Source organism: Petaurus breviceps, unplaced genomic scaffold (assembly GCF_028583685.1).
Source record: "Petaurus breviceps papuanus isolate PSGF00001 unplaced genomic scaffold, PetGlider_PUasm1.0 91023, whole genome shotgun sequence".
Lineage (NCBI taxonomy): Eukaryota > Metazoa > Chordata > Mammalia > Diprotodontia > Petauridae > Petaurus > Petaurus breviceps.
Window position 1 is genome coordinate 1093717 of NW_027187398.1, and position 72089 is coordinate 1165805.

At 39.1% G+C, this 72089-nt stretch overlaps 1 long non-coding RNA gene across 1 annotated transcript; it reads right to left on the reverse strand.

Annotated features, from left to right (window-relative positions):
* Positions 1-2645: 2645 nt before the first annotated feature.
* Positions 2646-57950, reverse strand: LOC138153704 (uncharacterized). Its single transcript, XR_011166431.1, has 4 exons — positions 57631-57950; positions 41167-41251; positions 10768-10851; positions 2646-3324 (listed from the first exon to the last, which is right to left on the reverse strand). It is a non-coding gene; the product is annotated as an uncharacterized lncRNA (long non-coding RNA).
* Positions 57951-72089: the final 14139 nt, after the last annotated feature.

Here is a 72089-nt window from a genome sequence, read left to right on the forward strand (position 1 = left end):
AAAAAAAAAGAAAGAAAACTATGATCTCATAGATGTGAATGTTCCATTGGCTGAGGTGGATTGAAACCCCTTCACACCACAACTGATGGTTTCAGGAGTGTTAAAAAAAATTAATCTCTTGACCAACATTCTGGTAATGAACCTTTTCAAATTTAGTGAGGCTGATCAATCAAATCAACAGGTGTTCTTAAATATCAGCTATGTGCTAGGTACTGTGCTGGGCACCGGTGATAGTAAAACTATCCCTGCCTTCATTAAGCTTTGGCTCAGCCAAACTTAGGGCCTTTCTAGCTTGGGAGGACCTCTGGCAGAGCCTTAAAGAATCCAGGGTCACCTCCAAGCTACAAGGAAGCAGCAGACACAGCAGGATTTTAGTCCTATTACCTCCTATCACAGATAATTTAAAGTAGCAGCGGAAAATACATTTGAGCTAATCACATGTGAAATCTGATTAACCGATTTATGAAGGAGCTTTGGACCACTGCTTATGATAGGCTCAGATAACATAGGAGGCTGCCCATCCAAGGAATTTCTGTTTACCTTAATATACAAAAGCAGATGGTAGCAAGCTGCTTGTCTTATAATAATGGCAAAGGGATATGGAAATACATTTCCTTTGGATATGTATCCAGGGAATTTTTTTTTAGTATTTTTAAAGATAAACATTTATTGAAAAATCAATTAAAAAGGACATCACTTTTATTCATCAAACTAAAGAAACTAAAACTTAAATAAATTTAATTTTTAAAGAAAACTTTACTTAAAAATATAAGTTTTACAAAACTGTTTTTGATCAAACCCTTCCTTTTCCTCCAAAGTATAGAACAACTTCTTCAGCCTTGTCTTCCTGGCTAAAAAAAAAAATGCATCTTTCCACCTGGACTCTGATTCCCTAGCCCCCATTTTGCCTTGAAGGGCCAGGGATAGAACTGAAGAACTGGTCTGCCAAGGCCCATCTATTTAAAATTGAAAATTTAATTTTTTTTCCTTCTCTGCCCATGCCAAAAAGAGTCCCAGGGTTATATAAAGTGGGTTGAGTCACGGAAAACAAAATGGTCAGAGAAGTCAAAGAGGAAACATATGTTTAGTTGATTTTTTTCCTCTGACTTGGTTATAGCTAGCTGGAGTCCTTGGGCAGGAATGGGGCCTTTTGGGAGTGAGAAGAGAGAAGATTGTAGAAACATTACTTTATAACACTGTAAAAACAAACTTTAACAGTCTTAAGAACTCTGATCAATGCAATGATCAACAACACTGGAGAGGACCAATGATGAAGGACCACTCAACCGTGTCAAGAAGGGGCAGGGAGACAGGGTGAGGGCAATTAAGTCACTAGGTGTTTCTCCTTCCTCTCACACCACAACCCCATAGAAGTGGTAGAGGGGAGGGGAAAAGCTAAGAAAGTAACCAGGAATAGTAGATATGGCTTCACCAACCCAGAGACTGGGAAGGCTGCTCCCACTCTTGGCAGGCTCCAGATGTCAGGCAGCCCCATCATGGCAAGGTTGCTGCTGGCATATTAGGGTGTGCACACACAACTGGGATACTCTACCTGCATATCTACGAAAGGGAGAGATGGGCACCCGTCTGGAATGAGTCAAAAGACATAAACCTACCTATTTATATGTTTGGGTGTGGCCATTTTTGAAAGGATAGTGCCAAGAATCACTTACTAAGACAAAATGTTTCACAGTAGTCCAAAGTATAGGCTTGGAAAGTGTTATGGGGTGTGTGCAAATCAGAGCACAGGAGTCTGAAGAGTGTGGAAAGGAAACAAAAGGAGACTGGTGGAAAAATGAAAGGAATGGCTGGTGCCCCTAATAAAGTTATAATGTTTTTAATACCATCTACTTCTTTTTTAACCCCTTCCCCCCATTAGCACCTTCCCCCCCCTTCTCTCTCTTCCTACCAAATGAAAAAAAGAAGAAAAAACAAATCCTTGTAGTCAAGCAAAACAAATTTCTTCATTATCCACGTGCAAAAATGTTTGTCTCATTTTGGATCAGGAGTCCATCATCTCTCTGTCAGAACACTGCATCTACTTCTTATTCCCTGCTTAGAGTGAACTCATTTCTTTCTTCCTAAGTTGTTTAGTCATTTTAGTTGTGTCTAACTTTTCATGAGCCTATTTGGGGTTTTCTTGGCAAAGATACTAGAGTAGTTTGCCATTTCCTTCTCCAGTTTATTTTACAGGAAACTGAGTCAAACAGGGTTAAGTGACTCACCCAGGGTCACACAGCTAGTAAATGTCCGAGACCAGATTTAAATTCAGGTCTTCCTGACTCCAGACCTGGAGCTCTATCCACTGTGCCACCTAAAAACCCCTTTCCTAAGAGTACTTTGGCTTAAGAATGAGTCATGCCCCAAATGATAAATGGTCAAAGGATAAGAATAGGCAGATCTGGGGCAGCTAGGTGGTATCAATAGAGCACTGGCCCTGAGTCAGAAGGACCTGAGTTCAAATGTGGCCTCAGACACTTAACACTTACTAGCTGTGTGACCTTGGGCAAGTCACTTAACCCCAATTGCCCTGCCTCCCCTCCCAAAAAAAGAGCAAAAAAAAAAAAAAAGAAGAAGAAGAGGCAGATCTCAAGGGAAAAAATCCAAATTAAAGTGACTCTGAAGTTTTACCTCACACATTTCATGTTAACAAAGATGACTTCCCCCGCCCCAAATGGAAATAACAAATGTTGCAAGGACTGTGAAAAAAAAAAACAAAAAACCAAAACAGGCATATTGGTGTTCTGTTGGTGAAGTTGTAAATTTGTAAAGCCATTCTGGAATGCAATTTGGAATGATGCCCCCAAAGTTAGTAAACTTTGATCCAGCAATACCACTTCTAGGTCTATGTCCTAGAGAGATCAAAGAAAGGGAGCAAAGCCCCCTATGTACAAAAATATTTGTAGTAGTTCTTTTTGTAGTGGCAAAAAACTGGAAACTAAAGGGGTATCCATCATTTGGAAAATGGTTGAACAAATTATGATCTATGGGTGTAACGGAATACTATTATTACATTATAAGAAATGATGAAAGAGATTGTTTCAGAGATACCTAGAGAGACTTGTGTGAACTGATGCAGAGGAAAATGAACAGAAGCAGAACAGTTAATTTTGTTCCACCAGCATTGTAAAAACAAACTTTGAAAGACTTAAGAACTCTGATCAAGGCAATGATCAGCCACATGCAAAAGAACCAATGAGGAAGGTACACATTTCTGGACCTGGCCTATATGAGAATTTGTTTGGCTTGATTATATATATTTACTATAAAGGTTTTCTTCTTCTTTGTCTTCTTCTTCTTCATCGTCATCGTCTTCTTCTTCTACTAAAGAGGGAGAGAATATAAATGCTTGTTAGTTTTTTTTAAAGAGTGTTCAGGCCTTCATATAGAGTATCCTCCCTTTCTCTCCAACCAATTTTATCACCATCTTCAAGAGCCAGATGATAACTCGACCATCAGGAAGATTTCACTGATTAACCCCACCTGGAAGTCACCAATTGACACATCCTGGGGAGTTGAGGAAGCCAATCTGTACTAGAGCATTTCATGTGCCACTTGAGGACACATTGCTTTGTAATTGTTTTCATGCTATGAAAATAGAAGCTAGACTGTGAGCTCCTCCCTGGCTGAGCCTCTTTATTTTTGTTTTCTGTATAACCACTAGTCTAGAGTTTCATGTGTACAATAGAATTTTAATAAATAGATAAATAAATTTGTTAAATAGAGTCTGACTGGGTGATATGGAAAAAAGAGTACTGGTTTTAGAGTCAAAAACATCTGGGTTTAAATTCTGGTTCTAACATTTGCCAGATGAGTGGAGTGAGCCTGGGCTTTAATCTCTCTGAGCCTCAGTTTTCTAATTCATAAAATGGGGACAATAATATTTGCATTACCTCCCTCCCCCACAGGATTGTGGGGTTTTGTAAGCCTAAAAGCTTGATGCGAACTTAAATTGTATTTGCTTTGTTCAGGTTTATGATTTTATTGGTGTAGGGAGCTTGCAGTGAAGAAACTCCTACCATAGATCAGCAATGTACTGGGGCTTGTAGTCTTAAACAACTGCCTGCCATCATTGCAGGGTCAAGCAATAAAAAAAAAAAAAAGGAAGGAAAAGAGAAGTGAAGGGTGGAGAGAAGAAAAGGAGAGGAGAAGAGTGGAAAGGAGAGGAAAGGAAAGGAGTGAAGGAAAAAGGAAAGGAAAGGGAGAGGAGGGGATAGAAAGGAAGGGGAGGAAAGAGGAAAGGAGGGAAGATGAAGGAGGGGAGGGGAGGGGAGAGGAGAGAGGATCTAGCCAGCAGCATTAAGGCAAGAGAAACACAAAGCAAAAAAAAGAAAAAAGGATTCTGAACTCCATTCCCTTGACAATAAAACTTATGTAGTACAATGATATGGGAAAGAAGAAAAACAAATATTTATTAACTAGGTGCCAGGCATTTTGCTAACACCTTTACAAATATTATGTCTTTGGATCCTCACAACAATCCTGAGAGGTAGGTGCTGTTATGATTGCCATTTTACATATGAGGAAACTGAGACAGACAGAGGTTAAGTGACTTGTCCAATGTCACATAGCTAGTAAATGTTTGAGGCCACATTTGAACTCAGGTCTTCCTGACTCCTGGCCTAACACTGTATTCACTGAGCACCCTAGCTCCCTCTAGAAGTTTGTAATCATGGGAACCCAGAAAAAATTATATGATAATTAAAAAAGAAAGTCCAAGGGCGGGGAAGTGAGGACTTCTAGTTGAGATCTAGATGTCCCCCAAATTACTAGTGCATATAGTGGAAGCCCCGATATTATTATGCAGTGGAAAAATAGCTGGATTTAGAGTCAGATGAGGAAGGTTCAAATCTTGACTCTGCTGTTTACTACCCAAGTGACCTTGGGCAAATCACTTAACCACTTTGGTCCTTAATTCCTTCTCTGAAAAAATGAGGAGATCAGAGTTCTTGTTGTTGTTGAGTTGTTTTTTCAGTCATGTCTGACTCTTGATGACCCCATTTGGGGTTATATTGGCAAAGATATTGGAGTAATTTGCCATTTCCTTCTCCAGCTCATTTTACAGATGAGGAAACTGAGGTAAACAGTGTTAAGTGACTTGCCCAGGGTCACAGAACTGAAAAATGAAGGGATTGGACTAGACGATTTCAAAAATTGTTTCCCTTTCTTGCTATGATCTGACATATACAGACTCAAACCTCCCTACCCCTACCCCACCCCATCCTCCAGACTCTTGAAGATCTCTAACCCTAGAAGGCTGCTTTAACATCCAGTTATAGCGCCATGTGGGTGAGCTTCCTCATGTTTTTCTTGCAGATATTGGATCTCCCCAAACCCAGAGAACGTGGGCTTCTCAAATCAACTGACTTCAAATGCAAAGAACTAAAGACATGCCCTGTGCTGCCACCTAATGGTGACACCTATGCCACTAAGGACAGTTCAAAACAAACCTATAAAACCTAGCGGACCATTATGATCTTGAGAACTATTATATTGTAATCTCAGGCCCCATTCCATTTATTCATGTAATACATTCTCATAGTCATTCAAAAACAATTATCAGGTGCATTAAGGCGTGAGAAACAGAAAGAAAAAAAAATGGTTCTGAACATCATTCCCTTGACAACAAAACTTACATGGTAGAATGGTATGGGGGAGAAGAAAAACAAGTATTTATTAACTAGAGGCCAGGCATTTTGTGCTCAGACATTAGAGGTACTAGAGGAAATTCAAAGATATATCATAATAGACTGTAAGCTCCCCCAATACAGGAACTGTTTCATTTTTAATGGATACAGTGCTGAGCCTGAAGTCAAAAGACTCATCTTCCTGAGTTCAAATCTGACCTCAAACATTTAACTGGCTGCATGACCCTGGGCAAGTCACTTAATCCTGTTGGCTTCAGTTTCCTCATCTGTAAGATGAGCTGGAGAAGGAAATGACAAACTACTCCAGTATCTTTGCCAAAAATACCTCAAATGGGGCCACAAAAGAGTTGGACATGACTAAAATGACTGGATAACAGCAATCTCCAATTCCTTACATAGTGCCCAGCACATAATAGACACATAATAAATGTTTATGGATTGATTGATTGATTGAATTCCTTTAAGGAACATAATTAGCATAGAATGAAGGTCTGGCCAATGATCACTCTATTAGAAGGAGAGAGGAATTTATCTTTATACGGAAATGAAATATAGTACTTTTCACTTCTTTTGAAACACAATTTTTATCCTTGCCTTTGTGTTTTTACATCACTTTCATTTCCAAATACATCCCTCTCCCTTCTCTCCTCAGCAACCGTCCCCTTGTTACAAAGAACAGAGGGAGCAGGAGAGGGAGAAAGTTCAGAAAAACTAACCAACACCTCAATGAAATCTGACAGTGTACAGACAGTATTCCAGAGCATTAGTGCCTCAGCTCCACAAAGAAGGAAGAAAAACACATTTTCTCCTCTTTGCGACCAAGTACATCTTTATAATTTCACAATAGTCACTTTTTTGTTGTTGTTTTGTTGTTCTATTTACATTTTTGCACTTATGTATACTGTTGTCCTGGTTATACTTACTTCTCTTTGCATTGGTTCACATAAGTCCCCTTGGTTTCTCTGCTTTCTCTATAGTCATCATTTCTTACAATACAGTAATTTTCCATTATATTCAGGTACCACAATTCATTTAGTCATTCCCCAATCGATGAACAATGGACATATGCTTTGTTTTTTAGTTTTTGTGGGGCATCTTTAATTCTTTTCCTGTCCAAGAGTATTTATAGAATGTTATAGCCCAGAGGAAGATCTCCACAATGTTGGCTAGACCCTTTGGGGGGATTTATTAGAGGACATAGGTAAGATTCATCCAGAGTGAGAAAGCATGGATGAGTTGTGATTTGTCCCACTGAAAAGAGTACCCATATGTATGAGAGCCCAGATCTATAGAAATACTGAAGTGTCATGAGATAACTTTTACAATGAGAGGGTGGGACATAAAGAGTTCTACTGTTACTGCCTGAAGTGTTTCTGTTTTGCTTGATCTCTTCTTGAGACCCAGAAAAGTGAATATCTCTCTGGCCCTAAAGGTAGCATGTCTTCCTTCCATTGCAGCAAGAAATGAGAGGCTTGAGTTGTTCCCTTAAGAGTCTTTTGTATGTATGCTCAATTATGTCTCCATAGCCAATTCTTTACCAGAGGCAAGTGAAGGAAATGGTCATAGAATACCTAATCATACTCTGAAGTCTACATTGGGGATCATATGCTCTTAAGAACTGATCTCTCAGGGCAGCTAGGTAGGGCAGTGAATAGAGCACTAGCCCTGGACTCAGGAGGACCTGAGTTCAAATCCGGTCTCAAACACTTGGCACACTTACTAACTGTGTGACCTTGGGTAAGTCACTTAACCCCAACTGCCTCACCTTCCCCCCCTCAGAAAAAAAAAGAACTGATCTCTCATTGGCCAGTCTCTGTTAAATTTAAAACATGAAATACTTTGAGAGACTTCTGAATGGGCTTTTCATTTTCACTTCAGATCTGCAGCGTCCAAGTAGTTCATTCAGAGATCCCTAGCTTCTGGCAAGTCAGGTGTGCATGACTTGGGCTCATCCTCCTGCTTAGCACCCAGCTCTCAGACCTAGGAGGTCCACATTTCTCAATCCTATAAGGATATTGACTAAGCTAGGAACATCCATCTTAGAATCTCATTCAATCCCACATGGTTAGGAAAAGAAACACAAAACAGAAGAGGCAACCAGAGACTTAAGGTCGGTCCTGTTTCCAGCTCCCCTAGATAGCACATACTCTTGTTACCATGTGTGAGCAGCCACAACAGCTGCCAGGGAAGGTGGGGAGCGATAGAAAGGTGGATTATTTCCTTCTCCCCATTGTGGAATCTGAGGGAGAGGTTCCAAGAATCCTGACATTCCCAACAGACAGGAGAGAAATTGATAGTGGAAGTTGTCTCTCTTGTTAATGTCATCTGAGTGAATGACTCCTTCTGCTTAGTTGGCAATTCTTTTGGATTCAGCCCTTCCTCTCCTACCAGGTGACTATCAAGTCAACAAGCATACATTAGGCACTTATTATGTACAAGGCACTGTGCTAAGCACTGAAAATACAAATACAAGCAGAAAGCACAAAACACAAATACATGACCTCAAGGAGCTTACATTTTACTGGGGGAAGACAACACATAAGAGAAAGCTAGAAAGAGATGAGGGGAAAATAAAGGTAGATAAAGTTTAGGAGAGTCACTAATACAGGATAGGAATAAAGACATGGTTGACGTGGGCATCCTCCTTAAAATGAAGGTTCTAGGAGAAACCAGCCAATCAGAGGAAGGAGCTGCAGGGGTGGAGGGTACATCCAATTGGAGAAATAGTCCAGGACTAGAGTGAACTTCCAAGGTAGAGAGATTTCTTTTTTTCTTTAATAATATTGTATTTCCTCCCCAATGACATGTAAAAACAATTTTTAACATTCATTTTTTTAAAATTTTGAGTTCCAAATTCTCTCTCCTTTCTCTTCCACCCTCCCTGAGACAGTAAGCAATCTGATATAGGTTATACATGTGCAATCATGGAAAACATATTTCCATATTATTGATTTTATGGAAGAAAAATCAAAACCCCCCTACACAAAGTGAAAAATAGTATGCTTCATTTTGCATTCAGACTCTATCAGGTCGTTCTCTGGAGGCAGAGAGCATTTTTCATCATGAATCCTTTGGGATTGTTTTGGATCATTGTATTGCTGAGAATAACTAAGTCATTCACAAATGATCATCATTCAACATTGCTGTTACTGTATACAATGTTCTTCTAATTCTGCTCACTTCACTCTGCATCAGTTTATTTAAGTCTTTCTTGGTTTTTCTGAAAACTGCCTGCTCATCATTTCTTTTTTTTTTATTTTTTTTTTTAAGCAATCGGGGTTAAGTAACTTGCTCAAGGTTACACAGCCAGTTATTTCTGGGTGTGGTACTGAGTATCTGAGCCTGGGATTCGATCTCCAGGTCATCCCGACACTGGAGCCAGTGCTCTTACTTGCTGAGCTACCTGGCCGCCCCTATGCTCATCATTTCTTATAGCACAATAGTATTCCATTACAATTATATATCATGACTTGTTCAGCTATTCACCAACTGATGGGCAACCATCAATGTCCAATTCCTTGCCACTACAAAAAGAGTTGCTGTAAATATTTTCGTATTTTTTAAAAAATCTCTTTGGGACACAGACCTAATAGTGTTATTGCTGGATCAAAGGGTATGCACAGTTTGATAGTCCTTTGAGCATAGTTCCAAATTCCTCTCCAAAATGATTGTATCAAATCACAATTCCAGGGGTAGAGATTTCTGTGGATTGTAGGGAAAATCCTGGATAAGAGTCAGAAGTGCAGCCTGGAAAAGATGCATGGGGACTAAAGAACCGACTAGAGGATTATTTTAGAACCCTTCCCTCCCATAAGGGGTTGTTATATCATCCTAAAACAAAACCAGAAATGGCCAGAACAGAACAGACCAGCTCCACACATGCTCCTTGGGATGTCCCCTACAGACCTAGACCCATTTTTGCTTTAAGGGGTGCATACCAAGTCAACTCTTGCTACACTGTACATCTGTATACATATTCTCCCCCAACGGAATAAAACTCATTAACGAAAGGGTCTGGTTTTTGGTTGTTGTTGTTTTTGAATCTCCACTAATGAGTATATTGTTGTTCTTCAGTCATGTGCAACTCTTTGTGACACCATTTGGTGTTTCCTTGGCAAAGATACTGGAGTGGTTTGCCTTTCCTTCTCTAGTTCATTTTACAAAGCACCTGGTGCTGATTCTATTCCAGCTGAGATTCACAAGGTAGGGGGTCCATTGCTCAAACAAAAGCTGAATGAAACTTTCCAGGTTATATGGCAAGAGGAATTTATCCCCCAGGAGTTCAAGGATGCCTCCATTGTTCATCTCTATAAAGGCAAAGGAAATAGATTGTCCTGTGATAGTCACAGGGGGTCTCTCTCTCTTAGTCATTGTTGGCAAGATTCTTGCCAGAGTTCTCCTTAATAGGCTGATCCTTCGCCTGAAAGATGGACATCTACTTGAGAGTCAGTGTGGCTTCAGAAAGGGCAGAGGAACAGTCGATATATGGTGTTTGTTGCCTGACAACTCCAGGAGAAATGCCAGGAGCAGAACAGAGGTCTGTACACAATGTTTTTAGATCTGACCAAGGCCTTAGATACTATCAGTTGTGAGGGCTTATGGAAAATTATGTCAAAATTTGGTCACCCAGAGAAGGTCATCAGCATCGTATATCAATTTCATGACAATGTAATGTCCATCTAGACAATGGACAATGCTCTTGTGCTTTCCCAGTCACCAATGGAGTGAAGCAAGACTGTGTGCTTCCTTCTGTGCTTTTTAGCATGATGTTTTCAGTCATGTTGTCAAATGCTTTCAATGAGGATGAACATGGCATCAAGGTCAGCTACCACACTGATGGTAAATTCTTCAACTAGAAAAGACTACAAGCCAAGACCAAAGTGGAGGGAATGTTGGTGCATGATTTTCTGTTTGCGATGACTGTGCACTCAATGCAGCCTCTGAAGCCGAGATGCAGCAAAGTATGGATCAGTTCTCTGCTGCTTGTGCTAATTTTGGTCTAACAACTAACACCAAGAAAATACAGGTGCTCCATCAGCCACCACCACATCATCCATATGTGAAACCATCAGTTACAGCAAATAGAAAAATTTTGAATGCTTTGGATAAGTTCACTTACCTCCTTAGTGTACTTTCCAGGGATGTACACATTGATGATGAGGTTGACACACGCATTGCCAGAGTTAGCTCAGTGTTTGGGAGGCTCCAAAGGAAAGCATGGGAGAGAAGAGTTATTAGACTGATGACCCAACTGAAGGTCTACTGAGCCGTTGTGCTGACCTCATTGTTGTATGCCTGTGAAACCTGGACAGCATACCAGCACCATACCAAGAAACTGAATCACTTCCATTTGAATTGTCTTAGAAATATTCAGAAGATCACCTTGCAGGATATGATACCATACACTGAGGTCCTTTCACAAACTAAACTGCCAAGCATTCAAACTCTGCTTCAGAGAGCACAACTCCCATAGGCTGGCCATGTTCAAATGCAAAACATAAGCTTGCCAAAAAGACTGTCTTATGGAGAACTCACACAGGACAAGCGTTCACATGGTGTTCAGAAGTGATACAAGGACACTCTGAAAGTCTCTCTTCAGAACTTTGGGATTGATTGTGTAACTTGGGAGACACTGGCACAAGACCTCTCAGCATGGCATGCCCACATCAGAGAAGGTGCTGTGCTCTATGAGCAAAACAGAAGTGAAACAGCTCAAAGGAAACACAGGATGCACAAATTTAGAGAATGCACCCCAAATGTTTATATGGACTATTTGTGCCTACCCTGGAGTAAAGCATTCTGAGCTCATATTGGTCTGATCGACCACAGTTGGACACACTGAAACTAGACTCTAGCATAATGATGTCATTTTAGTCCTCTCCGAGGATGAAGAACAACAACCAACCAACCAACTAGTTCATTTTACAGTTGAGGAAATTGAGGCAAACAGGACTAAATGACCTGTCCAGGGTCACATAGCTAGTGAATATCTGAGGTCAAATTTGAGCTCAAGTCTTCCTGACTTCTGCACCACCTAGCTACCTTAATGAGCATAGTAAGTGTTTAATGAATCCTTGTTCATAGATCATTTTTACTAAAAGTAATATTAAAAAGTATTCCTCCTTATATCCCCTTATGCTTTATACCCTCCCAAGGCAATTGTCCACATTACTTGCCCATTCTTCTAATTCTTTTTGTCTCTTCTCTACTAGGTTGCATCTTCCTTTGTTCCTCTTTATATTTTCCCCAGTGACTTGCATAAGACTCTTCACATCACCAAGCATTTAAGAAAATGTTTACTGAATTGAATTAAATTGAATTGCAGTTCAGGGAGTTATTTTGTTTTGTTTGTGTTAGGAATTTGAATTCAAGGATCTCTAAGCATAGATATGACCCCTGTGGGGAATATTAAGATTATTCTATCCAACAGAACAGATAAACTAAGGTACACAGTACTTATGTAATACGTTTAAATTAGTTAGAATGGGGAATTATAGCCAGATGTCAGTAGAGAAACTAGTTTGTGAAAGCAGGAAACCTCTAATACACCATTTTTCCTCTTAAAAATCTATAGATTGATTACTGTAGCAAGAAGCTAAGTAGATTTTTAGGTTACTCTTGAGACAGATGGGAACCAAGTACCAATGTTCTTTCTCTGTTCCCTCTGCCATCTCTCATACCTCTAGCATCTCTAACATCCCAGCTATAATGCTTCCTGGGCTGTGATTATGGGTAAATCAATCAGTCACCAAGCATTATTAAGTGTTTACTCTGTGTCAGACACTGTGCTAAAGACTAGGGATTCAAAGAAAGGCAAAAACACTGTCCTTCCTTAAAGGAGTTCACATTCTAGGGGAGGCAGTGTAATGGGACGTAATCTCAGAGGGAAGGCACTTGTAGGAGCAAGAGGACAGGACTGGGAAAGGTCTCATTTAGAAAGTAGAATTTGACCTGATCTTGCAGGAAGCCAAGAAGTAAGAGGGGAGGAAGAAGAGCATTGCAAGCATAGGACATAGCCGGTGAGCGAAGTACAGAGTTAGGAGCTGGAGTGTTGTGGGTGAGAAATAGCAAGAAAGGGGCGGCCAGGTAGCACAGCGAGTAAGAGCACCGGCTCCAGTGTTGAGAAGACCTGGAGATCGAGTCCCGGGCTCAGACACTTAGCACCCACCCAGAAACACCTGGCCGTGTAACCTTGAGCAAGTTACTTAACCCCGATTGCTCAAAAAAAAAAAAAAAGAAATAGCAAGAAAGCCAGTGTCACTGGATTATTTCAAGTATGAAGAGAGGAGTAAAATGTAAGGACCCTGGAAAGGGAGGAGAGCTCAGGGTATGACGGGCTTTAAAAGTCAAACAGAGTTTTATATTTGATCCTGGAGGTAATAGGGAGCTAGTGAAGTTTATTAAGTAGGGGCAGGGGTGACATGGTCAGAGCAGTGGTTGAAGAAGATCACTTTGCCAGTGGAGTAGACTAATAGAAGAGTGGGGAGAAGCTTGAACCACAAGGCATTAGTCTGGGTGTGGGGAGGTAAGTGGGGTAGCTAGGTGACACTACAGTACACAAAGTGCCAGGCTTGGAGTCAGGAAGATTTATCTTCCTTTTTTTTTTGCTTTTGGCAGTTGGGGTTAAATGACTTGCCCAAGGTCACACAGCTAGTTTTGTGTTAAGTGTCTGAGGCCAGATTTTGAACTCAGGTCCTCCTGACTCCAGGGCTGGTGCTCTATTCACTGCACCACCTAGCCACCCTGAAGATTCATCTTCGACCCTGAGTAACTCATTTAACCCTTTTTGCCTCAGTTTCCTCATCTGTAAAATGAACTGGAGAAGGAAATGGCAAGCCACTCCAGTATCTTTGCCAAGAAAATCCCAAATGGGGTCACAGAGTCAGACATGACTGAAAACAACTGAATGACAATAACAAGAGGTGAAAAGCATCTTCCTCATGGTGAGCAGAGAGAAAGGCACAAATCAAAGTGCTGCTGTGATGGGAGAAATAACAAGCCTTGGTAACAGATTGGCTATGTGAGATGAGTTCAAGTAGGAGTCAAGGATGACACTGAGGTTGTGAGCCTGGGTGATGGGAGCATGGGAATGTCCTCAGCAATAACAGGAATGTTGGAAGTGAGGGGAGGGAAAGCTAAGTTTCATTTTGGTCATATTGAGTTTGCGATGCCTACAGGTTGTCCTATTCTAGGTGTCCAAAAGTGATGGGGGGCGAAAGCTCAGGATTTACATAGAGATCATTGAACTCATAGGAGCTGATAAGAGCACTAAGTGTATAGAGGGAGAGGAGAAGAGAGGAGAAGGGAATGGAAGGGGAGGGAACCCAGGGCAGAGCTCTTAGTGGGCACAACATGGAGGAAGATGGAGCAAAGAAGACTGAGAAGGATTGGGTAGAAGAACCAGCAAATCACATCGTTTCTATGAGTTTCAGTTCCTTCATCTATAAAAAGTACATAATAGTATTTGCATCACCTAATTGAGAGGATTTCTGTGAGGAAAGTATATTGTAGATCTTAAACATTTCCACACTCTGAGGGATCTGTGATCTCATAAGTATGGGTATTTCCTCGGATGAAACAGACTGCAACCTATCTGTACCTGACCATCCTGGGTGACTCTTTTCTACATCCTTCATTATGTTCACCACAAGGGGTCCACCCAATGGGCTAGGGACCTTCCTTGATTTCTCTTGACAACCCAATTCTACCAAAGGGGTATGTGGGCTGCCTTTGGTTATCCCTTGCTTTTGCTATGTGACCAGTCCATCTTTTTCAACCATATATTTCTTTGATAATATCCTTTAATACTGCCTTTCCTGTACAATTCTTCATTCATAATATGTTGAATTACTAACTATTATTATATTGTAGTAAGTATTCTAATTATTCAGCTGGCCAGAGCTGTCCCACTAAATACATTAGAGGTGGTGCTTTTCCGAGTATGAGATTGTGCTACACTTTAAGTAAGTGACCATTGGCAGATCATTTGTCTGGGGCATAGGTGTCCTCAGAGTTCTAAGAGGAACTATTACTCTGACTCAGAGTTCTGAGACAAGAGTTGCTAATTTTGGATGTTATGAGCAGTGGGATACTGGAGCAAAAGAACACAGTATGCTTCAATTGTGTGTGTGTGTGTATTTGTAGAATTGGGTTACTTTTAGGTTAATGACAGGGTAAACATAAATACCAAAGGAATTCTCTGATTGTAGGACAAAATGAAACTTATCTGATCATAGATAGAAGATGAGAGTTTGCCAATAAACTAAGCAAAAAAACATCTTTGAAGTAGAGAATCTGAGAAATCACCCAGTGGAGCAACTAGTTTGACTGAAATGTCTTATGTAGTTAGTTAAAGAAGTTAGTTAATGTAGTTAGTGTTAGTTAATGACGATGTGGATCAACTCAACTGAGAGGTAGAAGCAAATTTTCAACACCAAAACTATATTTATCAAAGACCTTTTGTGAACAGTTCTTGAGACAGAAAAGGACACTAAAATTTACAGTTCTAGAATTCTGAGTTATCTTGAGTAAACTGGGGTTTTTTTATGCTTGTTTCCCTGACAAGTTTCCATATGTGGCCACTCTTCCCCAGATACTGAATGAATTAGTGTGACCTAGTTTAGTTGTAGATTGTGATGTGCTTATTCCTGCATTTGTTTTCATATATGACATTATTTTAATATTATATGATATAAATTATTTTATTACAAATATTATATGATGTTAAATTAACATGTGATATTATTAATTCTTTTTATTAAGTAAATGGTTATGTTTAAGTTTGAAATATGTCACCATTGTAAGTGACTGGTTTTTAATTAATGGAAGCACACTGGTGGGAACTCAAGGGCATAAATAGTAAGTAGTGGGTTATATTCCACCTATAACAGGGTTAGCCTTAGGACCTTGAGAGAGTTTGACTGTAATCGTAAGGTTGTGGTCATTCTCTGGAAACCTAGACCTGTTAGTGTGGGAGCAGGTCAGAGCAAGCTAGCCAGAACAGAGAATGGGTTGATGTCTCCATGCTCCATATAAAAAGTAGAAGTCACTACAGTGTGAGTAGCCACCTCACACATTCATTACACTAATCAGTTGTGTTCAGGTTTGCCTGAGACTAAAAAATTCTTCTCCCCCTAAAGTTAATACCTAATGAGCTGGAGCAGATTTAAAGATCATCTGGTCTACCTACTCCATCCCATTCCCCCATCCCATTTTTACAGATAAGGAAATTGAAGCCTTGAAGTGAAAAAGTATGCCTGATGGGCTACAGGCCCTGGAAACCCCCTGGAACTCTCCTTGAATCTTCCCACTTGATCTGGTATTTGCCTGAAGCTATAATTCCCACAACTCACCCTTCATTATCTCTATGGTTCAATTCCCTGTTACCCTTAACCTAGCCCATGCCTTCATTGTCTCTTACCTTGGGATTGCCTTCAGCTCCTTTCCACCCTTGATCCTCTCTAAACCCCATTCTCTTGGTACCTGGCCTCCAACCTCTAGTCACCCCAGCGTACTGGCCACTCCCATCAAGATCCTCCCTAGAGCCCTCCTCCAGTCACCCCAGACTACTTGGCCAACCCTAGATCCCTCTCACAGTCTTTCTGTATATAAGATCTGTCTTGTTTCCATGAACATGCTCAGATTCAATCTTGCATTAGTGATACAAATGTTCAGATTCCTTAAGTCAATATGATAGACCTTTAAAAAACCTTGTTTTTCTTTGGCTGAAAGAAGTCTTGTGTTGAATTCATTCAGGCACTATTTCATGGTCCCAGCACCCCTAAACCTTAATCTGTCCAATGTCTCACAAGAAGGTCATGTCAATGCTAGAAGGAAAACCCTGATCCTCTGACTCCAAAGTCAGTGCTCTTTCTACTATACTTTTCTACCATCCTGATTTCAGAATCAAAATTGGAAGGGACCTCAGAAGCCATCTAGTCTTTGAACCAGAGGATCATAGAAATAGAACTGAAAGGGACCTCAGAAGCCATGTTGTCTAACTCTCACTTTACAGGAGGTTAAGTTACTTGTTCAAGGTCATACAAATGGTAAGGATCAGAGGTGGGATTTGAATCCAGACCCTCAGACTCCAAAGCTAGTGCTCTTTCCAGTGAAAAAAAGTAATTATATATATATATATACCTGTACAGGGTTCTGCTCTATACCATCCTCAACAAGTATTTATCCAGCCTTCACTTGAAGCCTTCAAATCAGAGATAACTGATTACCTCCTGAAGCAACCCACTCCTGTTGTTTTGGGCAGCTCTCATCATCAGAAGTCTTTCCTTACATCAAGCCAAAATCTGTCTCTTAGCTACTTTTACCTGTTATCCCCAGTTCTATCTCCTAGGGGCAAGCAGGGCAAGTCTAATTCTTCTCCCACCCAAACCCCAGTCTGGATTTTAAACCAGCACCTGGAAGCAACACAGTCCCATTAGTCCTATTTATCTCCCAAAAAAGGGCAGGTAGGTGGTATAGTGGGTAGAGTACCAGGCCTGGAGTCAGGAAGACTCCTCTTCCTGAGTTCAAATCTGGTCTCAGACACTTCTTAGCTATGTGACCCTGGGCAAGTCACTTAACCCTGTTGGCCTCAGTTTTCTCATCTGTAAAATGAACTGGAGAGGGAAATGGCAAACCACTCCAGGAACTTTGCCAAGAATCACAAAGTGTCAGACATGACTGAAAAATGACTAAACAACAATAACAAATCTCCTAAAAGCATTTACCACTTGGGGCTTTATTGACCTGTTCTAAAAGGAAACCAGAAGCCTAACTATGGAAATGTCAGTTTCCTCACATGTCACCTTGGTGAAATATCACCTGAAGACACATGGCGGTGCATGGAGTAACTGGAGGGCTTTGTCTGCTCTTGAAGCCCTGCCTCTTCTCAGGTTTCCACTGCAGCATGGCTGACAACATTAAAATTCATTTACGTTCCAGCCCCCACTGCAGTTGTCTCAGATTTCCAGTTCTTCCCACTCCTCTGAAGAGAGTTGAGGTTTCAGTTGTCTAAGTTAAGCGTCACACACTCTATTTAAATAGCATGTCTGATTTATTGCTCGTTACATCAATTATTGCTTTTGGAACAGAATTCTGATTTCCTGTCAGCAAGATCAGTACGCACTGAGTGCCTTTCCTGGGAGACTGCCCTATTACAATACATCAACAGCAATTTCAAAGGAAAAAATATTCTACTGTAAACAGCCTTGGAGAAAACCAGAGAGACTCTCAACAGCTCCTTTGTCTGAACTTGTTGTAGGAAAAAGATGTTTTTGTGCTCTGAAATCATCATTTCCCACCACCCCTAGCACCTCATCCAGACATTCAGGTTCAAAGTGTTGGAATCTCATCCCTCAAATGCAAAATGTTCTCTGAAAACACATTCAGGTTTTGTAAATACCCTTCAGATCTGAGACTTTATAAAGACCAGAGGCTTGTGGGACTATAAAAAGAAAAAATATAAACATTTGAAGTCATAGTTACATTGATAATGATTATGCCTAGCTTTTATATAGAACTGTAAGTTTTGCAAAGTACTTTATAAATATCCCATTTGATCTTCACAAGAACCTTATGAGGTAGGTGCTATTATTATTCCCATTTTACAGATGAGAAAACTGAGGCTGACAGAGGCTAAAGTGAATTGCCCAGGATCACGCAATTTGTATGTACCTGAGGCAGGACTTCAAGTCAGGTCTTCCTTACTCCTGACTCAAATCAAACACTCTATCCACTATGCCACCTTGTGGCCTCAGTGAATAATGTGATGTACTACCAATGGCCCAGAAAAGTGGTTAGTATGAGAAGAGTAGGGAACATGAGAAAGGGGACCAAATTAATGTTCCTCAAGCAAAGCTCTGAACATACTATCCTTTGCTAAAATCTTTCAGTGGCTCCAAGCTGACTGCTCAATAAAGTCTCAACTCTTTAACCTGATATCAAGACCATTTACAATTTGGTTCCATTGTGTCTCAACAACATTATTTCACACAATTCCCTTTCACATAATCTATGCAACAATCAAACTCAAATGTTTCTTGTCCTCTGAGCATTCTCTGTGCTTTCTTGCTTCCCTGCCTTGGCTCATACCACTCCCTATGTCTGGAATGCCCTCCTTGCAATCACTTCCCTACCTGCTGAGATCCAACTCACTTTAATGCTACATCCTTTATTAAACTTTCTGGATCTAGCTGAAAGCAATCACTCCCTCCTCTCTTATATTTGTAGCTCTCAGGAGATTGATACAAGATCTTATTGTAACCTTTATAAATCTCTTCAGAAAAATTACACTAATGTTTGAGGGAGAATGGTCTGAACCACTCACACTGAAAAGACAAAGTGGATGAAAAACACGTTTCCCGCCCCACCCCCCCAGACTATAACACAGAGACTATGACAGACAATCTAATGAATTAGTCCTTCTATATGAATCTCTGATATACTCTGCAAATGAATAAAGACCTAGGCCTATAATTATGTAAGAAGAGATCAACAAGCAATCAACTGAGCATATATTAAGCACCTACTATATGCTAGGCCCTGTGCAAAGTTCTATGAATACAAAAATAAAAATAAAAGCCTTTTCCTTGAAGGAGCTTTCAAATATAAGTGTATGTAAAATAAACCATGGTAATTAAGTGGGGAGAGGCAGCTAGAGAGATCAGAAAAAGCCTCTTTGCATAGGAAGTGGTTTTTGAGCTGAATTCTGAAAAAAGTTAAGCATGAGATAGGACTACATTCTGGAAATTCCATAGCCTTTTTGATGACCTTGAATAGCACTTTGTAGCAAAGGGCCATCTCTTTTAGCACCAACATTCTTCTCATGGTGCTCTATGGCTGAGATTCATAGAGTGCCATGATCTCTGAAGAATTACACTGACAAATCCACAAGGCAACAGAAAGACGCATGGTGGGTGTGAGCAGACTTCAGCTCATTAGTCAAAATAACTGGAACATGAAAAGTAGCATGGAAGAAATGATTGAGAATATTTATGTTCAGAAAAAGGAGTAGACCAGGGGATACCAAGAATGTCTTCTATCCCTGAAATAAGAAAGAAGAAACAAACAATTATATTCCCTCTGTATGTCAGACACCATGCTAAGTGCTTTACAAACATTATCTCATTTAATCTTCACAACAATACTGGGAGGTAGATGCTATTTTGATAATTATGTCACTATCAAAACTAGCCTTATAACCTTGGGCAAGTTACTTAATCCCAATTGCCCTCCAAAAGGCAAAATAAAGAAATTAAATAAATATGTTGCTATCCTTATTTTACAGATGAGAAAATTGAGGCAGACAGAGGTCAAGTGACTTGCCCAGAGTCACATAGCTAGTAAGTATCTGAGACTGAATTTGAACTCAAATGTTTCTGACTCATGGCCCAGAGCTATGGTGCCACCTAGCTGCCTCTAATAATAAAAAGAACAAAAGGAAAGCATCAAACATGCTAGGCAGATCTTTAATGATAGAACTGCTGTACAGAAAATAATGAACCAGAACTGAAAAAATAAGAAGGTGTGGCAGGGTTGCATTCTGAACCAGTGGTAGAGAACCCATCCTTGACATCAGGGAACCTATCAAAACATCAAGTCTTACTACTACTATGTACCATTGTGTTCCCTCAGCAAGCATGGCTTAAGAACCTGCTTATTATGCAAGGTACAGATACAAAACCAAAAATAGTCCCCATTTTCAAGGAATGAATACCATAGTGTGCTGGGGAAGGGAGAGGAAGTGTCTTCCCAGTTGAATGTAAGCTCTTTCAAAGCAGAGATTATTCCATTTTTGTCTTTATATTACCAGAACTTAGTGTTTTACACACAGAAGGCACTTGGGGGGAGAAGGAGATACAAACATTTATATAATACCTATTACATACCAGGCATTATGATAACCACTTTACAAATATCGTCCCATTTGATCCTCACAAAAAATCCTGGGAGGTAGATACTATTATTATCCCTATTGCACATTTGAAGAAACTGAGGCAAACTGGTTAATAAATGCTAATTGAACTTAATGAATAAATACAATATAATATTAGGAGTAAGAGACAAAAACACTGGTGTTTTTATTATAACAATTTATGGTTGTGTCTTCATTGTCTTCCCTAACAATGATATTCCTTAGGGAAGAAACCAAATTTTATTTATCTTTGTAGTCTTTCCATAGAATTTTGCACAGTACCTTGTGCTTAGTAGGTACTTAATAAATGCTTGCAAAATGAATGAATGAGCAAAATAAGGTGAATAAACTAAAAGGAGTAAAGATATAGGCTTTAAGGTTTGAAAAAAATGGAGAGAATCTCTATTTTCATATGATTTCCTGAGTTTTGCATTCGTATTCACAAAATAGCATGAAATAGAAGCCATCTTGTACCCTGAGTGAATGCTCTAAGGAGAATTGCTGGGAGGAAATGAACCCATGCCTCCTGACACATAGTAGGTACTAAATAAGTACTGGTTGGTTTCCCTAATACAATATCTGGCACATAATAGGTACTAAATAAATACTTATTAGTTGACAAGAGTCGCACAGTATGAGCGCACATAAATGAATTATGATCTAGTGAAGAAGATGCCCACATTCATGAGACTACAAATCTATCTTTGAAATGCAAGTTGTATATTCATCTTATCAGTCTTATACTCAGGACCAAATGCAGTTACTACTCCAGAAACTTCCCTTAGATCAGTAAATTAAGGAACATAAACAACACACTGCTTGACTCCAAAGATGAGTGTGAAGAGTGTTTGTTGCCTACATCCCTTTTCTCAGCCTCAGTAAGTGATGGCCAAGTACCCACTCATTCCCTTAGCAACTTGGAAGGTGTTCACCAAGGGAAATAACTTTATCTGGGTACAATGTGCCTCAAAACTTCTCCTCCCCCACCACAGAAGGAAAATTATTCAGAACACTGCCACTAATGAAGACAGAGAAGGAGATCTCAATCCCTCACTCCACAAGGAAGAATTTGACTTATCTGTGCTCTCAGTTAAAAGGAAACATGTCACCTGGGAACTTGTCTCTCCTCACTTCACCAGGAATATTCTGCTGTACGAAATAAAGGATGTGATCATTTTTATGTGATTTCATTTTCTCTTTATGATGAGAATCAAAGCCAAGCTCAGCCATTTCCTTTGTGATGGTTGATGTCCCTAATGGATGGGATCTGTCAGCACTTATTAAGTCACTACTTATATCTAAATTCCTTCATGAAGCATACTCAGTTGGAAAATATGGTTGGTAATATGGGTATTACTGTGTCTGCCCTTTTCCTGAAAGGGGAAAGAGGAGAACCTAGCCCTGGAGTCAGGAGAGATCTGGGTTTCAATCCTGTCTCTGAGGCCTATTAGATATATAACTATGTGTGTGATGTGTAACTGTGTGTGTGCTTATAAGCTGATCCAATGTCCATACTATGGTGAGCCCCACCTTCCCTAAAGGGAAGTGGAAGAGAAGGGATATAACTCATCCTGGGCCAGAAACAGAATAGGTCAAAGTTCCTGCACTGATAAGTAGTGGAACTCGGTCCATGATTTTTGTTTTATTTTAAAACATGAGCCTTTGTTATTGTTTACCTGATTGAGATAAAATCTGAGGAGTCTTTTCTTCTATTTTTTTGGAGGGGGGAGGGGAAAGACAATTGGGGTTTTAAGTGATTTGCCCAAGGTTACACAGCTGGCAAGTGTCAGGTGTCTGAAGCTGGATCTGAACTCAGGTCCTCTATAGTAGACTCTGCACTTCCAGCCTGGGTGAGGTGGGGATACCAAGTCTAAAAAAGAGAATAGAAAGGAGAGGACAGGGAGAAGAAGAGGGAGGGAGAGGAGAGGGGATAGGAAGGAATGTGAAAAGGGTCAAAGAAGATTTCCTTTCTAACCTGCTACATGGGGAGGGATTTCGTTTTCCTTTTCCCATCAGCATTTTCTCATATATAATCTAAATGCAGAGTGTTTGACCGTGTTAACAATTAATGACAGTAAGTTGTATGGTTATTATAATTTAACCTTATTGGTTTGTTAAATATAAATTGCATATTGTTGCTGCTTTTTAAAAAAATGAATTTTGATAAGTTGGGCACTTATTAAGTTCTTTTTGGACTGGAAATGAATAAAGGTCTCCTAATTGGGGAAGTATGGTTGTTCAGTCATATCTGATTCTTCTTGACCCCATGGTACATACTGTACATGGTGGGGGTTTTTTGTTCTTGTTTTTTGCTTTTTGGAGGGCAATTGGGGTTGACTTGCCCAAAGTCACATGGCTAGTAAGTATGCTAAGTGTCTGAGGCCGTATTTGAACTCAGGTCCTCCTGACTCCAGGGCTGGTGCTCTATTCACTGCGCCACCTAGCTGCCCCATGGTGTTTTCTTGGCAAAGATACTGGAGTGGTTAGTGTCTAGTAGTTAGTAAGTGTCTGAGGCTGGATTTGAACTCAGTTTTTCCTGATTCCAAGCCCAGGGCTCTATCCACTTAGTCATTTAGCTGCTCCTTGGAAAGTGGACTTAGAGAATTAAAAAAAAAAAAGACATTATAAAAGTATTGAAAAGCTATGTCAAAGAATTGGAAGTTTGCAAGATAAATTTATTGTAAGGTCAGATCTGGGGAGTCCATTCAGTCTATTTGATAAACTGGAAAACGTGTAAATCATTTTAAAATTCCAGATGCCTTAATAACAGGGAATAGCACTTCAGAACTAATTTATATGCTCCTTTCTAAGGCTGTTAAAGAAGTAGAGAGAACCAATAGCAAAGAGTTTGGAAGAAAAGTGATTACGTCAGAAAGAGACATCTCACCTATAAGAAAGGTCACACTTAGGTCCCTTACAGTAGAAAGATATAATTTTGTCTACATAAGAGATGTGAACTATTTCCTTTGAATTGTATAGAGAAACAGCATTGGCATATCTGAGAAGGGATAGGTTTCCTGAACTGCACAGAGAAATCTTGCCTATAAGCTTGTCCCAGATAAAATTCCTTGTCACAAGGAATAAAGATAAGCCCCAAATTGAAACTCTCAGGAAAGTACTCTTGCTATCCTAAGGAAGAACATGTAGAGGCCTGGACCAACTGTGCAAACAGATCTTTTATATGACTGGTGGGCCTCTAAAGGGGACAAGATGAAGTGTTTGATGGAAATCCTGAGTTTAAACAATTGCACGGTTTAAGCAGAAGAAACCTTGACTCACACACGTCTGTAAAACATCTACAGACTTGATTTGTTCTGTGGCCCTAGACAAGCAACCACAATCACAGTAGCTGAGATTGGCAATGTTATTCAGTACAAAGGGGACCTGCCATCTGAACTCCTTTTGCAAGTGGACAACAACTTTGCCAGATTGGTAACAATGGGGGCAATAGCCTCTGAAGATGAAGATACAAGGAGAATAACTCAAGTTGCTAATCAGCTATAGGGGTGGTTTGAACTGAGGATATCATTTAAAAATGAAGTGTCCCTGAACTGTGATGACTTGATAGATTTGATTCATAAAAGCATTTGAGGGCTATTTGAAGAGATTAAGAGACAGTCAGCTTTACAAAGACCCAGCATTAATCACTACAAGGGTATTTTCTCATGCATTTTATGAAACACACACACACATACACACACAAGACAGTTATCCTGATAACATAGATTCAAAGGCAAAAATTGATAAGTCTGTAGAAAGCTGGATGGAATCATAGATAAAATCATTCTCTTTGTAAAAATGAAAGACCAAATGAACAAAGGTCACAAAAATCTGATGAAAAAATCACCACCCACATAGTACAGTGAAAGAACAGAACAATTTTCAGTTACAGCTGTGATCTGGTTAGATATGAATATTGAAGGTACTAGAAAGAGGAAGACAGAGTTAGTGTATGAGAAGCAGAATTCCAAAGTATCAACATTAGGAAGAGAAGAGGAAAAGCATTTATTACCGAACTTTACCAGATAATTGTTGCCACAGCATAATCATCACACCATGTTTGTCTGTTGTTTTTTTCCAGTCCAAAATTTCATTTATAACCTTAATCATCACATGGTATAATTCTATTCATCACGCCCCTTAAAAGGTAAACAGAGAAGCAATGTATTCACCAGTGGCATATGGATACACCTTTATCTTTTGCGCATTTGGGGGGGGGGGTCTAGAATTCTTAGTGTATACGCATTGTCAGTATATTTCCAAAAACTAAATTGTATGGTCTGTTTAGAGTGCTGTGGTGCTGACGGTATTGTCACTCAACCCAAGGAAGAGTCATAGGTGGAAGGGGAGTGGGCAGGCAGGCAAAGCTACCATGAGTAAGTCACGTGACATATTAAGACTTGCATCTTCCCTGTGCTAGCTAAACCATACAATTCTTCTGCCAGTGACATACTTTAGTAATAAATGACTTTTAGGTTCACTAAAAAAAATGACTTTTAAGTAATACTGGCCCAGTTTTTTAAAGAGCTTCACATAAGGGTTGCACCCCACTTTTTTTTTTAAAGAAAATTTGGCATAAAATTTGTGATAATTATGCAGTGAAATACGGTAAACACCTACTACATGCTGCGTACATGTGCTAAGCACTCTACAAATATTGTCTCATTTGATCTTCACAACAACCCTGGGAGGTAGGTACTATTATCATCTTCCTTTTACAGTTGAGGAAGCAGAGGCAGAAAGAAGTTAAAAGTGATTTCTTCAGGTTTACTTATCTAGTAAGAGTCTAAGTCACATTTGAATTCAGATCTTCCTGACCAAGATCCTGGTCTCCAGAAAAATCTCTTCTTCCTACCCCTGGTCCCATCTTTCCCATCCCTGTCCAATAGCGTATCATCAGTCCTTTTCCCAAACTGTTACAGGTCTGCAAATCCAAATCCTTTCTCCAACACTATCTCCTTAACCAGCTGTTCGCTTTCCATATCTTTCTCTCCTGCTCTATCTACTGTGTTACCTGGCTGCCTCTTAATTTTCCTTCTCATTTCATTGGAAATTAAGGTCAGTAGGTACCTACTCTGATGATCCAACACAATTCCAAAGGACTGACGTGAAAAATGCAATCCACCTCCAAAGAGAAAACTGATGAACTCTGCAGACTGGAGTATACCTTTTTCACTTTCTTTATTTTTCTTGTTTGTGTGTATATGTGTTTTCTTTTGCAACATGGTGAATATGGAAATATTTTTTACATGACTCCACTTGTATAAATGATATCAAATCTCCTGCCTTGGCAGGAGGTAGAAGAGAGGCAGGAGGGAGGGAGAGAATTTGGAACTGAAAATTTTAAAAATTAAATGTTAAAATATGTTTAATGTAATTGGGAAATAGTTAATGGAATAAATAAAAACATATATATATATATTTTTTTAAAGGAAACAAAGATGAGGTCAGGGTTGGAGATCATCCCCCAAACCCTAAAACACAAAAGCATGACCTCATCATTGGTTGTTTATGGGTCTATCTCATCTAGCCTCATTGGACCCTGTATAGAATTAATGGTGAATATTGAAAATGTGTCATGCTGTGCTGTATTGGATAGTGGATCCCAAGTTACTATAATATTTCATTAATTTTATAGGTGACTTTGTACTGAGAAAAGGAGAAGGTAGAGAGAAATACATGGGAAAGTATGGTACAGGTACAGGAGAGAGAAGAAAATAGGACAAAGACTTATGGATTTTACAGAAGTAGATGCCTCTACATCATAAATACTTTCTTCAGAAAAATAATTTGTAGTCTGTGGACATGGAAAGCACCAAGTGATATCACAAAAGATGAAACTGACTAAATTTTTTACAGGAAGGAAACATTATCCCTGAGTGAGCTATCAGTGTACAGTCAGATCATCAACTTATCAGAGCTAAAATCAGAACTGATAATAAACAAGAAGAAATAATAGTAACAAGAGGGGTGGCCAGGTAGCACAGTGAGTAAGATCACTGGCCCTAGAGTTGGGATGACCTGGGATCGAATCCGGGCTCAGACACTTAGCACCCACCCAGAAACACCTGGCCATGTAACCTTGAGCAAGTTACTTAACCCCAATTGCTTAAAAAAAAAAAAGAATAGTAACAAGAAAAAGATATGGCATACAGTTAAGAAGACTTAGATCCAAATTATTTAAACAAGCAAGTGAAAATTTAAAACAGGAAATGGATAGCAAAAATGATATCAACACTGATTATAATAATTTCATCTCAGAAATTAAACAAATGTAAATTAATTACTTGAACAGGAACAAAAAGAGCTCAGAAAGCACCTCAGTAAGCAAACATTTGATTTATTTTCTAGAGGGAAAGATGGATGCCAAAACAACACTGGTTGTGAATAGAAATATATCTGTAAAATTTTATGAAGAAGGATGTTGGATGATTATGAGCAGTATTGTTTCATGAAGTAGAGGGAAACAGTGAGAGGTAAAACCAGGGTAAAGAAAGCATGACAACACACTCACCTAAGCAAATGCATTCCAAGGGTATTCAAGGATGAAAACTGAAAGAGGAAAGCAGCAGAGAAAAAATAGACATCATTTGCTAAAAAAGAATAAAAACATTTTAACAATTTTTTTTCCATCAAGGAAAGTGGAAACATTACACTTCGACCCCAACATCATAGTTCCTGAAGTGTTGAGGTAGAAATGACACAAAAGAGAAGAGAATAAGCAGCTTTACCAGACCAAGTACGTACAGAGGCTATCCATACTGTAGGGCATAGAATTGCAAAGAGCATTTAGAAACTCATTTACAAAGTATCTGAAAGAGAAGAAGCATGAGGGAAATTTTCTCCAATTTGATTTTAACAAAAAGAAAAGGTGAGTAAGAGAACATCAGTAACCACCAACCCATTTTCCATCTATGGAAAATCTTTGTGAGAACCATCTGTACACAAATCAAAGGCATGGTATGGTAAGAAATAAGCAAGCTTTTGCAAACAATATTTAACAATAGACCACATCTTTATTTCACAACTGACTGAAAGATATAGAGAATGTAAGATTTCTATATGTTTATTGTTCATTAATTTAAAAAAATCAACTCAGGAAGATAAAATGTTCCTTTAGAGGCTTTTTTTTTTATAACAAGGTATCTGCCATCTACATTAAAACAAGAACACTCAAGATTCCTTGGAAGGTATAACAACAGTGTTAAATGAAAAATCATTGTTTCATAGCCATCTGATAATAAACATCAGGAAAGGCACAAAACAGATATACATACATACACTCAGACACACACACACACATATAAAATCACCAAAAGTATTTGCCACTGTGAGAGGAGATCCAGGACAGAGTCTAGATTGAGGAGGGATTCTCTGTGGATGGTGAAATCTCCAGATGCACCTGTTTGTAGACGACAATGTGTTGATTAATCAAGTCCTAAGATAGTGTATATATTATGCATTATAGGACCTTCTAGATGAGATAAAAAATTACTCAAAGGAGTTTGTCATATTCATCTACACAGGAAAGACCAAGTGGATGTAGAATGTCTTTTGCCTAGATGTTAACATGCATCTTTTTGTTGTTGTTGTTTTTTGATTTTTTGCTTTTTGGAGGGCAATTGGGGTTAAGTGACTTGCCCAAGGTCACATGGCTAGTTTTGTGTTAAGTGTCTGAAGTCGGATTTGTACTCAGGTCCTTCTGACTCCAGGGCCAGCGCTCTATTCACTGCGCCCCCTAGTCACCCCATTAACATGGTTACCTGTTTTGTTGCTGTTGTTGAGTTATTTTCAGTTATGTCCAACTCTTTGGGATCCTGTTTTGGGGTTTTCTTGGCAAAGATACTGGAGTGGTTTGCCATTTCTTTCTCCAGCTCATTTTACAGATGAGGAAACTGAGATGAATATCATTAAGTGACTTGCCCAGGGTCACACAGCTAGTAAGTGTCTGAGGTCAGATTTGTACTCAGGGAGATGAGGCTTCCTAACTCCAGGTCTGCCATTCTTTCTGCTGCGTCACCTAAAGCAATGCTGGGAACAAACTATATGAATGGACAATAAAATAATCTGAGAGTTGAAAAGGAGGAAGGAAACAAGTATTTATTAATGCCTTCTATGTGTCAGGCACTGCGCTAAATGCTTTACAAATAGCATCTCAGTGATTCTCAAACAACCTTTGAAGGTAGTTGCTATTATGGATCCCATTTTACAGTTAAGGAAACTGAGGCAGACAGGGATTAAGCTTCTTCACAGGATCATACAGCTAGTGTCAAAGGCTGAATTTGAACTCCGGTCTTCCTCCCTCTAGATCTGGCACCCTATCTACTGTGCCTTCTCAAAAGGAACAGAATGGGCTAGATTACTGTACTTTTATTGATCCTAAGCTTCCTATAACAGCAAAGTCCCGTCTTTTCATTACAAACATTCTATCAGTGTTGCTATATAGTCCTGAGACTTGAAATACCATGGCCTCTAAGAACTAAAGATGACTATCACACAGAGATCAGTGGAAAGGTGGGTGTGAGCACGCTACAACAGGTAACCAGAGAGGAGCTCTGCCCAAGAGCAGAAGTAAAGGATAAATAAATAATTCAAGAATAGAAAGAAAAGATGGACTGGTTCTGTGGCAAGAGGGAGGGATGAACTGGTGGATGGCTGGAGTGTTCCACTGGTACCTTTGTGATATCAGGAGAAATCAAAGAAGGCCTCTAACATGTTGGGTGAACACCCTATGGCCAGATCTCAAGGAGGTATGGACAAGAGTTGCACAGAATGGGACAGCTTTCATCTGAATATTTTCAGATTGGAGTCATTACCCTTAATCTTAGCACAGATTATACTAAGAAATGCTTAGTATTAAATATTTACAAGTGACATTTAAGATAAAAAATTTTCAACCTATGATCAGATGAGATAAAATTTGTAAAGCATGATGCCTGGCATACAGTAGGTGCTTAATAAATGCTTGTTCTTTTTCTCTTTCCCCATGAAAGGATTGCTACTTGGTAGATAGGATGATACCAACTACTCACATTTGGGATATATAAAAGTTGTTTTAATGTTCCCTAAAACTGTTTTTGATGCCAACAAGAAGATGGACTTTACACTCTTACTCCCAAACACCTCAACCCTATCCCCCAACCATGACGCCCCACCCCCACCAGTGACCCACTAATGCCTGCTCCATAATTAAAAGACTTCCTTTCATCTTAAATCTCTGTTGTATCTAAATCCACCAGGCCATGACAGCACTAATTGGGCCTGATTCCAATGTACTTAAATATTGGTGGAATATTATAACCCAATATCTGAACACTTTTATTATTTATACAGCCTGTTCAAGGGGCTTGCAGAAAAATAGAAGCAAGTGGTCTTGTCTGGATTGTCTTACTAGGCAGCCAGTGGTTTTCAGGCTTGGACTTGGAAAGCAGTTATTTTCAGATTCCTATGGCAGAAAAAGACAAAGTGAAGACAGTTTTCATCTGCCTAGCAGGATTTCACCAATTTGAGAGTGTGCCTCAAGGAATCCCAGGGCCACCAGCTGTTTTTCAATAGCTGATGGAAAAAGAAGCTAGAGCTATGAATTATTTGGAAGTGTGGGTGTACCTAGATGACCTTGTTGTTTTTAGAAAGACTCTTGGAAGATCATAAAAAGAGACTGATGAGTGCATTAGATTAGAGAAGGCTGGTCTGAAACTGTCAATTAATAACTGCCAGTTTTGCAGAGCATCTGTTAAGAGTGTGGGTCATCTAACCTCAGCAGAGTGTGAGCATTCACCTGGAAGAAATAGAAGCAATCCTTAAAAGCGTCAATGTCACTGACATCAGTGGGATTTAAGAACTTATCTGGGATTTGGAGGTTGTTATCATAAATGTATGAAGAATTATCCTTCAGTTTCTAAGTCACTGAATGATCTTATTCATAGACATATGATTGAAGAGGTCAGGAAAGGTCAATATACTGTAGACTAAAGGTTGGCAAAAGCTACCATCTGTTTTTGTCCTGGCTATGAGCTAAGAGTGGTTTTTACATTTTAAAATAAAATTAAGTTTTATTGTATTTAAAAATATAAAAACTATTCTTAGCTCCTACCAGGTACAAAAATAGCCTCAGGCAGTAGTTTGTCAACCTCTGCTCTAAATTTTTATATTATTCCCCATCCTGTTGATTATGAATCCCTGACTGCTGACATACAAACCCTATTCCCCATTCCCAATTGCCAGCTCCCTTACTCCCAACCACTTTAACACTATCCCCAGTTAGGGCTTGCCAGCTTCTAACTCCTCTCCATCTCAGATTACTTTCCATCTACTCTGTCTATATTTTCTGTGTAACTAGTGATTTAGACATTGTCTCCCAACTGTGAGCTCCCTGAGCAAGAATTGTCTTTTGCCTTTCTTTGTTTTTTTTACTTAAATAGAATTTTATTTTTTCCCCAATAACATATCAAGAAAATTTTTAGCATTCCTCTTTGCAAGATTTTGAGCTCCAAATTTTTCTCCCCTCTCTTCTCTCCCCTTCTCTGAAAATGGTAGGTGATTTGATATGGTTTATAAGTGTTTTTGCCTTTCTTTGTTTCTTCAGAACTTAGCACAGTGCCTGGCTCATAATAAGCATTTAATAAATGCTTGTTGACTGACTAAACCCTTTGAAGTCATTTGGAGATTCGTAGACAGAATTAGAGCAAGATTTTATTTGGACTCCAAACCCCTTCCTTGCCTACATCTTCCACCTTAGCCTGACACTGAACTCCGACCATGGTGCTACCTGTCAAAACAAATGATAACTGAGCATCCCTTTTCCATATTCACCTGATTTCTCTAGTAAAAATCTCTAGCTTGTACACCACTGAATTATTTTGTCCAGTACAACTTTATGTCGTAATTTGCTTTTTCTTTCTGGTCCCATTGTCACCATCTCTGTTCAGGTCCTTATTATACCTCACTAGGACTATTAAGGTAACCTCCTAAGCAAATGCTTTGCTTCTAATCTTTACTTTCCTACAGCCTGTCATGGTGGATAGAACTCTGGGCCTGGAGTCAGGATGACTTGAGTTCAAAATTCAACTCTGATGCTCAGTCACTTATATCCATGGGCACATCCCTTCATTTCTCTGGGCCTCAGTTTTCTCATCTGCCAAGATGGGGATAATAACACATATCTTATGTACTTCATATGGTTATGGTGAAGCTCAAAGGAAATTTTGGGCATACATTGTTTTGTGAGTTCTTAGAGCAATGTCAGTATAAGTTACTATTGTCATTATTAACATAGAACAATCCTAACCACATCTGTGATGCCTCTTATGTGCTTTTTCCTCCCATTAGAATGTAAGTTTCTTGAGGGCAGGGATTGTTTTACTCACTTGTATTACATAGCAAATGTTGAATAATTTTATAATTATATTTTTTATTATGTTTTATCTTTCATTCATCTATCAATTCATTTGGGTTAATTCTAATTAACTCCTATTCAAAATCCTTCAGTGGTTCCCCCTTATGTTTTAAACAAAGGGCAAAAGAGTTTTGTCTTTGAAGTCAGGTAGCTAGTTAAGTGGTGGTTTAATAAATAAAACATTTATACAGTACTTGCTCAGTGCTTTACAAACATTATCTCATCTTATCCTCACAACAACCCTGGAAGTAGGTTTTCTTATCCCCATTTTACACATGAGGAAACTGAGGTAAACAGAATTTAAATGACTTGCCCAGAATCACACAGCTAGTGAGTGTCTGGGGTTGGATTCGAACTCAGGCCTTCCTGACTCCAGGCCCAGCACTAACTTACTAGCTGTGTAACCTTGAGCAAATCACTGAACTAACTGAACCTTGATTTCCTCATTTATAAAAGAGAGATAATAATAAGCATTGGCTCCCCCAACAGGGCTTTTGTGAGGAAAAAATACTTTGCTGACCATAAAGTTACATACAAATGTGAGTTTTAATCTTGTTAACCTGGCATTGAAAGTCTGCTATCTTCTGAACCCAAACATTTTAGCATTTTTATTGTTGTCATTATTGTTGCTGTCCAGTTGTTCATTCATGTCCACATCTTTGAAACCCCATTGACCATAATTCACCAGGCCCTTCTTTTATCCTCCCCTATTTCTCAAAGTCTGTCCAAGTTCATGCTTGTTGTTTCTATGACACTATCTATCCATCTCATCCTCTGCTGTTCCCCTTTCCTTTTGCCTTCAATCTTTTCCAATGCCAAGGTCTTTTCCAATGAATCCCCTCTTCTCATTATGTGGCCAAAGTTTAAGCTTCAGTTTCTGTATTTGACCTTCTAGTCAAATTAAGTGTGACTTAATTTCTTTAAGGATTGACTGGTTTGATCTCCTTCTTGTCCAAAGGACTCTCAAAAGTCTTCTCCAGCACCACAATTTGAAAGCATTGATTCTGTGGCACTCAGTTTTCCTTATAGTCCAGCTCTCGCAGCTGTGTATTGCTACTGGAAAAAAAAACATTTTTTGACTCTACAGACCTTTCTTGGCAGGGTGATGTCTCTGCTTTTTAGTATGCTGTCCAGATTTGCCATAGTTTTCCTTCCAAGGAGCAAGCATCTTTTCATTTCATGGCTGCAGCTGCCATCTGCAGTGATCTTTGAGCCCAAGAATAAAAAATTATTCTCCCTCTATTTGCCAGGAATTAATGGGACCAGTTGCCAAGATCTTTAGTTTTTTATTTTTTGAGTTTTCTGGTTTTTTTTTATGTTAAACTTCAGGCCAGTTTTTACATATTTCTCTTTCACCCTCATCAAAAGATTTTAATTCTTCTTTACTTTCTGCCATCAGAGTGGTATAATCTGCATGTCTGAAATTGTTGCTATCCCTTAATTCTGGCTTTTGATTCATCCAGCCTGGCATTTCACATGTTGTACTCTGCATGTAAGTTAAATAAATAAGGTGACAATATACAACCTCGTCATATTCCTTTTACAATCTTAAACCAATCAGTTGCTCCATCTTCTTTTCTAACTGTTGCTTCTTGGTCCACACAAAGGTTCCTCAGGAGCTAAGTAAGATGATTTGGTTCTCCTATCTCTCTGAGGAATTGCTATACAGTCAAAGGCTTTAGTGTAGTCAATGCAGCAGAAGTAAATGTTTTTCTGGAGTTCCCTTACTTTCTCTATAATCCAGGAAATGTTGGTAATTTGGTCTCTAGCTCCTCTGTCTCTTCAAAAACCAACCTGCACTTCTGGTAATTCTTGGTTCACATATTTCTGAAGCCTAATTTGCAGAATCTTAAGCATCACCTTGCTGGCATGTGAAATAAGCACAATTGTTCAGTAATTTGAACATTCTTTGGCACTGAACTTCTTTGGAACTGGGACATAAACTGATATTTTTCCAATTCAGTGGCCATTGTTGATTTTTCCAAATTTGCCGGCATATTGAGTACAACACTTTAACAGCATCATCTTTTAGGATTTTAAATAGCTCAACTGGACTTCCATCATCTCCATTGGCCTTATTGTTAACAATGCTTCCTAAGTCCCACTTAACTTCATTCTCCAGGATATCTGGCTTTAGATTAGTAACCACTCCATCACAGTTATTGGTGATGTTAAGATCTTTCTTTTGTGTAATCTTACCACCTCTTCTTATTCTCTTCTGCTTATGCTAAGTTCCTACTATTTTTGTCTTTTATCATGCCCATTTTTACATGAAATATTACCTTGCTATCTCTAATTTTCTTGAAGAGATTTAGCCTTTTCTCCTACTATGTCCTTATGTTCCAGTCAAAATGGCTTATTTTTAAGTATATATGTTAAAAAAAAAAAAACAACCAAAAAGGCCAAATAATATATAATGAGATGTGTGGGTTTGTATATAATACTCCTTTTCTGTTCTTTGCGTATGAAAAAGCTCATGTTCGTTGGTTGGTATCCGTCCAATTCAGAATAGTAAAACTTTAAAAAATAAAATGGCCTATTCACTGTTCCCTGAGCTCCTTTAATCATTTTTTCCTTTACTTGGAACATATCTCCTGTTTCTCTCTTCTTTTTGTCTCCACTCCCATCTCTACATATTTAATCCTACCTATTCTTCAAGGAAGGCCCACCTTTTCCTTCAAGAAACCTTTCCTGATCCACCAATCCCTTTCCCTGTGCCCCAGCTAGCTGGTTCTCTGCTTCCTCTGAGCTCCTTATGTTCTCCCCCCTCCACTTGGCCTCTTAGATTCCTTGGCTTCCTTTAATACTCAGTTCAAATACTGTCTTCTACAGGAGGCCTTTCCCCATCCCCCTCCACAGCTAGTGCTTATCCCTTTGAGATAACCTCCATTCTGTGCCATATACCTGGAAACATCTAGTTATTTATATGTTGTCTTCCCCCATTAGAATGTAAGACCCTTGAGGGCAGGGACTGTTTGGGTTTTTTTTTTTTTTTATCTTTTTCTGTGTTTCCAGCTCTTAGCTGGGGATGCATACTAAACAATTAAAGGCTTGTTGACTAGACTTCTTGAAACAGACTTGTATCTCTCTTGGAGTCTGAACATTCTGGATAATATTAGACTTCTAAAAATGTTTATGCTCCATTTCCTTTCAGCTAAAAAAGTATTTATTAAGCACTTGTTATATTTCAGGCAGGGGCAGCTAGGTGATGCAATGGATAGAGTGCTGGGCCTGTGGAGTCAGAAAGACCTGAGTTCAAAGGTGACCTCAAGACACTTATTAGCTGTGTGACCCCAGGCAAGTCACTTAACCCTGTTTGCCTCAGTTTCCACATCTGTAAAATGAACTGGAGAAGGAAATGGCAAATCACTCCAGTATCTGCCAAGAAAACCACAAATGTGGTTACAAAGAGTCAGATACCACTGAAACAACTGAACAAGAAATGTTTCAGGCACTATGCCAAGCACTGCAGATACAAAGAAAGGCAAAAATGATTTTTGCCTTCAAGCTAAAGATTCAAATCAATAGATTATAAACTCTTAGAGAACAGGATTGTGTTATCTGGGTTTGTAGGCCCTCATGTCATCTTTCATAGGGCTTGTGTACACACACATACGTACACATACCTATATGTATATATGTATGTATATATGCATGTGTATATAGATATATGTATATGCATATATATGTATATGCTTGTGTGTGTGTATCTATCTATTCAAGAAAGGAATGTTCTACACTTGCCCATGATTCAGTGCTGACAACTCAGCTCTCAAGAAATAGGGAAACCTGATGCTGACATGATACATTAAGGTTTCTTTACCTGATCTCATTTGAGCTTCTCAACAGCCCAGTCACACAGTTAGTATCAAAGGCAGAATTTAAACTTTTAAGTCTTCGGGCCTTCTTGAAGGCCTGAATGGCAGGCCATTCACTAGCCCACACTGCCTCTCTGAAGACTCCACTGAGAATAGATTTTCTATAGCACCTCCTTAGGCTAGAATCATAAACCCTTAAATTTAGAATCAGAAGGGACCTCAGAGGCCATCTAATCTGGTTCTCTCCTTTTATACATGAGGAAACAAGCCAAGAGAGCTAAAGAGATTTGCACAGAGTCACAGAGGCAATAAGTTATGAAGTGGTCGGGTTGGGATTCAAACTCTTGTGAGTCCAAGTGGTTCAAAGAGATGATGAGATTATACACATTTTTCTCTGATCCTTCCTTTCAAATCTCTTCTCCTGTTTTGACACCTTGGGTGACTATGAGGTCTCCCATGGTCCTATGACCTAAGGAGTTTAAGTGAGCCTCTAAAAGCTCATCCAGCATCAAAAAGATGGGCCTCTGACTGGTTCAATGGACTGATATTCATGGAAACTAGGCCTGCTGCATAAGGTTGATGAAGACATTAAAAAACCCGCTAATATTAGTCTCTGTTTCCTATACTATCTCACTATCTCTACCCATTTTCTCTTTGTCTGTCTCTCTGTCTCTGTCTCTCTGTCTCTGCCTCTCTCCTTAAAGGTATCCCTGGACTTGGAGTCAAGAAGATCTGAGTTTGAATCCAGCCTCAGATACTTACTAGTTGTGTGACTCTGGGCAAGTCACTTAACCCTGTTTGCCTCAGTTTCCTTCCCTGGTAAAATGGGATATTAATAGTACTTACCTCTCAGGGTCATTGTGAGGATAAAAAGAGATAGTATTAGCACTGTGTGGGCAAACAGTAAGCACTTAATAAATGTGTATTTCCTTCTTCCCTCTCCTCCTCATTCCTCCCCTCACCCAGCTCTCGGAGTTCAGAATCTGAATGCCTCAGCTAATTGCCACTAGGATCATACTATCCCAGAAGTCAGTCAGGCATTAATATTAACAACATTAATATTAACATTAACATTAACATCAACATATGGTGGGTGGGGTGACCTTGTATTTGTGCTCTTTTCCAAATAGGATTAATGATGGTCTGCAGCCCCTGGAAACTGTCTGGTGACCTCACATAATGGGAATTTGGGATAGAAATACAACTTTGCTTGGATATTGGAGTAAGGCAATTGTTTCTGTCCCTGACTTGGGGTTTGGGGGAACCTTCTGGTCACAAGTAACACCTATGAGCCCAGGGTCAAAGGGACAGGTTGTAAAGCAAACAGTCTACACTTTAGAATTCAGGTCACCAATCCTGAACAAAAAAAAAAAAGTAGGATTCCATCAAAGTGGAATAGGGCTGCCTCAGAAGATAACAACTTTCCCGCCACCAGAAGTATCTCAGTAAAAGGCTGGATATCCACTTGTCAGATATGTGGTAGAGGGGATTCTTACTGAGGTACAGGTCCAACTAGATATTCTCTGGCATCTCCTCTAGCTCTGAGATTCTACAAACCAGAGTAGCTATGTACAGGCCAGAAAACCAGCTTGGAAGGAGGCACTAGCAGATCAGATAAAGGATTTCTTAAACATTTGCTAGGAAATAGTCCAATTACATGTAAAAAATTCTTTCCCTAGGGGCAGTTAGGTGGCGCAGTGAGTAGAGCAATGGCCCTGGAGTCAGGAGAACCCGAGTTCAGTTCCAGCCTCAGACACTTAACACCCACACAAACATACTAGCTGTGTAACCTTGGGCAAGTTACTTAACCCCAATTGCCCTCCAAAAGAAAAAAATTCTTTCCCTCTCTTCCCTCCCCCTTTCACTGAGTAATTTTATATGGGATATGTATATGCATATGTATATATACATATATGTATGCACATATATACATATATATGCAGCCATGCAAAACATATTTCCTTATTAGTCATATTATAAAAGAAAATACAGATACAAAAAAACAGAAAAAAAAGTGAATAAAAGTATATTTCAATCTGCATTCAGACTCCATCAGTTCTTTCTCTGGAGGTGGATAGCATTTTTCATCATGAGTTCTTTGGAATTGTCTTAGATCATTGTATTGCTAAGAACAACCAAGTCATTCAGAGTTGATCATCATACAATATTGCTGTTACTGGGTACAATGCTCTCCTGTTCTACTCATTTCACTTTGCATCAATTCATGTAACTCTTTCCAAGTTTTTCTGAAAGCATCCAGCTCATCATTTCTTATAGCACAATAGTATTCCATTATATTCATATACCACAATTTATTCAGCCATTCTCCAACTGATGGGCATTCCCTCAATTTCCAACTCTGCCATCACAAAAAAGAGCCGTTATAAATATTTTTGTATGTATTGGTTCTTTTCCTTTAAAAAAAATCTCTTTGGGATATAGACTCAGTAATAAGGTTTTTATGGTCTTTTAGGCATAGTTCTAAATTGCTCTCTAGAATAATTGAACCAGTTCATAACTCCACCAATAGTGTATTTGTGTCCCAATTTTCCCACATCCCTTCCTACATTTGTCATTCTCCTTTTCTGTCATATTAGTTGGAGTTCATTTCTAAGACACTTTGTTCTGCAATAACTTCATCAAACATTGATAAATTGTTATTGCTAATGAACTAGCTGATATTCAAAATACTGTGTTAAATACTGGAAGAAATACAAAGATTAGATAAGATCTTGCTTCTGGCCATTTGGGGTTTTCTTGGCAAAGTTACTAGGGTGGTTTGCCAGTTCTTTCTCCAGTCCATTTTATAGATGAGGAAATGGAGGCAGAGTTAAATGACTTGCCCAGGGTCACACAGCTATTAAGTGTCTGAGGCCAGATTTGAACTCACAAAACAGAGTGATTACCTTATTCCTGACTTTGTGGGGGAGGGAGGTAATAGGGAGCCTCTGTAAATCTATAAGCAACAAGGTGGGGAAAAAAGTTTCCAAAAATATAAGTTGAATAAGGCATGATGAAAATAGCAAGGGGCAGCTAGGTGGCACAATGAATAGAGCACTTGCCCTGGAGTCAGGAGGACCTGAGTTCAAATCCAACCTCAGACACTTGACACACTTACTAGTTGTGTGACCTTGGGCAAGTCACTTAACCCCAACTGCCCTGCCTTCTCCCCTCCAAAAAAGAAAGAAAGAAAGAAAGAAAAAAATAAGTGGGTCAGCCACGTATATGGAGAGTGGGGTAAAGCTGATGTACAAGCCAAGTGCTATTCTGGTACCCAAGTAATGTTAAAAGACTTAGAAGAAAATCTACAGCACATTGGGTAGACCACCTATGGAGGATTGAGAGGGGCATGTGAACAAAAATCACAGGGGATGAAGTGGCCTGGGGGAGAGTGGAGAGACTGCAATCTTTACTAGTTGGAACACCCACATTGATGAGGTCCAGAAGGCAGGCAACATAGAATGGAAACATGGTGCTTTTTTTTCCTTTACCTCAAAGTGATCTAAGGGTACTTTCAGCTACTTAAAAGGCTTTGATGTTCTGTGAGAGATGGATAATAATCATTTGCATTCATGGAGTGCTTTGTAGTTTACAAAGCATTTTTATAGTGCTTGGCTGTTTACAAATATATCTTGTCATTTGATCCTCACAACAACCCTGGGACATACATAGTGTAGGTAGTAGCATTATTATCCTCATTTTACAAGTGAGGAAACTGAGGACTAGAGAACTTATATAACTTGTATAAAATCACATGCCTAATAAGTGGTAGAACCAGAGATGGAACCCAAGATTGGTCCTCTGTTCCACTATCCCACAGTACAATGGGAGGCCAGCTTGACCAAAGACAGGAACCAGAATTCACCAGCCACATAGGATCATAGAGTGAGAGTTAGAGGGCACCTTAGTGGTTATCTAGTTCAAATCTTGCATTTTACCAAGGGGGAAACTGAGGCCCAGGAAGATTAAGTGACTTACCAAAAACCACACAGGGAGTAAGTGTTGGAGACAAGATTTGGACCCAGGTCCTCTGGCTCCAGAGCGAGTCTGCTTTTCCAATGCTACTTCCTGATATATAGAACAATACATTTGTTTTCTGGGAAAGTCAAAATACCTAATTCATAGGACTTTTAGACCCAAACAAGTGCCTTAACTTCTCTGGGCCTCAGTTTCCTCATTTTTTAATAAGAGGATAGGACTGGATGATCACTGAAGTTTTTCCTAGCCATAAGATACTATGCTTTTCTTACATGGAATTGAACTGACAGACGTTTACATAATTGATCCCTTTGTTCACTTATAAATGAAATAACTTATGTTTTTCATTTAATTGGTACCAGAAATTACTTCTGGTTTGGCTTGCAGAGCTGTGGGTAGATCTAGGGGACTGAAGAAGACCTCACTCCCATCTAATCCCCACCAGGTCTTTGGGGAGACGCTTTATTCTTTATTCTCAGTTCTGATCTTTATTATGCCCCTACTCCATTCTCACATTCATACTTATAAATACAAACATCTTCTTTTCCAAAGGGAGAAAAAAAAATTCCATATGAGTCTTTTGTTTTGTTAGATTAGATCCTTGACCTGACTATTGCTTACTAGCTGTGTGATCTTGGGCAAATCACTTAGGCTCCCTGGGCATCAATCAGTTTCTTCCTCTGTAAACGAATGATATTGGACTAAATTCTCTCTCTCTCTCTCTCTCTCTCTCTCTCTCTCTCTCTCTCTCTCTCTCTCTCTCTCTCTCTCTCTCTCTCTCTCTCTCAGATTGGATCTCCCTATCTCACTCAGGCTACAAGTACAGTGGTGTCTTGTGGACCCAATCCCACTACTGATCATGGAAGCTTTGACCTGTTCTGTTGCTGACCTGAGTGGATTTGCCATTCCTTAGGCAACCTGGTGGTCCCCACTCTTGGAAGTGTACCATATTGATGTTGGGTTTAGTGAAGACACCAAATCACCTATGGTACTCTATAGTTTAGAACTCCCTGGCTCAAGTTGCCCACCAGCATCAGCCTCCACTATAGCTGAGATTATAGCCATGTACCACAACACTTGGCAAATGATTTTGCAGGTTCTTTCTAGGTCCAAATCTATGATCCTGTGGTCTTCTGAATTCTGTTCATTCAACTACGCAAATATTAAGGGAAGTAGAATTTCATTAATTTAGCAAAAACTACTTAAATGTTTATAGATCATAATCTGGAAATGCCTGAAGGGGAGGGGATCCCAACTTCTTTGGCCTAATGTTTGAGAAGGGATTTTGTTCTTTTTTCTTCAGTAGTGAAAAGATCTGTTGTTTTCCCTTCATTCTCAAAGATCATGACATCAGGAAGGTGATACCATAACTTGCGAGTGAATTGGATTTAAGTGAGGGAAGGCTGTGTAAGTTACCTGCCTCACTTTCTCCTCCAGAGCCATCTGGGTACAGGGGCCAGATACACATCAGGACAACTGGAGATGGTCCCAGGGGAAAGATCTAAGAAGAAGGACAGAGAATATCTATTAGTTTATAAGTTCCTTGAGGGTAAGGACTTTGTCTGTTTCCTTCTTAGTGTCTTGCAGTACTTATCAAGGTGCCAAACAGTAGATGATTTTAAAAATAGCTTTGGGAGGTTGGAATTGTGAATCTCAACATCAGCAAACTGTCTTATTTGCTTAGGGAATGTAAAATGAAAGGGTAAAAAGAAAACGGGAGGAAATTGATTGGAATTTTAAAGAGAAATCCCATATGAGATATCTGATAGCTAGACTCCAGTCCAAGAATTTTGTTTGGCCTTCAGGTTCAACCAAAATAAAAAAACCAAACCCTTTTCTAATATTTATGTATTAAATATTTATTTCCCTTCAGGACATAGTTAAAGTACCTTGAGCCTTTGGATTTAATCTGTCTGTTCTTATTCCAAAGGATTACTGCCTGTAATAACAAGACATAATCACAATGCTATATTCAACTGAGAAAAAAGCAATAGTATCATTTAATTAGGTGAAAACATTGCCTTTTATGGATTTCATGAAGATCCTAAAAAGTGAGCTGTTCAAAACAACACCCTATCAGTTAAATGTTGTTGGTGTGATGCTTTCATACTAGCTACGTTAAGCAAACTGGAATATGGAAGGAAATGGAGGTCCAAAGCCTGCGTAGAGAACGATGTAAGGTAAAGGAATTCAGTGAGTTTTGGCACCAGGATCAGAGACCTAACGCCAGAAGGGGCCTTAGAGGTCAGCTAGTCCAACTTTCTCTTTTAACCGATGAGGAAACAGAAGCCTAGGGAAATTGGGGTTTATCCACTTAAGACCTTTGGACCTTGGTCTCTTCATTACTCAAATGAAGGAGTTAGATCAGATAACCTCTGAGGACCTTTCTGGCTCTAAACCTGTAATCATTGTATCTTTTCGGAAGGGACAAAATGGAGCAAAGGACATTCAAAGACAATAGAGCCAGCTTTAATGTTCTCCTACCTCAACTCTGCCTATTGACTTCTCTGACTCCTTCTAAGGCCCAACTAAAATCCCATCTTTAAAGGAAACCTTCTCTAATGCCTCTTAATTCATTTATACTCCTTCTAATTTTTACTTTTTTGCTTTTTGGAGGGGCGAGGAAAGGGCAATTGGGGCTGAGTGACTTGCCCAGGGTCACACAGCTAGTAAGTGTTAAGTGTCTCAGGTCACATTTGAACTCAGATCCTCCTGACTCCAGGGCCAGCACTCTATTCACTGCGCCACCTAGCCACCCCCTCATTTGCACTCCTTCTGCCAATTTTTTCTCATTTGTTGTATATGGCTTACTTTGTATATGTATGTTTGCATGTTGCCTCCCCCATTAGTTTGTAAGCTTCTTGAGGGCAGGGAGTTGAGGGACTTCTTTGTATCACCGGAGGTTAGCACAGTACCTAGCATATAGTAGGCACTTTTTGTTGTTGTTTTATAGTTCTTGAAAAGAGTTTATTGTTTAGTCATTACAATCATGCCCAACTCACCATGACCCCATTTGGGGTTTTTCTGACAAAGATACTGGACTGGTTTCCTTCTTCTAGCTCTTTTGACAGATGAGGAAACTGAAGCAAACAGGGTTAAGTGACTTGCCCAGGATCACACAGTGTCCGAGACCAGATTTGAACTCAGATCCCCCTTACTCCAAGTCCAGTACTCTATCCACTGCCTCGCCTAATTGCCACTATTTATTAAGTAGGCACTTAATAAATGTTTATTGATTTATATATATATATATATATGATAATAGAAGAGAAACTAGGAAGTCAAGAAACAGTAAGAAGGATGAGTAAAAATGGGGAGGGAAGGAAAGAGCTAGGTAGCAAAAAATGGGGAGAGAAGGAAAGAACTGGGTAGCAAAAAATGAGAAGAAAGGCAGGGTCAGAAGGAGTGACAAAGTGAAAAGTAGGGTTAAAAAGACCTGCTCAGCAGATCACCAGCAGTTTTGAAAGAAGGGAGGAATAGCAGAAGTCTTCAGCATTCGTTGTTAAGAAAAAATCTATATCCTAAAACCATCTCAAACTTCAGGCAGTCCCTTCCAAATCAGAATAGATGGTACTCTTATCCGAGGTTCTCAGTCACCCGTCTAGCTTTCCTTCCAGTTGATCCAGGCCTCTTTCCTGAGACAAATCCTCCATCCATCCTTCCCTTCCCTTCCACTTCAAAAACTCCAAGGAGAGTTTATAGAGGGAATTTTCTGTTTAGAGAAATAACTTGAACCTGAATGTAATTGAAAACATACTCATTTTTGTGCCTGAAATGGAGAACAACCATTTGCTGCTTTCGCTGTGCATTATTATGGGAACATTTCAGAAACCCATTTTTAGTATTTCCATGAAAGTGCCTCTCTCAATTTGGGATCTTTAAGCAAACCCAGATTGGTTCCTGGGCGTGTGAGTCCTGGCTGCTCGGGGGCTCGGCTGTTGTCATAGTTGAGGCTTTACCCTGACTTGGGACTGAAAGCAGCTCTGTGAAAGGCCAAATATTGCTTGAAAAACCTTCTCACAAAGAGCCATGATGTTTTTAGTTAAGCTGGGCTTCAGTTATGCCGACTGGGTAATGTGAAACAGAAGTCACTCTCTGGGAGGCAGGGTAGCAGGAAAGGGAAATGGTTTACCTGGGCCAGGAAGTCTCCAAAGGGGCTGTGTTTATGGGTCTCCTGGGTCTTGTGTTCCACCGGCTGACTGGTGTGCACATTGAGTAATGGTTAAGACCTTTTCCATGCATCCGTGTACATTTCACATTCTAGGAATACCCTCCCTCTCCTCTGACAGTTGGATATTTTCTTTTTCATTGAAAACTGGGTGGAAAGCAATACCAAGACTCCTATCAGAGAACTTCCAGCTGTGTGTCTCCACATGAGCCAATCAGCTTCTTGGAGCCTCAGTTTCCTGTTTTATATGCAACAAATACCCACCCTGGCCCCTCCTGGAAGGCCAGGTAGATTATATTTCACTTCTTGCCCAGGGCTCTCTGATGCCCTAAAGTAGATTGATTTTGGGGAAGGGGAGTATCTAGGCTCTCTGCAAATGGCTCCAGACCAATGATGTTGTTCCCTCACCCCAGTTCCATTAACTATTAACAGTCAGATTCTCTTTTGCACAGAAATATTTACTTCAGAAGGTATAATCACAAATATAGGAACTTATTGCCTCAAAATGTGGGAGGCATGATCCTTCCCTTTGCACCACCTCAAGTCTCTGGGGAGGGAAAGGAAATGTGCATAGTTTAGCTTACTTCCTATAGAACACCATCCCAGTTCCAAATCCCAAACTCCCTCAGGGCTTGAGTCCTAGGTACCCTAGCTTCTCCGGGCTTCCATGCAGGGCTGGTTGCCATGACCTAATTCCTTGCTACCAGGAGGCTCACCTCTGCCACCTGAAACCAAAAGAGGACAAACACAGAACAGAAACAAACACCCAGAACCATTTCTCTTTCTCACAGTAGAAACTTAATAAATATTTGTTGAATTGAATAATAAAAAATAGTATTTATATAGCACTTTAAGGTTTGCAAAGAGTTTTACAAATATTATTTCATTTGATTCTCACAACCACCCTGGGAAGTAGGTGCTATTATAATCCCCATTTTACAAGTGAAGAAAATGAGACAGACATAGGGTAAGTGACTTGCCCATGGTCACACAGCTAATAAGTATTTGAGGTAGGATTTGAATTCTATATCAAAGTCTCCATCTAGTGAACTACCTTAGTTTTTTTTTTTTGTGTTTTTAGTCATTTTTCAGTCATGTCTGACTCTTTTTGACCCCTTTGTGGGATGTTCTTGGCAAAGATACTGGAGTGGTTTGCCATATCCTTCTCCAGCTCTTAGTATATATGAGGAAATTGAAACCAGCCGGGTTAAGTGACTTGCCTAGGGGCACGCAGCTAATAAGAGTCAGAGTCCAGATCTGAACACAGAAAGAGGAGTCTTTCTGACTCCAAGCCTGGAACTCTATCTACTGTGCCACCTAGCTGCCCCTAGTGGGCTGAATTGGAGCTAACCTAATCCAGAGGTGGGGAACCTGTGGCTTTAAGGATGCGGGTTCCCCACCCCCATCTAGTCCATTGTTAGACAGGTCTAACAATGACGGGTCTTTCTTACCTTGAGTCAAAATCTCCTCTTCTATAACTTATAATTCAAATGGCTATATCATTGGTGCTTTGGGAATATATGACATATATGTATATAACATATTTACACTTATATATATGTAGAGTCAAAATGTTTATAGAAATAAATATAAAAATATTTATTTGTAAAAAATATTTTATTGTAAAATAAAAATAACTATTTAGAAAACACTACATTATGGCAACCAGTATTAAGAAGTCAGATAAAGACTGAGTTCCTTCCCTTATTCTTTCTACTTTTTAGCAGAGGTAATAAGTGGCTACCCTCAATGACCTATATTCAAGCACAAAGAAAAAGCCCATGGGCCAGAAACAACAGGGGCACAGATGTTAACCAGCTGATCAGAATGTGCAACAACACTGAGAGGGCTGTCTCCCCTGATTCAAACTGACAAAATTCCCACTGATAAGTCACCTTCAGCTCTGAGAAACCCTAAAATAAAAGTGACTCATTCCACAAAAGCATCTTTGTCAAGGAAGTCGAAGGGAATGGTGAAATGGTGTCAGAGGGAAGCAAATAATTCCATTGAAATTGATATTTATAACAGCACATTAGATAAGAGTGAAAGTGAATCAAAGGGCCCTGATGAGAGACAAATGATGAAGAGGAAGTTCAGTAATTAGGTGGTTAGCTGTTAGGGGGAGCAGGGATCAGAGGAACATTTAAAGTTCCCCTGATGTTTAAGTGTGACTCATAACAGAAGGCCAAGGCAGAGGCCTTAGAGCATGAAAAGCTAATGCATGTGCTCTGTATTTTCCTGAAGAAAGACATTTCTTGTAGATTTCAATTGTTCCTTCTTGATTTTTCTCCTTCAAATCATTTTTTCCCCTATTTTCCTTGGGATCTTCATTGAAAAGTTTCTGTTATTACTCATAACATGTGTTCCACGGAATCACAAAATTTTAGAGTTGGAAGAGATGTCAAAGACCACCAAGTCTAACAGTTCTTAATCTTTCTTGTGTCATGGACCTCTTAGTCTGATGAAACCTTTGATCCCCTTCCCAGAGCAATGTTTTTGAGTGCACAAAATAAAATGCATTGGATTGACACTGAAAAATAATTATCAATCTCTTCTTTTTAGTAGCCAAGTTCACGGACCCCAAGTTGACTAGAGTAGTCCAAACAATACCTGAAAGAGAACTTACAACACAACTTAAAAGTGGGCATCTAATCTCTGCCTGAAGTCCACCAAGAAGAGGAAACCCACTCATTCCAGAGGCATCCCACTCCACTTTGGGATTGCTCTAATTGTTAGGAATTTTTTCCTTACACTGAGTTCAAATTTGCCTCTTTGAAACTTCAACTCATTGCTTTTTGTTTAGCCCTCTGGGACCTAGCAGATATAATATCCCTCTTCCAAGTAGCAGCCCTTCAAAAAATTGAAGATAACTGTCATATATCCCCTAAATCTTCTTTTCTCCAGGCTAAATATGTCCAGGATATAGGATCATAACCTTAGAGAAGGAAGGTCAATTAGTTCAATCTCTTAATTTTGTAGGTGAAAAGTATATGGCCAGAGAGTATTTCCTCTTCCTGATATTCATGTGATGTGACCTCAGGTTCCTTCATCCTCCTGAGTGCCCTTGTCTCACTGCCATCTAGCTTATCAAAGCCCTGTCTAAAACATGACATCCAGAATTGAATACCCTCTTCCAGATGTGTTCTAACTAGGGCAAAGAATGCTAGGATTAACACCTTCCTGTTGTTTTTTTCAGTTGTGTCTGACTCTTTTTGACTCCATTTGGGGTTTTCTTGGCAAAGATACTGGAATGGTTTGCTATTTCCTTCTCTAGCTCATTTTACAGACGAGGAAATTAAGGTAAATAGGTGAAATGACTTGTCTAAGGTCACACAACTAGTAAGTATCTGAGGCCAGATTTGAAATCAGGAAGATGAGTCTTCCTAAGTCCAGTGCTGGCACTCTATCCCTAGTCCTGGACAATATATTGGATACCTACCATCTGGGCCATCTCACATCAGGAACGTAATTGCTGACTGTCTTTTTATTTTACCCTCCTCAAGGAAGCTGCCCTAAAGTCTTACACTCCATCTTATTCTGAATATAAATCAGCTCCCTTTCTTGACCCTTGTGGTCCATAATATCACACATTCTGTGGGACATGCTGAGGACAATGTGGGTTTTGTCAACTATAAAAACACATGTAAGCAATCAAACTCTATTGTGTAACAGATTGGGCCGAGAATAGATTTTTTGCACAAGGAGCACTAGTGGAAAAATAATATCTTGAAGGGAGGGTGTTTTCCATTAAGCTACTTCCATAGAAATGGTACATGGCCAGGGGCAAAAATTAATTGATGTTGAAGCATAACCTATTGGCGTGTAATTGAAACCTTGCTCATTTTACAAGCATAAATATATGAGTAGAATCATGAGTTCTAGTTGAAGAATTTATTACTAGAGCAAGCTTAATGCCAAGCAAGCCTCTGTAAAATGTGTCTTACTGGAATAGTAGTTTTGCCACGATTACAACCCAGCCTCCCCCCATCCCCAACAAAACAACTGGTGTAAGGCAGTAGTGCAGAACACTGGCCCCAATGAAAAGTGAGATACATTTGAACCTACAGGCCATTTAATTTGTTCCCTAAGATTATGACATCTGGAATTATATTCACAATGCCCCATTTCCTGGAGAAAGAAGCCAAGGCGATTTTGTGTCTAAGATGGAAAAGATGCCTCTTTGGCCCATCATAGCCAAGCTGGGTTTTACAGAAACTGTATAGAATTTTGGAACAAATTGTATTTTCTTTGGGGTTCTTGAGAATGTCTGGTTGGAATCATGCTCCTTGGGATTAGTAGTTTAGTAAAATACCAGTGAGGAAGACAGGAAGGAAAACAGGAAGGAAGGGGGGAGGAGGAGGGAGGGAGCAAGGAAAGAAGTTGGGGAAGAAAGAAAGAAGGAAGGAAGCAAGGAAGGAAACAGAAGAGAGGAAGTAGGGAGAAGGGAGGGAGAAGGAAGAAAGGAAGGAAATCAAGCAGACAGATGGTAAGAAGTGAAGGGAGGAAGAAAGGAGAAAAAGAAATGGCATGGAAGGAGAAGGAAGAAAAGGAGGAGGGAGGAGGAAAAGGAGGGCGGGAGGAATAAAGAAAAGAAGAAAGGGAAATTAGGAAGAAAAAGGTAGAAAAGAGAGATAAGAGGGAAGGAAAGTGAGAGAAAAGGAAAGAGGAAAAAATAATGGAAGGAGAGAGGGGAGTAAAGGAAAAGGGGAGGAGAAGGATTAAAGGGGAGAGAAGGAAAGGAAAGGAGGTTTCATTCTATGTAGTTCCCAATCATCAAAATTCTAACTCTAGATATGGAAAGGAAAGTAAGAAATACTAATTTCTAACACAAAGGATGAAAGAACAGACTGCTCAGCCCATTTACCTTTAATTAAGACCACGTGAAGCTGTAAATAGAAATGTGTTTATATGACACACTGAAAGCATCTGCCCTCATTGGAAATGTAAACCCATTAGGAAACAGAAGGAAAGGAAAGACTGAGGAAAACCTGATACTGAAAAAACTTGTGCCCTCCTAAAGGAACTATTTGAATTTATTATAACCTATTGTATCAGGTTCAATCTATTATTCTGATGATTTCTGGCATCCATATCTGGAGACCTTAGAAAGCCCTTTTATTGCTCATCTGGTGGGTAATTCAACTGAACTAAAACAATTAAGCTCCCCCAATGCTAGGTGCTGGGGTCAGGGCACAGTTTAGATAGTGCAGTGCCTGACCAGTAGCAAAGAGCTAGAAACTAGGTAGGTGCTCATCAACTGGGAAATGAATAAATAAATTCTAGTATGTGAATGTTACAGAAAGTAATTGTGCACTAAGAAATGATGACAATGAAGAATTCAGAGAAGCAGGGGAAAATGAACTAATATAAAGTGAAGTAAACAGAACCATGAAAACAATAATACACAGTTAGCACAACAACATAAAAAGAAAGAACCAAAAATCAAAGCTGAACATTGGGAACAACCAATGTTGGCACTAGAGAAGAATTGAGAAAAGTACTTCTCCCTTCATTGTAAAAGTGGGGAGCTAGAGATGTGATATGTTGCATATCCTGTCAGACACAGCTGATGTACTGCTTAGATTTGCTGAACTGCTTTTTTCTCCCTGTCTTTTGACATCTGTGTTACAAGGCATGGCTCACTGGGCAGGGAGCGGGGAGGAACATATTTGAAAAAGTTGTCATTCAATTCTTTAGTTACACCTGAATCTTTGTGACCCCATGGAGCATATTGTCTATTGGGTTTTCTTGGCAAAGATAGTGGAATGGTTTGCCATTTTCTTGAAGTGACTTGTCCAGGGCCACATGATTAGTAAGTGTCTGAGGCTGGATTTAAACTCAGGTCTTCCTGACTCCAGGCCCAGTACTCTATCACTGAGCCACCTAGCTGTCTCTAAATTGTCATTTGGAAATGAAAGTGATGGAAAAACCAAAGGTACAGAGGCAATGTGATCCAGTGGGAAACCTGCTGGCCTTAGAATATGAGGACCTGGGTTTGAATCCAGATTCTGCTAAATCCTATATAGGTGACCTTGGGTAAGTCATTCTATCAGACTTCAGTTTCCTCATCTGTGAAATGAGAAGATTGTACTCAATAATCTTCAAGATCCATTCTAGCTCTTAATCTATGATTCTTATGAACAATAAATATAAGAATAAAATGGCGGGTTTTGAAATGACACAGTGTCTGAATTCATTGAGCTTACTTCATTGAGTAGGGGAAATTACATTTATACAAATAATTAAGGACAAAATAGTATATGGTAAATAGCCCTGGTCAAAATGGTTGGAGTCAAGAGAATCGGGGTTCAAATGTCAACTGAGTTGCTTACTACCTGTGTTACCTTGAGAAAATTATTTCAATTCCCTTGGCCCCAGTTTCCTCCTTTGTAAAATGAGGAGGTAGATCTAAATTGCCTCCAAATCTATAATGCATGATTCTAAGGATAATAAGAGGCATTCTGGGGTTAAGGAACAATGAATTTAATCAGAAGGCTGCCATGTAGAATTCAGTCCTCCAAGAAGATTGCTTCAGAACATAGGGAACCCAAGAAATGATGAAACGGATGGTTTCAGAGAAACCTGAGAAGATATTTGATGTAGAACTGAAAGAGTCTACCACTTTGGGAGCCTGATGAAACCAATGGATCTCTTTTCAAAATAATGTTCTTAAATAAGTTATACAGGCAATGGGGTATAGAAATCCATCTTTCCCTATAAGAAAGCAAGGAGGAAGGGGCATAAGGGGAATATAAGAGAGGGCAGACTGGGGTAAGGGGTAATCAATATGCTTGCCATCTTGGGGTGGGGGTAGGGGAGAGGTGGAGAAAATTTGGAACTCAAAATCTTGTGGAAATGAATGTTAAAAACTAAAAATAACTAAATAAGTTCTGGGGAAAAAATAATGTTCTTAGATATAAATAACAAAAAATGGTATTATAAAGGAATATAATTATATTGAAATATAATTATCAATATATTTTTTAAAACAAGTTCAAAGTTTAAGAATTCCTGCTTTAGAGATTAAATAAAGGAACATCTCCATAGCCAGGCACTATTAAGATTTTATTTTTATATCCTCCTGGGTCAACTTAGAAAGAGAGAAGCTGTTCAGACTGGCTCATTGTCTGGTCCTATCACTACCACCCAGGGCCTGCCCTTCACTCTGCAGGCTGACAGCCTCTGGTTTATCATTCCACTATGTGTGCTGAAGCCCCAGAGAGCCAATTCATGTGAACCAAACTCACAGGAGGCCAATTTAAAACCCAGAAAACCAATTGAATCATTTATGGAGCTATACCTTTCTGTTGACTGGAAATTCATGGCCATTAGCCAGGTTACTCCTTTCCCCAAAACAAGCTATCTGGGAAACTGAATTAGTTATGAGAATGCTACTTTGTGACCATAGCATCAGAGCACAGGGAGTTGGATGGTTTTTAGGGGTATTTTATTTAGACTATGATAAGAACTGATGATATATCCCCACTCCACCTTTGTAATGACTAAATAATTGAATAATCTGCCAAGTAGTCTCTCTCTCTCTCTCTCTTGGTTAGTGCTGAATAAACACTGACAAATTATTACTCCATAGTTCTCCTTTTCCTAGGCTCCACACCCTTTGATATATATATGTATATGTATATGTATATTTATATTTACAGCATCCCCCTTCTCCATTTCAACAAATTTCTACAAACTTTGAGAATCCCCAAGATTATAGAGAATAGTAAAATAATTAATATTTCAATTTCTTTGGGGTTTATCAAGTGTTTTCCTGATTAAAACCTTGGGAGGCAGGTAATGCAACAATCATTATCCTCATTTCCTCATATTACTCAGAGCAATAGTGACCATGTCTATGATCACACAATGAGTAAGAGTCAAAGGCAAGTCCAGCTCTGTAAAATGTCACATTGCCTTTTCTCAACACATATTGAGAAATTTTTGCTGAATTGTATCAGTATCCTTTTCTGTCTTTTGGTTAATGGAATTTTATTTTTAGGACTGTGGCCCTCTGTCCATAGAGAGACTGACTTTACTGTAGATAAAAGTTGATGCTTCTTATGAAAAATAATATCCTGTTTGATACTTACTAACCCTGGGCAAATCACTTGGCTTCACTGTGCCTCAATTTCCTCAACTGTAAAATGAGAGGGCAGGTCTCTGAGGCCCATTTCAGTCCTGAATTTATGCAAATATTAGCCAGTACCCTGTAGAATAAACCTTTCTCTTCCTTCAAGTCTCAGTTCAAGTACCACTTTCTTCATGAATCCTTACTTGATCTCTTCACATGAAAACGTTTTCTTCTCAAATTTTCCCTGAACACTTTGGGACTCTCTTTTGCCCTGTTCACATTCTACCTCAGATTTTTCCACTTTGTCTCTTCAGTGCCTTGCATGGGATCTTACACATACCGTAGTAGGTGCTTAATAAATATCTGTTGACTAAACTATGTTGACTAAATCTACAACTAGCATGGCTCTAGTTGACTGAAGGGATCTGTTGAACTAAAATATTTGGAACCTAATCCAATATGTCACAGGGATTACAAATTGTCTGGGCAGAAATAATCAGGAGAAATAAGAACTCCTTATCTTACTCAGATTTTTTTTTTAATCAACCCAATGAAAGTTGACTAACTCCACCTAGATGCCCAGGAGAATCTCAAGCAGGACTTAAGAGGCAATTGGACAGGGAATGGGACATTCTTCCTGAGACTCTATATCAAAAGAGAGTGCTGACATAGGAAGGAATTAGACTGCCCAAGTTATGAGAGAGAGAGGGTGTTAGACTGGGATAAATCATTATGAACCTACATGGAGCTGGGAAGATGAACTTGTTTGTAAAGTATAAGAGAAGATGGTCTTCTAGAATGTAAAAGACCTCTTCTGTGTGAAGTCTGGAGCCATGGAGGTTATATTTTAAAATACACATATATATTAAAAATATATAAAAATATGTATTTTTAAAAAGAAGCTCTCAGGAATGCGGGTATGTATTTTGAGCCATAAACACAATCTGCTGAAATAGACACCGTAGGACACTTCCTTTATAGGCTACCATAGGGAGTTGGTCCTCTGGAAAAGGCATCTACTGGGAAGTATAGAGAGATGTAGACTGAACACCCATAGGATTGAAAAAAGTGGACAGGGACATCTATTCAGAACTGCTGGAAAAGAAACCTTCAAGAAAAGGAATGCTTTGAGACATACATCATGACATGTCTTGCCACTGGACTTTGATGACTCTCTTTTATAATATTATGTGGAGCAGTACTATGACTTACTGAAACTGTGCAGGGTCACTCACTGGTGGGTTTAGACATTTTTCAAGAGCATCAGAGAAGAATTCTAAGAGTTTTGTTTAACCCCTAAACGAACTGTGTATCTGGGGAATCGGTGACCATAACTCAGGTTATGGACATGTGGTAGGGCAAGGAGCCAGAGAAGTGAGAAATCTCTCAAAATGTTTTGGGGCCCCTTGAGTCAGAAGTGATCCTGTGACTTATAAGGGTTATAAATGTAATATTTTTTTTGTTGGGGGTGGAGCAGCATCTATACTTATTCTTAGACCTATAAATTAAAAATTGGAGGTTGGAGGGCGGCTAGGTGGAGCAGCGAGTAGGGCACTGGCCTGGGAGTCAGGAGGACCTGAGTTCAAAATCCAGCCTCAGACACTTAACACAAAAACTAGCCATGTGACCTTGGGCAAGTCAATTGCCCTCCAAAAAGCAAAAAAAAAAAGTTGGAGGTCTTCAGAGTAGAGGGTAATCTAGATTGAAGGAATTCTGTGGGTCCACACTCCAAAAACTGTGTATAATGAGCCCCAGCCAGTAAATTAGGCTCTCTTTTCAATCCGCAGAGCTCATACTCCTTAGAGAACCCACTAGGCCCCATCCAAATAGCTAACTGTGCTCTACTTTTACTGGTTTTGGCTGAAAAGATCCTTCATGCTTTGTAATGGGGTAACAGAGTAAGAAGCATTTATTTATATTTAATTTTAAAAGATTTTCATTTAGAAAGGCCAAGGTCACCCACTGCACCCTGGGCCATCACCAGTCATCATGACTTATGTCTTGCCAGTGGACTTTGATGACTCTGGAAGGGAAAGTGAAGCTGATAACTTTGTGGAGCTCTGTTCTCACTTAAATCCAATTCAGTCCTGAGTCAAGATATCACTCATGATATCATTGGTCCTCTTTGAGAACAAAGAATGAACAACAACAAGTCATAAATATCTCATTGTCTCTGTTACTCGTCCTCATCTTCTGTGATTTTTTTAACTGGGCTAGGGAGAAATAAATTGATCAGGGATGTGTTCAGCAACTCCCTCTCCCTTTCTTCTACAGATAAACATAGATAAGGAGTATATGTTGTGTTCAGGAAGAGCTAATGCCATAGAGTGCCAGGTCCAGAGTCAGGAAGACTCATCTTCCTGAGTTCAAATCCAGCCTCAGACACTTACTAGTTGTATGACTCTGGGCAAGTCATTTCACCCTGTTTGTCTCAGTTTCCTCATCTGCAAAATGAGCTGGAGAAAGAAATAGCAAACCACTCCAGTATCTTTGCCAAGAAAACCCCAAATGGGGTCACAAAGAGTCAAACATGCCTGAAAAATGACTGAACAACAACAAAAAGGGTTATGTCAAATCTAGGCCATTGACATTTTTAAAAAATGGAATCTAAACATCTCCCAGGTTCTGAGAGCCCTGGGCTTCACGTGGCATTGTATGGCAGTTTTCAGAGAACATCCATTCTTTACCATTATTTTCATCTAACAGCACAAGAATCACATCCTGGTTTACCTTAGTGATGTCAATTATCCTGGAGTTTCAGCAGAGGGTTTATGTGTGTGTGTGTGTGTGTGTGTGTGTGTGTGTGTGTGTGTGTGTGTGATAAAATGAAAGAAATGAAGACCATAAATCCCCTAAAAGTAGGTTTGTTGCCCTCACTCCCAAATCTTCAAAAAGCAGCTGATAGAGCAGTTTAGAGAGAAGAGTCACTTCATCTCTCTAATCTGGTCAGTGGTTAGAGAGGGAATCACAGATTCAGTCTCTGTCTGAAAAGTACTATTTTAAGATATTATGTGCAGTTTCTGGGATAAGAACTCACTATTTGACAAAACTGCAGGGAAAACTGGAAAACAGTATGACAGAAACTAGGCATATACCATATACCAAGATAAGGTCAAAATAGGTACATGATTTAGACATAAAGGGTGAGACTATAAGCAAATTAGGAGAGCAAATAATAGTTTGCCTGTAAGAGCTATGGAGAATTGAAGCATTTATGACCAAATAAGAGGTAAAGAACATTATGTAATGCAAAACAGATCATTTTGATTGCATTAAATTAAAAAGGTCCTGCACAAACAAAGCCGATGCCACCATCTTAGAAGGGAAGCAGAAGTCTGGGAAATAATTTTTATAGTCAATGTCTCTTATAAAGGCCTAATTTCTAAAATATATAGAGAACTCAATCAAATTTATAAGAACACAAGTCATTTCCCAATTGATGAACAGGCAATTTTCAGATGAAGAAATTAAAGCTATCTATAGTCACATGAAAAAAATGCTCTAAATTTAATTGGGTAGAGAAACACAAATTAAAACAACTCTAAGGTATCATATCATCCCTATCAAATTTACTAACATGACAAAACAGGAAAATGATAAATGTTGGAGAAAATGTGGGAAAATTGGAACAGTAATGCATTTTTGGTGGAGTTGTGAACTGATCCAACTATTCTAGAGAGTAATTTGGAACTATGCCCAAAGGGCTATAAAGCTGTGCATACCCTTTGATCTAGCAATACCACTACTAGGTCTATATCCCAAAGAGATCATAGAAAAGGACCCACATGTACAAAAATATTTATAGCAACACTTTTTGAGTGGCTAAGAATTGGAAATTGAGGGGGTGCCCATCAATTGGGAAATGGTTGAACAAGTTGTTGTATGTGAATGTTAGGAATTCTAGGAAATGATGAGCAGGTGGATTTCAGAAAAACCTGGTAAGACTTACATGAACTGATATTGAATGAAGTGAGCAGAACCAGGAAAACATTGTACATAGTAACAGAAACATTGTGGGATGACCAACTTTGATAGACTTAGCTCTTCTCAGCAATGCAATGATCTAAAACAATTCCAAAAAACTCATGATGGAAAGTGCTATCCACATCCAGAGAAAGAACTATGGAATATGAATGCAGATTGAAGCATACTATTTTCTCCTTTTTTTTGTTTTTTTTTCTTTCTTATGGTTTTACCCTTTTGTTTTGATTCTTCTTTCACAATATGACTAATGTGGAAATATGTTCAATATGATTGTACATGTATAACCTATATCAGATTGCATGCTGTCTTGGGTAAGGGGGAGGGTAGGGAAGGAGGGAAGAAAAAATTTGGAACTCAGAATCTTATAAAAGTAAATGTTGATAAATATATATATATGTATATATGTGTGTGTATTCACACTAAAAAGAAGACATTATTTGGAAGCTCCAACTCCCTGATTAAAACTTTGCATGGGAGAAGAGAGGCCTTAAGATTGAGAGGCATCAGTCAGGTTTATCATGTCTTTGTTAATCAAATACTAGACCTGTAAGAGGAGGAAGTAACTAAGAGTCATCTAGTTTCTATTTCATCCTCCTCTCCACTTAAAATGTTCTTGCCACCAGGAACAAGAACTAGCAATTAATATTTAATTAGAATTCCCACCACCATCACTGTCTTTTCTTTGCATTATATGACAGAGGACTTGCAAGATATTTGTTCTAAATGTAGATCAAAGGAAACTAAAAAAAGATATTTTTGCTTAGGAAAATGGCAGCATGGTGACTTATGAAAGGTAGGCAGGCTTTTATCTTCCCCTTGTGGAGTAAATAAGTGGAGTTGCCCTAAGCTTCCACTAGGAAGATGTAGAAGTTGGCAGGGGAAATGCAAATCAGACTTGGATTTTCCTATGTTTTCCTATCCCATAACCAGAAAATTCCCACCTGCAAGGGCTAATATGCCACCTGGCCCAAATCCCAAGAGAAAGTGGGGGAAGATTAATATTCAAAAACAAACTGAGTGGAAAAGCAAGTCTTTATAACAATAAAGCTCTTAATTAAATAACTCAAGACCTTATTCCATAATGATATGTACCAGGTGCATATCATTTCCCCATTTAATTAGCTCAGTATTGTTCCACTTGGACACATGGTGTATACTATACTAAGCTGGAGTGTATCCAGATGAAAAAAAAATGACAGCTGACACACAGAGCTTTCAGATTTGCAAAACACTTTACATACATTATCTCATTTGATCTTCAAAACAATCCCCAGAGATAGTGCTAGAGATTTTATTATCCCATTGTATAGCTAAGGAAACCAAGGTTGAGGGAGGTTAAGTGATTTCAGGGAAGCAGCAAGATGTCCTAGAAAGCACAGTGATTCTAGACTCAGAGGACCTGACCTGTCCTCAAATCCATCCTCTGATGGGGGACCTCCAGAAATCTGTGGTCATATGACTTACACAGCTCCTAATTGTCAAAGATAGAACTTGATCTCAGGTCTTCCTGACTCTAAGTCCAGCAAATCTAGCCTCTCTACCCTACTCACCTGCCTCTCTGACATAGATCTGTACAAAGCACAATGCTTCAGAAAATGCATTTTTCAAAGTACATCTGAAAATAGCTTCATTTCTATCATTGTCTACAGCCTACCTTGTTACAGGGCTTGATCTAAGTGAGTCACAGTCAGGAGGAGTGAGAGGTTTACACATGTAAAGAAATACATTCAGTGTCGATTTCTGGAAACTAGGCTTCTCGTATGAGAAACAGCATTGTTTTACTTGTTGAGGGCCTGGTCTTTAATGCATGTATAATAATGCCTTGTCTGTTTCCAATCCACATGGAGGCATCAGCCTACCTGCCCAGACTCATGGGATAGCACTTTCCTTCCAGCACTCTGAAGTCCTGCCAAACTGGTATTCTTTTGTTTCCTTACTCACAAAATTCCATCTCCTGTCTCTGTGCTTTTGCCCAGGCCATCCCCCATGCATGGAATGCCTTCTCTCCTTGCCTTACCCTCATAGAGTCCCTCTCTTCCTTGAAGATGCAGCTCAAGCACCATCTTCTACATGAAGCCTTTCCTGATGCCCTCCTCCCCCAACTGCTAGTGCCCTTCCTAACTAGTGCCCAACCAACTTGTATTTAATCACTTTGTATATACTTGTATTAATTAATTTTATATTCAAAATATATAAGTATATATGTCTATATATGTTATGTGTATTTGTTTTCTCCCTCATCAGAATGTAAGCTCACTGCAAGTAAAGATTGTTTTTATCTTCATAGTTATATCAAAGCACCTAGGGCCATGCCTGGGACATGATGGGCACTTAATACATACTTGTTGATTGAGTGAGTGAGTGAATGAATGATCAGTTAGCTTGTTTCCAGGCATGAGTAATGGAAAAGATTGCCCCTTTCTCTTTTCCCTGATGGCTTTTAAGTAAGAAGGATTGTTAAGCAACTCCAGGTGGGGTAGGGAAGGCAGGTTCTATTTCCCAATACTTATCCCTTGAAGACGTGGCACCTCTGATCCTGAGATGCTTCTTATCTTAGGTGAATAAGTATGATGAGATAAGGACTCTCGTGGTGACTAGTGAAACCAAGAAGTTTGTCAAAGCCATCCAAATTCTTAGGGTCAGTTGCGGCAGCAGTGGAGTCCAATGGAGAGCCAGAACATCTACCAGGCCATCTGCTTGACCTAGCCCAACAGTATTAGCTAAGATATCAAGTTTTGTAAGGAGCAGCCAGTTGAGCAAGGGAGATAGTCATCTATCAGTAATGCCACTCCCAGGAGGGAACTTGGTGGGGATTCTGTATAGGGAGAAAAGTATTTCTAGGGCCAAGAGGTACATCTCACCCTCAGCTATATGTGTTCTCTACCTGGGTGTCTCTATAGTATATGTTGAGTCTATACCTTTATGATTCAGGTTTGAGCCCACTATGCACAAGGACCATGTGTGTGTGTGTGTGTGTGTGTGTGTGTGTGTGTGTGTGTGTGTGTGCTGAGAAGAGAGTGTGGGAGATGTTTTGTACTTCTGTCCTTGATGTATTTTCTCAGTAAAAATAGATTTGTAAAATCTAAGCAATAGCAATTAGTTAATTGGTATTGGAGGAACATGCTTCATGGGGGCTTATAAATAATAGCATGATAACCCCCAATCCTTCAGGATTACCCCTAAAACCTTGAGGGAAATAGTAGTCTGCCTCTTAGAAACTTCACTGGACTATTCAAGTGGGCTTTGGGGAAAGTAGCCCCAGAGGGGATGTTGTTTATTTAAAAAATGAACCTGTGTGGGAAAAGTATTTCTGAGGACTCTTCTTTAGACCCTATCAAGGAGGAGCAACTAACTTCACACAGTCACTGAATGGTATTGGATACAAATAATTATTGCCTCAAGTATCTGGTAGGATACTTAATGAAAATCTATGCATACTCTGTTGACATGGATCATTACTGCATTTCCATCATTTCTCAAATTAAATCCTTGGCAGAACCAAAGAACTACCTCCTTCCAGGCAGGCATTATATTGCAAAACTCCATTTGGCAGGGGATCTTTAACAAAAGATCAGAAACCTGGCATTGCTTCTCAAGCACATGGAAGGAATGTGTGTATGCTTACTAGAAGCATCTGTGGAGACAAGGAAATGTAACAAAGAAATTCAGAAATGGTTCTAGTGAATGATAGAATGGAATAAACATTTATTAAACACCTACCATGTGCCAGTCACTATACCAATCTAATATTTACAAACATTATCTCATTTGATCTTCATTACAATCCTGTGCTATTATGATCCTCATTTTACAATGGAGGAACTGAGGCAGACAGGATCATACAGCAAGGAAGTGTCTGAAGCCAGATTTGAACTCATCTTCTCAAGTTAGCAGTCAGCTGAATAAAAGGAAGGCAGCAGCTGGACTCTAGGCCCAGCATTCTACCTACTGTACCACCTAGCATCATGCATAGAAAGAAACATTTGGACTACATGAACCTTTCAGCTCTAAATCTATGAAAATGACACAATAACACACCATAATAATAATTACTGGTTATATAATATATGTTATTAAATTTGATATTTTTCAAAGTAGTGGAACCACCCAGAGGAGCCATAAATGTTTTATTATGATTTTTATTCCATATTATTCAATGAAATTAGCAGTGATTGCTACATTTCAAGAGGATGCTCTATAAAATGTTCACAGAAATCCTACCTCTGTGCCTCTTTGGTGCTGAGATAACCCTGGGTTCTTGATGGCTCTTCTACAGAAGTGAACGCTCTTTCATGCCAGGAAGATTTCAAGTACATTCCTGGTGACAGTCTGTGTCTGCTCTTAGAGAGCCAGCCTATCCACATATGAAGAATCTCATCACCAGGTTCTTTTGCCTCTGCAAAGGGAATGGCCACTGGTTTTCCTATTGTTCTATTTCCATCTTGGTGACTTCCTAGACCAAAACACCTTTCCTGGGTCACTACTCCCTTATGCATGGCATCTCTCTCTATTAGAATATAAACTTTTGAGAGCAGGGACTATCTGGCATTTGTATTTGTATCCTCAGTATCCATAGCACAATGCTTGGCACATGATAAGAACTTCATAAATACTTTTTAAATGATTCCTCCCTTCATTCAAAGAGTTTATATAGTCAGAGGACAAGGGTGAGAGTTGAATGTGATGGAATATATTTTTTTTTTTTGCTTTTTGGAGGGCAATTGGGGTTAAGTGACTTGCCCAGGGTCACATGGCTAGTTTTTGTGTTAGGTGTCTGAGGCCCCATTTGAACTCAGGTCCTCCTGACTCCAGGGCCTGTGCTCTATTCACTGCACCACCTAGCTGCCCCTGGAATATTTTTTAAAAATAAAATTAAGGGTTGAGAAAGGGGAATGCCCTGGGAGAAGGGGAAAGGGGGAGGTAGAAGCGGTAAATTATTTCATATAAAAAAGGTGCAAAAGAGCTTTTACAGCGGAGGGAAAGATGGGGGAATTAGAGGGAGTGCTTGAACCTTAATTCAAAGCAACCTGTGATACAAAGAGAAATGCAAATTAGCCCTCATGAGTTTTATAAAGAAGTTGCAGTGAAATCGAGGTATGGTTCAAAGGTACTCCTTGGAAAGGTATGCACCAATAAAAAATAGTACTTCACGATATTTACATTTGGTCACCTTGTCTTACAGTAATCATAGACTCTAAGAAGAGATTGGTCTAATGATTTACACACAACTCCACCCACCTACCACCCACCCCCCAAAAAAAGAATGTAGAATTACTATTGTCCAGATTATGACATGTGATTGAAGGATCAGCCCATGGAATTTGTCTATCAGTGCTGGACTAGATACCGAATATTGCCAGTCAGATAAATAAAAGGAAGTGAACAGATTAGATTGCATATGGCAAATTACATATCACTTTCAACAACCCCAAGCTACTCCCTGACCCACCAGCAAAATTTTTTAGCATCCATTTCTCCCAATGTATGGTTGTGAGTCATGAAAATGGCAATTATAGAAGAATCAAAATGACAGTCAACCCAAAAGAGGGATGAACAATGGTTGTCCCACAAATAAATACACATAAAACAGGGTGTTCTGTAGCAAGGGCAAATAATATTGGATGGAAAGTTCAAATTTTATACTGGTATTTATGAAATATTTGAAGACGCAGCAGAAGGAATCCAGTTCATTGAATAGATACTATACAGAGTATTTATGGGAGGACAGAGGACAAAATTTGCAGAGGATGAAAAGGATAAATTGTGATCTGAACCATTAGAGGGAATCCCCTACATGAATGAAATAGATCATGAATCAATTGAGAGATTGAAAAGTCTACAAAACAGATCCACTGACTCTTTATTGGTTTTTTAACTGGATCAAAAGTTAAAAGACCAAAAGGAGAATTCAAACACTAAATGAGGAAATGATATTTTGGGGATATTTTAGATGGAAGGAATTAGACTGATGCCATGATTGGAGAGACAATTGGACTCTTCTACCATAAGAAAAGATGGAGGATATGGTTTCAGTGGAATCTGGGAAGACTTGTAGGAACTGATATAGAGTGAAGTAAGCAGAATCAGTAGAACAATTTCTACAAAGACAACATTCAAAAGAGAAACAATTTTGAAAGACTTAGGAATTCCATATAATACAATGATCAACATGATTCCAGAGGACTCATGATGAAACATGCGATCTAACTCCAGAAAAAGAGGTGATGAACTCAGTAGAGATTGAGAACATTTTTCTTTGGACATGACTAACGTGGAAATTTCTTTTGCTTGACTATATATGTAACAGAGGCTTTGTTTTTTTTTTCCTTTCTCAATAGCGGGGGATGGGAAAGAAAGACGGTAAATTTTAGCTAATTGAAAAAAATTAATTAAAAAAAGAGAGAATTAGACTAAGAGGCAAGAAACCTATGTTTGAATCTTGGCTCCAACACTTATAATCTGTGTGACCATGAGTTGGTAATTTAACATTCTGAGCCTTAGCAGCCTCATCTCTAAAATGGGAATAAGGTACTCTACTTCATAGGGTTATTACAAGGAAAATGCAATGTAAATTTTATCATGTACTATATAAAATAAGGATTTTATAACTATAGATATAAATAAGAATAATTTTTATTTTTTGAGACTATGCACAGTAAAGCCCTGATGACTTTTGGGAGATGGAGGTAGACCATATTGAAGGGATGGAATATTCACTGGTTCCTACTAAGGCAGGAAAGGAGTCAAGGGTCCTAGGCAGAGGACCTATCCTAGTAGGAAAAGGAAGGTGTTCTGACAGGCGACTTGTTGGAGAGAGAAGACAACGGGTCTAGGTACTCCCCAGCAAAAATGACTGCCATACATTTGTAAAAAAATGAAATATCTGAGAAAGGCAATATAGCAAATCACAATAGAACAAGGTATGCCTGTACACAGGATGCTCCACTCTTGGTCTACATGGCTTCATGAGCTAAGAGATTCTCATCCAAGAGCTGTCCACCTCCAGGAAAAAATGTGCTTTGAGTTAATTTTAAAAGCTGTGGATGCTGGAGAAGGGGGATTGAGGGGAGACGAATGACAAGGTTGTCAGAAATGAGAAAATTAAACAAAAAATTGTCAGCTTTTTTCCCTAAAGGGTGGTTATTTTTGTCCCTTGAGTTAATGTACTATAATGACTGGTTTCTTCTTTAAAATAAAATAAAGGGTATAATTAAGCAAATCTTGGCCCTGTTACTTACTTACCTATGTGACCCTGGACAAATGACTTAACCTGTCAATGCACTCTCCCCACCCCCACCCCTCAGTCCCCCACCACTCCCAGTCAAATCTCTAAGACTAAGTGGCAGAGTATGTGCAGACTGCCCAGGTAGAAAGTGTTGGAGGTCCTTTCTCATAGTTATTATTCATTCAGAAAAAAAAAAAAGTCAGTTTGGCAAATATCTTCAAATGTTCCAAAAACAGAGCTACAACTAGTCAGGTTCGATATGCATTGACCAGCTAGGTTTGGCATTGCTAGCTCTTCCTTTCTCAGTCTAACTGATAACCTTTCCTGGTTATCAGAAAATATGCAAGCATCCAGGCAGGCCTTGAGGATGACTTAGTTTTGCTGCTCCAGAACTTCTCTGAGCAAAATTCCACTTTTGTAAATTACCAAAGCATGCAAATGCAGGAAGTCAGAAGGAACAAAACACTAAGGAACTCAAAGAGGATGAAAACTAACACTCCTCCTCTCGCCCTGACACACACACTTTGGCTTGTCCACAGAATCTCAGAGTTGGAAGAGATCTCAAGCAACATTCAGTCTAACCAGTTGTTGTTCAGTCATTTCACTTGTGTCTGACTCTTTGTAACCCCATTTAGAGTTTTCTTGGCAAAAATACTGGAATGGTTTTCCATTTCCTTCTCTAGCTCATTTTACAGATGGGGAAATGGAGGCAAACAGGGTTAAATGACTAGCCCAGGGGCACATAGCCAATAAGTGCCTGAGGTGGAATTTTAACTCAGGAAGATGAGTCTTCCTGACTCTAGGCTCAGTATTGTACCCACTGTACCACCTAGCTGCCCTTTTTTTTTTTTTTACCAGTAATTCTATCTATAGCTTTTCCATCAAATTATCATCCAGTCTACTTAAATAATAATAGTTAACATTTATATAGTGTCCATTGTGTGCCAGGTACCATGGTCAGTGCTTTATAATACACACTATCTCATGTGCTCTTCATAAAAACCCTGGGAGGTAGATATATTATTATTATCTCCATTTTACATATGAAGAAATTGAAGCAAACTGAGGTTAAGTGACTTGTCCAGGGTCACATAGTTAGTAAATGACTGAGACAGCATTTGAACTCAGGTTTTCCTGACTCAAAACCCAATGATCTATTCATTGTACCACCTAGCTGCCTTAAAGAACTTCAGTGAGGGGATGCATACCTACTATGACTTGAGGCAGCCCATTCCACTTCTAGACAACTCTAAATGTTAGGGAGATTTTCCTGACATCATATCTATATTTGTCTGTTTGTATCTTCCATCTAGTTTAGCCCTCTAGGGCCCAGCAGAATGAATATAATCCATTTTCAGTATGATTTTCAAATAATGGAAGACAGCTTCCATACTTTTCCTCCAGGCTAAACATACCCAGTTCCTTCAACCATTCCTCATATGATATGATCTTAAGGCTTTTCACCATCTTACTTGTCCTCCTTTTCAGTTTTCTTCCTAAAATGTGGGGCCTAGAATTGAATGCTCTATTCTAGATATAATCTCATCAGGGCAGAGACTTTCACATTCAAGTGTGAGAATTTACATTTATTATTATTAAATTTCATCTTATATTTGCCTAAATGTTGTAGTCTGTCAAGGTCTTTTTGGGTCAGTCTTTGCCATTCAGTGTTTTAATTATCCCTCTCAGCTTTGTATCATCTACAAATTTGATGAGCATATCATTTATGACCTTATTCGAGTCATTTATAAAAATATTAAGCAACACAGGCACAAGTTGAGATCCCTGGACCACCTTACTATAGATTTCCTTTCAACTTGGCATCAAACCATCAATATCTAATTTTTGGATTTGGATATTCAACCACTGAATCCACCTAACTGAAATATCAACTAGTTCACCTCTTTCCATCTTGTTCACCAGGATAGCATTGGAGATTGACAAATCAGTTATTAAAATCCAGGTAAATTATACCTAAAGTATTTCCCTGATTTTTTCATCTAGTGACCCAGTCTAAAAGGGAAATGAGGTAGGTCAACCATGACCTGTTCTTGATGAAGCCGTGCTGGCTCTTTGTGATCTCCACTTCCTCTTCTAGATTTCCACTCATCAGTCCTTTAATAATATGTTCCAAAATGGCTGTTCTTGAAGTGTGGTCAAGGGATTCAGGGGATCCTCAAGGTCAAAACTATTTTCATAATAATACATTTTAATTTCTAATACAGTAAATATCGATAGATAAAATCACATAAACCAAAGCTTTGGGTGGGAGGGAGTCCTAAATACTTTTTACAAATATAAAAGGGTTCTGAGACCAAAAAGTTTGAGAACTGGTATTCTAAAACTTATCCAGGAATCAAAATCATTTTTTTTTTCAAAAACTAGGATATTTACCATTTTTTAATCCTGAGGTACTTCTTCCATTCTTAATAATCCTTTCAATGATCACTGCAGGTAAGTAAGCAATTATAGCTACTATCTCTTTCAGATGCAGTCCATCTGGCTCTGATGACTTGAACACATCAAGGACAGCTATATGTTCCCTTATTATTTTCATAATTATTTTGGGTTCCAATTCCCTTTCAGCCATTTTTGTCCTCTCTAGTACAAAGACTGTTATCATTGGTAGAGAAAAAAAGAAGCAAAATAGGAGTTGAGTAGTTTTACCTTCTCACCATTGTTCATTATTATCCTCAACCATCCTAAGTAAAAGTCTTATTCTTTTTTTATCCTTCTCTTTTTCCCCAATATGGTTTTTTAAATGACTTTTTTTTTAGCCTTAGCATTACTTATCAGCTTCATCTCATTCTGAACCATGGTACATCTGATAGTATTCTTACAGCATTGTACCAAGGTTTTTTTTTAATCTATCCTCCATTACCTTGCTTCCACTCATTTCTTTTTAAAATCTGCACATTCACATCAGTATCTTGAGATAATGTCCCCTCTTTCCTTTTCAACAAAATTATTTCTCATTATATCTTCATAATTCATTTCTGGAGGGCTTTTTATTTCTCCTGGCCTAATAGGAATTATCCCTTCCTAACATCATAGCATTTCAGGCCACATAGTCCTATCTGTTCTTTCTTAGAAACTTTAAAAATCTGCCCTCCCAAAAGCTAAGGTACATGTAAGGTTAGGTACTGCTTTCCTCTCCTTTCTTATCTCAGATTCTAAGATAAAATAACCACTTTATCCCCAAAATTTCCCTCATTTCTGTTCTACAAATTAGCTTTTCCTCTTGGTGATAATTAGGTACAAACTAACTATTCTTTTCATTGCTTTCTCTATATTATGAATGATGAAAAGGTCAACAAGTTGTTAGATAATTTTCATAAACCTCCATAGTTCTAGCAAAAATTAATTGCTCTCTGAATAAGTAACGAAGAGAAGATATAGACAGAATGGTATCCACAATACATTCTTGTTTTTTAAGTCCTCACACAAGTCAGGATGAAGATGATCCATTCCAGTCTTGAGATGTTGCCCCATTATTAATTGAGCAGGCCCGACTCCTTTCAAAAACAGAATGACATAGTGAATAATGAGGAACCCGGAAAGTCTTGTTAGCTAATTTCCAACAACTAATTGGCTTAGAACATCCTTCCTAGTCAATACCATTCTTTTAGTCTGGTCACTTGCTTGAGGGTGTTGAGGTGTGGTGGTGACAGCTCAGATCAACTTTTTTTTTTTTGGCTTTTTGGAGGGCAATTGGGGTTAAGTGACTTGCCCAGGGTCACATGGCTAGTTTTTGTGTTAAGTGTCTGAGGCCGGATTTGAACTCAGGTCCTCCTGACTCCAGGGCTGGTGCTCTATTCACTGCGCCACCTAGCCGCCCTCAGATCAACTTCTTGTTCACAGATTTCTTAGACTCAGCTATGACAAATGCAGATCCATTGTTGCAAATGATAGTATCTTTGTAAACTCCCAGTTCTTCATGATGCAGCCATTCAATCAGCAAAGCATTTATTATGCACCTGCTATGAGGAAGGCCCTATACTAATTATTCCAGGTAGATACAAAGAATAGTAAGACATAGTCCCATTCTTATGTTTCAAAGCAGGGATTCTTAAGCTAAGGTCTACAAACATCAGGTTCATAAATAAATTTCAGACAGCTTTGATAAGAAAAAAATTACATCTTTATTTTCACTAAACTCTAACTGAAATTTAGTATTTCCCTCAATTATCAATTTTTTAAAAAATCATTATTCTGAAAAAAGACTTCCACCGTACTGCCAAAGGGGGTCTATGATATAAGAATCCCTGATGTAAAGTATAGCTCAACAGCAAACACCCAGAAAAAAATCTATTGATGATTTTCTATAATTTAATATAGCAGCCCTCGATGCTGTTCTCTAGTAGTAGGAACCAAATCATTTTGGAGAAACTTGTGCTACTATTAAGCAATTAGCGGAAACTTCTCCATGAAGGAACCATATTGCACATTTTACAAAACACCTTCCATCAAGTTCATTGGGATAATTTTAATAATCTTGAAAAAATGTCCTATGTCTTCAAATGGACCTTGTAAGAATATTTGGGTATTATTCTTAACTAATTATTTATATCCTACAACCTAAGTCAACTTCCATCTTATACTCCCCACCATTTATGTACAACAAATATTGCATAATGCTGAGGCATCTCAGGCTTTCCTGTCATGTGCATGATCTAGGTCACCTGATACCAGGAGATCAGAATGGCTATGACAGTTACTGTGTTTCATCTTGATGGATTTTTAATCCCATTCTCTTTTAATGCTATTCTACAAAATCATTTATAGGAGTCAGCAATTTAATTCAACAAACTTTTCTCAAACACCTATTGTACATGAGACTTTGTGCTTGGGCAACATTGGGGATAAATAAGACATAGACCCTGCTCTCCAGTAACTAATAATCTGGGGAGGAGAGAGGGAGTACAAGAAGAAGTCATTATAGATACATCACTATGATACAAGAGAGACTTGATACAAAGAAAGGACCAAGCAAAATACTATGATGAATTGTAATAGGGAGAGATCAATATCAGATGGTGGGTCAGGAAAGGCTTCATGGAGGAAGTGGACTTACCTGAGCTGGATCTTAAAGAAATGAAAAGACTTAACAGATGGAGATAGAGTGAGAGGCTGGAGGGATGGCCTGAGCCACAGAGACAGGAAAGGTCCAGGCAAGAACATTTCAGTATGTAAAAGGAAGTAGCATGAGATAAAGCTAGAGAGGTAGATTGGGAATAAAGTCTTGGAAGATTCTAAATTTCAGTGTTTTCAATTTGTAGTTCATTTGGTAGACAATAGGGAGACACTAAAGGCTTTTTAAAACTTTGGAAGGTTTTTTTTTTTTTGGAGGACAGTTGGGGTTAAGTGACTTGCCCAAAATCACATGGCTAGTAAGTGTGTCAAATGTCTGAGGTCAGATTTGAACTCAGGTCCTCTTGACTTCAGGGCTGGTGCCCTATTCACTGCACCACCTAGCTACCCCAAATGTAACTTTTTTTTTTTTTGCTTTTTGGAGGGCATTTGGGGTTAAGTGACTTGCCCAAAGTCACACGGCTAGTAAGTGTGTCAAGTGTCTGAGTATGGATTTGAACTCAGGTCCTCCTGACTCCAGGGTCGGTGCCCTATTCACTGCACCACCTAGCTGTCCCTATTTTATTTTTTTGAAGGGCAATTGGGGTTGTGACTTGCCCAAAGTCACGTGGCTAGTGTGTCAAGCATCTGAGGCTGGATGTGAACTCAGATCCTCCTGACTCCAGGGCCAGTACTCTATTCACTGTGCTACCTAGCCTCCCTGGAAGGTTTTTAAAGAGTAACTTGATCAGAGAATTAAATTAGGAAAAGTATTTAGGCAATGTTGTGAAGTATGGATTGGAGAAGCAAAGGGCTGGAGATGAAATATTTGAGGCATTTGAGAGTCTAGGTGAGAAGAAATGAAAGGCTGAGCTGGGGTTGCTATGGAAAAGAAAGAAATGGTCCCTCAGAAATCATGGCCCTAGTCCCTTGGCCAATTGATCCCTTAGTTCTGGAATTTCTACCCTAAAGGCTGAGCTGTCTTGATTGGTAGGGAAGTGAGTATAAACTCACCTAGCCCACTATATCTAGCTGGCCCCAGACCACACTATATTTTGTATTCCATCCATCTTGCCACTCCACAACTCCTCTTCCTGCTCCATCCCCATCTCTACTCTCCAACTTTTCACTTTTTGCTCTGGTTTATTGTTTTTTTGTTGTTCAATCATTTTCATTTGTGTGCTATTCTTCATAACCCCATTTGGGGTTTTCTTAGCAAAGATACTAGAGTGGTTTGCCGTTTCCTCCTCCAGTTCATTTTACAGTTGAGAAAACTGAGGCAAATGGGACTAAGTGACTTGCCCAGGGTCACACAGATAGTAAGTGTCTAAAGCCAGATTTGTACTCAAGAAGATGAATCTTCCTAATTCCAGGCCTTGTATGCTGTGCACTATGGTGCCACCTAGCTGTGCCATTGCTATGGTTACAGTAATCAAATTAATATTATTATTGCATCTGGAAAAGTCATGATAGTTGGTTGTCCTGTGCATCAACTCACCATCCTTGTAACTCCTTACACTAAAACTCTCTTCCCTATCCACCATGCCTTTATTTGTTTTGTCTCCCCTATTAGGATGCAAGTTCCTTGAAGGCAAAGACTGTCTCTCTTTTGTATGTGTATTGTCAGTGCTTAGCACAGTGCCTATCATATGAGGGGGAAAAAATTGATGCATTCATTTATATTGAGTTTGAAGTTCTGAAATACTATCCAGCTAAAGATATCCATTAAGAAATTGTAAAATCAAAACAAAACAGATCAGGAGTCCTATGAGGAGGTTGGGGTGTAGAGAGAGATTTGGGAATCATCTGCTTAAAGGTGGTAATTAAAACTATCAGAGTACATAAAATCACCAGAGGAAAGGGGGAAAGGAAAGGTGAGAAGGAGATAGAGAAGGAAAATGAGGAAAAAGAAAAGAAGGAGGAAGAGGAAGAGAAAAAGAGAAAGGGAAGAAGAAAAGGAGGGGAGGAGAATGAGTAGGAGAAAGGAGGAGGATAAGGAGAAAAGAAGAAAGGGGGAAGAAGAGAAGAGAAGAAAAGAAAGAGGCATAGGAAGAAGAGAAGAGGGAGACAGAAGAAGAGGGAGAGGAGAAGAAGTAAAAAGAGGAGGAAGAAAAAGAAAAGAGGGAGGAGAAAAGAGAAAAGAAACACCTATGGAAGCAGACAGAGAAGGAGCTCTTCAATATATAGAAGGAAAACCATGAGAGGGATAGGAAAAAAAGTTAGTCTCTACTACATATAAATCCCAAGGATCAGACCACTGAATATCAAATTTATCAGTAAATTCAAAAGTAGTCATTTTAAGCGTAGCAAGAACTAATAACCAACTCCCACAAGATTTGGGAACCACAGGGAGTGAGTTCTAGGGCTTTTATTCAGGGTTTTAGAGGTAACCATTAGAAATGTCTATTACTATTGCTCATGAACCCACATCTGGTGTGCTCTGCCAATATAGATGAGTGAGTTGATATCAGTTAGCTTTTATAAAGAAATATTTATTAAGAAGGTATAGTGAGGACAGAAGTACAAAAGCATTCCTCTGAACTGGGATGTATAGTCTCCTTCCTGCATCCACTCAGTCCCTGGGGAGAGTAGAATCAATCAGCAACCATTTATGAAGCACCTACTAAGTGCCGGAGATTGTGCTAAGGATATAAAAAGAGGCAAAAGACAGTCCCTGTTCTCAAGGAGCTCACCATCTAATGGGGGAATCAGACTTTAAATGGCGAGTAGAAAACATTTCCTCCCAAAGTGAGGCACACCAGCATCCCTGTGAAACAGGTATTACAGGTTTTATTATCATCCACATTTTATGATGAGAAAATGAAGACTTAGAGAGGTTAAACATAAATAAGTATTAGAAACAGGATTTGAACTCATTTCTTGCTGATTACAAACACAGCACCCTTTGCTTCCAACCCTAGGACTTCACTGCTCTTTCGAATATGGCACCTTCATTCTTTCCTGGAAAGTCATGTGAACATCTTCTTTACATAAATGCATTGATTTATATTTAGGATATGATTATAATTAGGATAAGCTCAAATGAGGTAAGCCCTTAATTGATGCATGTATATGAAGAACTGACATTTATATTACATATTGCAAACCTTGAAACACTATATAAATGTCAGTTCTTATTTTGACCACTATGACAATAATTTTTAATTATCAGTGTGGGGTACTGAGTAGGGTGCTGGATTTAGAGTCAGTAAATCTGGGATCAATCCCACCTGAGACATGTATTAGCTCCAAGATTGTGGGCAAGCCTGCTAACCTCTCAGAAATTTCTTTATCTATAAAAATGAAGGCATTAGACTAAATCGCCTTTGGGATTCCTTCCAGTTCTACATCTATGATCCTAGGAGTGTGAAATGTTAAGGACCCTTCAAGTAAGATGTATCCTTTTTCTAATCACATTTTTATGAAATGAGTTAAAAAAAAAGTTTCCAGACATGGCTCATTTCCAAACTTTAAAAATTTAGGAAAGTGATTATTTTTCTCATAGTTTTTTTTTATCTGTGTTTTCTTTTACAAAATGACTAATATGGAAATATTTATTGCATGATTACATATATAACCTATATCAAATTTCTTGGGGCAGGGAGAGAAGGAGAAAATTTGGAACTCAAAATTAAAGAAAAGAATATTACAAGTTTTTGCATGTAATTGAGAAACAAAATAAACTATTCAAAAAAATTTGGGAAAGTGAACAAACCATTGCTCTAAAGGGATCTAAGCAAAGGGTGGAGTATTCTCTTCTCCCACTTACCAAAGCCCAATAAAAAGTGAATTTGGCAGCTGATAATTCTTCAGGGCCA